At 36.4% G+C, this 72089-nt stretch overlaps 1 protein-coding gene and 2 non-coding genes across 6 annotated transcripts; 2 read left to right on the top strand and 1 right to left on the bottom strand.

Moving 5' to 3' along the window:
* Nucleotides 1–26147: 26147 nt before the first annotated feature.
* CD55 (CD55 molecule (Cromer blood group)) lies at nt 26148–71708 on the top strand. Of its 4 annotated transcripts, XM_037155401.2 has the most exons (10): nt 26148–26416; nt 27122–27307; nt 28572–28763; nt 29165–29264; nt 39012–39097; nt 42282–43361; nt 55805–55825; nt 67369–67441; nt 69693–69798; nt 70687–71708. In XM_037155401.2, the coding sequence occupies exons 1-9, from the start codon at nt 26296–26298 to the stop codon at nt 69775–69777; spliced, it is 1944 nt and encodes a 647-aa protein (XP_037011296.2). In that variant the 5' UTR covers nt 26148–26295; the 3' UTR covers nt 69778–69798; nt 70687–71708. The 4 variants fall into 4 exon arrangements, 3 of the variants coding, with proteins under 3 accessions (XP_037011296.2, XP_037011297.2, XP_037011295.2); XR_005083955.2 differs by lacking the exon at nt 67369–67441; XM_037155402.2 differs by lacking the exons at nt 67369–67441; nt 69693–69798 and having other exon boundaries at nt 70687–71707.
* On the top strand, nt 39971–40077 carry LOC119056861 (U6 spliceosomal RNA). Its single transcript, XR_005083963.1, has one exon. It is a non-coding gene; the product is annotated as a U6 spliceosomal RNA (small nuclear RNA).
* LOC119056862 (U6 spliceosomal RNA) lies at nt 67148–67251 on the bottom strand. Its single transcript, XR_005083964.1, has one exon. It is a non-coding gene; the product is annotated as a U6 spliceosomal RNA (small nuclear RNA).
* Nucleotides 71709–72089: the final 381 nt, after the last annotated feature.

Below are 72089 nucleotides of genomic sequence, written 5' to 3'. Positions count from 1 at the left end.
ATTTAAGTCACTGTAGGCATATATATATATATATATATATGTATAATAAGAATATATATGCATAAAGTGACTAGTGACTTCTGGTTAAAAATAATAAAAAATGAGTATTCGTGTCTAATTCTGCTTTTTCCCCAAATGCCAGTAAAGTGGCAGTAAAATGCATTAAAATAAAAGAGCAGGGCAGTGGGTGAGGAGATGCAGATGGGTTTGAATGGTGACTGATTTAGCAGAAAGTAGAATGCTGAAACCTACCTTCTTGCAGACGGTGAAGCCAGTGTTTTTATGCTGAGGAATCTCAGAAAATCCAAAAAACTGGAAGCATCAAAAACTTCTTAAGATGAGGGAATAAGGGTTTGGACTGAAAAGAGGAGCATAGGTTGAAAATTTATTCATTTATTCATTAATTTAGAAACTGTTTATCATGCCCCTACTTTGAGACTCCAAGGACTCTTCTCATATCCAGAGCATTCAAGTGACTTCCCTACCAGGAGGCAGGGGGTAATAAGTAGAAAAATCAAACCAGAGTAATTCTAGACTCTAAGATAAATACCAGAAAGTGAAAGAAGAAGAGTAGGAAAGACAAATATTGAATGGTGAGATTCTTGACCCTCTTTCCTCTCAAAGATCCCTTGATGTTGGTAGCCATGATTATACCTCTCTGTCGATCCCAGGAAAGACTTTGGAGGATATCCTCCTAGACAAATGAATGGATTGAAGAGAAATGTTTTCAGATGATAACATATGGGGCTACACTATCATGTTTCCAAACCAGTAGTCAAGCCAATGAGAAAACCAGCCTAGACCACATATACACAGTGGTTTATGACCAACTTTTTTGGAGATTTACTCTTAAATATTAAAGGAAAGTCATAGATTATAGTTGAAGAAAGACTCCAATATGAAAAAAAGAGTCCAAAACTAACCACCAAATACAGACAAAATAACCAACTCAACACATACAATGAAAACACAAGAAGAAAACTCCCCACCACCAAAAACAAAATAAAACCTGTGTAATTTATTGGATATAAAGAAAGATATTTGACCTATGAATTGACAAAAGGATGTTTGTAAAAACAAAAGACTATTTAAAGAATAAGAGCTGAAAGTAATAAAAAGGTCATATCAATAATAAAAGTGCAATAGAAGAAATAGATGGTCAACTTGTGGAAATATAATAAAAAGACAAAGAGATGAAAATAGCAAGGAAAACATAGTTCCTTTCTAAAAAGTTTTAGAGAACTAATAGAAATTCCAATAATAATAGTCTAACTAATAGGAGATCAAGGGAGAGATATAAAAATATTTTAACAGTAATATGAGAATATGTCCCAAAACTATGTATTATGTATTTACATTAATACATAAATTTCTCTATTATTCAGCACAGTAAATGAAAAAAGACTAATTAATGTAAGGCACATTGTAATAAAATTTCAGAGTTGCAAGGTTAAAGAGAAGAAGCTATAACTTTTTAAAGAATAAAACTGCAGTCAAACATAAAGAAATTTGAGTCAGAATGGCAATCAAATTCTGGAAATTACTAATCCTAAAACTAGATGAAAATAGAGAAAGGCCTTCATAATTCTAAGGATAGGGATTTCAACTTAGATTTTAAAACCTAGATAAACTTTCAGTCAAAGTTGTTAAGTAAAACAAAGATTTCTCAAAAATCAATGAAAGAAAATTACCTCCCATGCCCTTCCCCCTTTGTATTCCCCCAGGAAGCTATTAGAGAATATAGACCATCAAAACGAGAAGAAACACAGAAAAAAGGAAGACAAGTGTGAAGGAAGTGGGGAAATCCAATAACAAAATAGGCAAAGAGAAATTCTCAGAATCATGGTAAAAGAAGGCCCCCAAAAGACAGAAGTACAGATTGGTAGAAGATAAAGAAGAGCCACAAAAGGTCTGCCAACTCCAAGGAGAAGAAAAAAATGAAACTCATAGTTTACTTAATGTCTGTTGGTATTTTAAGGAATAGTATGTTTCTGTGTAAAGTTACTGAAAGGTGCAAAGGAAAACTGAGCAAAAGGTAGAACTGTCAATGAAAATAAATATAAAAAATTAATATAAAAGAAATTTTCATAATAATACACACATGATAACCTATTAACAATATTGATATAGTACAAATATATAGACACTGAATATTAATTTAAGTAAAAATTATAATATAACTATATTGAGAGCATGAGGGAGATGAGAAGTATTATTGGAGGTGGGAGGATAAGAGAAATTCTGATCTTCCATAATAGGCAGTTAACAAATAAAGTCTAAAATGGGTGAAGAAAGAAAAAGACATGAATAATAGGGATATGGAGGTAAATACCTGAAGATACAATTACAAATTTTAAAAATGGCTACCTTTCAGTGGAACACTGGGTCAAGAAATTGCTGCTTCATGTTCTAAAAGTACCGTTTGACTTTTAAAATAAATAAATAAATACATATTTATTTATTACATATTTGTGTATCTTAAAATTCAAATTTAAAAGCCACTTATAAAGCCATGTAGGACAAAAGATTTATTGTGAATGTTTAGTAAAATAATGTGTGTACAGCATACAAAATAGTGTTGATACACCAGAGTATTGATAAATTTTCAAGACATGCTAGCTTGTGATATAAAGGTAGTCTCATTAAGAAAACAGTCAGTAGTATAGATTGGGAAGATGGCGACAGAGCAGGATAGAGCGGCTTCCTCTTCCCCCTGCACAGGGGAGAAAAACCTGGCAGATCTACGGAGGAACAGAGCAGACAGCCAACAGTACCCCAGCATATATGAAAACAAAAGACCAGAAATTGTAATGGACACTGAAAAACCAGACGGTAAGGAGACTGCTGCAGGACAATAAGGTCCCAGTGATGAGGTCAGAGACAGGAGCAGCGGCAGCCTCGGCCCCTGCCTGGCACCTGGCACTGAGGCTACCACAGACTCCTTGGGAGTGGTCGGCCTGCCACCAGAGTTCTTGGGAGAGAGCCAGGTCAACTGCTCCCATCCTCCCTGGCCAAGCTGGGTTTGACCAGCACCAGGAGAGACCTGGTTGCTTGATGTTGCAGAGAAGGGAATAAGGACAAAGAGGCAAACACACGAGGGCCGTGATCACCCACGGAGGCTATGGTCACAAGCTTGGAAGAATTGAGAGTCACAGTGTCGGGCTCTAACCCCAATAGTCACCGGTCTGGCCGGAGAATTGGGCTGTACTGAGCAGCAGGCTTGAGTAGGAGAAATTTCTCAAAAAGTAAAACTGGGGGATTCTCCTGCAACAGCCACTCAGCCTATTTCCCACCCAGCCAGGCAAAAGGCCCTGCATTCCCCCATAGCTCTGGGAAGGGTTCATGCCAAAATCTGTGGGACCCAGGGAGCCTGGCAGGTGCGTGCCCCTGCACCCCAGCCCAGGGGGATCATCCGGCAGAAACAGTGCTCTGAAGGAGACCTGGATCCCCTGCATGGGACGCTGGAGAGAGGCACAAGACTAGCTCTTGGGAGAGTGCTCCCAAGACTGGCTGAGTATACATCGGGAAAGGAGAAAGGCCACACCAATCACCCCTCAGCCTGCTGCAGCCAAGGAGACCAGAAAAACTGGTTTGGCCACTTTGAAACCAACAAGAGGTGATGTTTTTTTTTTTAAGTAATCTTTTATTTTTTAAATTTTATTATTGTTTTATCTTTCAGTATCTTTTTTCTCCCTTTCCTTCTTTCTTGTTTTATTCCTTCTTCATTTCTTTCCAAAATTATCTCTTCTTTCTCCATTCTCCTGCCTTTTTTTTTTTTTTTACCCACAAGTGAGACAAAAAACTTAGAACAGTTAAAGGACAAGAATTGGACCCAAAGAAGGGGCATCCCAACAGTAGAGACAGAGAGACAAATTTCACTTTGCTATAGCAGAGAAACTACAAGTTACTACATATTTTGTATTAGTATTTTTTCATTATTCTTACATCTTCTATTTTAATAGTATCTTTGTATTCCTCTTCTTTCTGTCCAGTCTTCTTTGCCTTGGCTGGTTCTATTGTATCATTTGACAGGTTTCCCCTGTTCTCTTTTCTACAGTGTATTGCTAATTTACTATACTTCATGTCACTTGTGTTCCTTTAGCACACTACTCAAAGTTCAATACCCGCTATTCATGTTATCCAGATCACATAGATTCTGTAACATGATTGTTGCTCTAATATTATTGTAAATAATAGGTGTCCTATACAATTGTATATACTTCACAACACCCCTACTAGATCTTAGCCCACTTCACAGTTTCCTGAACTCTATTACTGTAGTGGTTAACTCTATTCTCTTACACACTACACCCATTTACTATCCTTTGCTCTCACTTTACCTCAGAATCTGACCTCCCACAACCTCACTACTTTCTAGATCCAACTCACAATCCTTCCCTCCCTAACAGGAGTCTTACCTTCTTTCCATCCTTTCTTAAAAGTGGCTAGTTGGGTTGAAGATTACATTTAGCACTATACATAGCCAAAGGATCTTCTATCTTTTTCTACTGGCTGCTATTGTAAATATCATAGGATACTCTCCTGCTCTCATAAACTATTTTGCCTTCCCCTCCAACTGATCACACACACAAAAAAAACAGTAGGTGGAAGCAGTGAACACAAGGATACCCACTGGAAGAGGAAACCCAACAACAAAGGAACCACCAACAGATAACAAAAGAAGAAGGTAAAGAAGGAAGTGGAAACCACCCAAACCTCAATCCAAGAACTATATGGAAATACAACTAAATAGTGGAGAAACTACCCAGTACAAACAACTGAAAAAGAGCAAAAGAGAATCCATAAAACCTTGTACACATGAAAGAACTAGCTTCAACACAACCTGCCCTCACCAGCAAAACAAATTACAACAGGTGGTGGACAGAGGGACCATCAGTTAACCAGCTGGTGGAAAAAACCCACAAAAGAAAGACACAAAAACCATCAAAACCCAAAGACAAACACAGAGCCAACTTAAAAAAACAGCCCAAGATCAGTAAGCTTGGGAAATCAAGGAGACTGTACCACTAAAACTCACAGGAATTATACCATAAAAGTTCACACCATAAACCCATGAAGCCAGAACAAATCAATTTAAAAACCTGAAGCTAACAAGAGGAGTCTCACAAACAATGGAAAGACAAAGAAACAATCCCTAAATGAAAGGAAAGGAGGAAGACTCAGAAAGAATACTATTTCTTTCTTTCTCAGAAAGAAATAGGGCAAGTCAGCTATCACATATTGAATTAAAAGCACTGGTTATCAGGAATTTCAAGGAGCTCACAATGAGCTACCAGAAACTATAATGAACTCACTGCAAACAATATCGACATGAAAAAGAAAATAGAAACTATCAGCAAGTGCCAAGGGTAAATGAAAAATAAAATTTCTGAATTGAAGAACAGAGTAGAAGGAATCAAAAGCAGGGTAGATGAAGCAGAAGATTGGATTAGCAAGGTGGAGGACAAAGTAGAAAAAACACCCAGAAAGAGCAAGAAGGAAAAGATGCATATAAAGAATGAAGAGGGATTTAAAAAATGCGAGACAATATGAAACGTAATAATATCCGAATAATAGGAATACCAGAAGGAGAAGAAGAGTAGCAAGGGACAGAAAACCTATTTGAAAAAGAAATGATGGAAAACTTCCCTAATTTGATGAGAAAAAAAGTCACACAAATCCAGGAAACACAGAGAATCTCAATCAAGAGGAATCCAAACAGGCCCACTTCAAGACACATCATAATTAAAATGACAAAATTCCAAGACAGAGAATCTTAAAGACAGCAAGGGAGATAAAGGAAGTAACATACAAGGAAGCCCCAATAAGGTTAGCTACTGACTTCTCAGTGGAAAAACTCCAAGCAAGAAGAGAATGGCAACAAAAATTCCAAGTAATGATAACCAGAGCCTACAACCAGGCTACTTTGCCCAGCAAAGCTCTCAATCAAGATAGAAGGCCAAATAAAGAGCTTCCAAGACTAAAGAAGTCTAAAAGAATACACCTCCACCAAACCAGCTCTGCAAGAAATGGTAAAGGGACTACTCTAAAGAAAGTAAGGAAAAGAGAGAGACAGAGAGGAACACAGGAACAAAAATGGCAATGAATAAGTACCTACCAATAATAACTTTAAATGGAAATAGATTAAATGCTCCAATCAAAAGACATATAATAGTTGAATGGATAAGGAAGTATGACCCACACATATGCTGCTTATAAGAGACCTACCTGAGGCCGAAAGACCTACACAGACTAAAAGTGAAGGGCTGGAAACAAAATTTTCAAGCAAATGAACAGGAAAAAAAAAAGTCAGGGTAGCAATACTTGTACCAGACAAAATAGACTTCAAAAAAAGGGCCATAAAGAAAGACCGAGAAGGCAACTTCGTCATACTCAAGGGAAGAATCTACCAAGAAGACATAAACATTGTAAATATATAGGTTCCCAATATAGGAGCACCCAAATATATAAAGAAAATCTGAGAAGATTTCAAGAAAGATATTAACAGCAACATAATTATAGTAGAAAATTTTAATACCCCACTGTCAAAATGGACAGGCCTTCAACAAAGATATTGTGGCATTGAACAACACCCTAGATGAAATGGACTTAACTGACATATATACAGAGCCCTGCATCCCAAAGAAGCTAAATACACATTCTTTTCAAATACACATGAATATTTTCAAAGATAGACCACATGATATGACACAAAACAAGCCTCAACAAATTCAAGAAAATTGAAATCATACCAAGCATTTTCTCCAACCACAAGAGACTGAAACTGGAAACCACGCTCAAAGGAAAAAACCCCAAAACACTCAAAATCATGGAGATTGAATAGCAAGCTATTAAACAACAAATGGCTTAAGAATGAAATTAGGGAAGAAATAAAAAAGTATCTGGAATCAAATGAAAATGAATTCATTACAACCCAAAACTTATGAAACACAGCGAAGGCAGTCCTGAGAGGGAAGTTCATAGCAATACAAGACTACCTAAGAAAGATAGAAACATTTTAAACACACAACCTAATCGTACACCTACAAGAACTTGAGAAACAACAACAAAGACAGCCCAGAGCAAATAAAAGGAAGGAAACAACCAAGATCAGAGCAGAATTAAATGACATAGAGAAGAAAAGCACAATTCTAGGAATCAGTGAATCCAGGAGCTGGTTTTTTGAAAAGATAAACAAAATTGACAAGCCTTTAAGCAGGCTTATCAAGAAAAAAAGAGAGAGGACCCAAATAAACACAAACAAAAATGAAAGAGGAGAGATTACAAATAATACCACAGAAATACAAAGGATTGTAAGAAATTACTATGAAGAACTATATGCCACGAAATTTGAAAACCTAGGTGAAATGGACAAATTTCTAGCAAAATATCATCTTCCAAAACTCAATGAAGAAGAAGCAGAAAGCCCCAACAGACCAATAACAGCAGAAGCAATTTAAGCAGTAATCAAAAAACTCTGACACACAAAAGCCCTCGATCAGATGGTTTCATGGGAGAATTCTACAAAGCATTTAAGGAAGAGCTAACTCTTACCTTTCACAGACTATTTAAAAAAATCCAAAATGATGGATGACCGCGAAACTCTTTTTCTGAAACCAGCATCATCCTAATCCCAAAAACAGATAAAGATACAACAAAGAAAGAAAACTTCAGGCCAATATTGTTGATGCACATAGATGCTAAAATCCTCAACAAAATATTGGCAAACCACATCCAACAATACATTAGAAAGATCATACACCATGACCAAGTGGGATTCATCCCAGGAATGCAAGCATGGTTCAATATCCGCAAATCAGTAAATGTAATATATCACCTAAACAAAAGCAAAAACAAAAATCACATGATCATATCAATAGATGTGGAAAGAAATTTGATAAGGTACTCTTGTAGACTGCTCTGCCTAGTTTTAGGAATTGTATCTGTACCCCTTGTGGCTAAGGGCAAGAGACAACCTTTGGAATGCCAGCTGCAGGAGACAAAGCTTGTCTCTGGTAGCAAACGCTGCCTCAGTTCCTCTCCCTGACCCCAAAGCTTGGTCAGAAGTCAATGATAGGTAAGACCCCTCACAGCGGGGGGCAACCTAAGCCAGACTCAATCACTTGGGAGGCCTTCATGGAAAGACTGGGGGGGGGGGGGCGCAACAAAGAGCAATGAACTCTCGCCCCTGGACTTTGACATAGCCCGAGTCCCCATGTTCTCTGAGAGAAGCACTTCCTGGCTCTAATCCTCTTAAGCCTGAATACCTGTTGGGGAGAGGTGCAGCTCCTTGCCTTGCTAGAGCGGGTCCTGGGGGAAAATCTGGCATCACAAAGACTTGCTGATAAACCTGTGAAATCTGCTCTGCTAAGAGTGCTTTCATTCATAAGATAAGTGTCCAAGAGGAAATGAGTATGTCTCCCAAAGTTTCTGCAACTCTCTTCCTGACAGACACTGACTCAGACTTTGAAGCCCTCAGATCTCTTTGAATTGTTATCTACTGTTTGATCCTTGCTGCCCTGTATTCCTGTGTATTACAACCCAATAAAAGGCTATGGAGAAAGGTGTTCCAGGCTTTTTTCTCCCTGGAGAAACTGGCCACACCCACTCCTCCTCCCCTAAACAGATCTCAGCATCTCTCAGCCATATTTATTCATTCTGTGGCACCGGGAGACTCGCAGAGAAGTCACCCTCACAAGGTACAGCACCCATCTATGATAAAAACACTCAGCAAAGTGGGAATAGAGGGAGCATTTCTCAATATAATAAAGGCCATATATGAGAGGCCTACAGCCGACATCATACTCAATGGGCAAAAACAAAAATCTTTTCCATGAAGCTCAAGAACAAGACAAGGATGTCCACTTTCACCATTTCTATTCAACATAGTACTGGAAGTTTTAGCCACAGCAATCAGCCAAGAAAAGGAAATCAAAGGCATCCAAATAGGAAAGGAGGAAACAAAACTGTCACTGTTTGCAGATGACATGATAGTGTACATGGAAAATCCTATAGACTCTACCCAAAAACTGCTCGAACTAATTAATGAATTTGTCAAAACAGTGGGTTATAACGTCAATATCCAGAAATCAAAGGCATTTTTGTATACAACAATGAAACAGCAGAAGCAGAAATCAAGAAAAAAATCCATTCGATATAGCAACAAGAAAAATAAAATACCTAGGAATAAACCTAACCAAGGAGATAAAAGACCTTTATGCAGAAAACTACACAACACTGAAAGAAATCAAGGAAGACACAAACAAATGGAAACATATACCTTATTCATGGATTGGAACAATTAACATCATCAAAATGTCCATACTACCCAAAGCAATTCACAGATTCAATGCAATATCTATTAAAGTACCAGTGGCATATTTCACAGACATAGAACAAACACTTCAAAAATGTATATGTAACCACAAATGACCCTGAATAGCAGCTACAATTTTGAGAAAGAAGAACAAAGTAGAAGGGATCACAATACCTGATACCAAACTGTACTACAAGACCACTGTAATCAAAACAGCATTGTACTGGCATAAAAACAGGCCCATAGACCAATGGAACAGAATAGAAAGCCCAGAAATAAACCCAAGTCTCTACAGTCAATTAATATTTGACAAAGGGGGCAGCAACATAAAATGGAGTAAAAATAGCCTCTTCATCAAATGGTGTTGGAAGAACTGGACAGTTATGTGTAAAAAAATGAAACTCGAGCACCAACTTTCACCATACACCAAAATAAATTCAAGGTGAAAAAAGACTTAAATATAAGTTGTGACACCATTAAAGTCCTAGAGGGGAACACTGGCAGGAAAATCTCAGATATTTCATGCAGCAACATTTTTTACTGATATGTCCCCTAGAGCAAGGAATATAAAGGAGAGAATAAACAAATGGGATCTCATCAAAATAAGAAGCTTCTGCATGGCTAAAGAAAACAGTATTAAAATAAAAAGAGAACCAACTGTATGGGAAAATATATTTGCCAATGATACCTCAGACAAAAGTTTAATCTCCAAAATATACAAAGAACTTATATGACTCCACTCTAAGAACACAAGCAACACAATTAAAAAGTGGGTGAATGACTTGAACAGACACTTCTCCAAGGAGGACATACAGAGGATCCAGAGACACATGAAAAGATGCTCAATATCACTAGCTATCAGTGAGATACAAACTAAAACCACAATGAGACACCACTTTACACTGGTCAGAATGGCCATCATAAACAAAGCAACAAACAGCAAGTGTTGGAGAGGTTGTGGAGAAAAGGGGACCTTAGTTCACTGTTGGGATTGCAGACTGGTACAACCACTATGAAAAACAGTATGGAATTTTCTCAGAAAAATAAAAATCGACCTGCCTTTTGACCCAGCAATTCCACTGCTAGGATTATATCCTAAGAACCCTGAAACACCAATCCAAAAGAACCTATGCACCTCAATGTTCCTAGCAGCACAAATTACAATAGCCAAGTGTTGGAATCAACCTAGGTGCCCATCAGTAAATGAATGGATCGAAAAACTATGGTACATTTACACAATGGAATTCTATGTAGCAGAATGAAAGAAGGAGCTCCTACCCTTTGCAACAGCATAAATGGAACTGAAAGCATTATGCTGAGTAAAATAAGTCAGGCAGTGAGACAAATACCATATGATCTCACCTTTATAGGAACCTAAACAACAAAACAAACAAGCAAGCAAAATATAACCAAAGACACTGAATTAAAGAACAGGCTGACAGTGACCAGAGGAGATAGGCAAGGAAATTTTATGGGGGAAAGGGGAAGGGTTTACAGGAACAAGTATAAAGGAAAGATGGACAAAAACTAAGGGGAGTGGAAATGGGAGGGAGGTGGGGAGCACTGGGAGGATGGGCTGGAATGGGAGTAAAAGACAGAAAACTGTACTTGAACAACAATTAAATAAATAAATTTAAAAACAGAAAACAGTCAGTAAATAGTACATAACTTTTTATTCATCATTCCCTAGTAAAACATTCTTTACTATGTGTTGTGGAAGATATAAAAATGTGAAAGATTATTTTTATATTGAAATAACTTTTAATAACATCCATGATAGCTAATATTTAATTGGCAGTAAGTACACACCAATCCTTGTTCCAAGTATTTTATCTATACTATCTCATTTAATTCTATGAGATAGCTAGATACTGTCATCTTGTTCAGATCATGGAGCTAATCAAAGATGGAGCCAGAATTCAAAACTAAGCAAAAAGCTTGAGAGTCAGTGCTCTTACGCACTGTGACAAACTGCTTCATAATCTAGTTGAGGGGAAGAACAAGCAGAAATAAATAACCTAATAAAGTTTAAAAGAATTTAACATAGTGCAGGAAGAGATTACATAACAAATGCAGACATATTTGCAGAAAAAATAAGTGTATTAATGTAGGAGCTCAGAAGAGAGTGGGACCCCTTGAGGTTGATGGTCAAAGAAGAATTTATGGCAGTTTTTCCTTTTCCAAGAGAGATACATTCCAAGATCCCTGTGGATGCCTGAAATTACAGATAATTCCAGGCCCTACATATATATATATATATTATGGTTTTTCCTATGCATACATATCTATGATAATGTTTATTTTATAAATTAAGCACAAAAGATTAATAACAACTAATAATAAAATAAAGCAATTATAACAATATACTGTAATGATTTATGTAAGTGTGGTCTTTCTCAAAATCTCTCACTGTACTCACTCTTCTTGTGATGATGTGAGATGACATATGTGTCATAATAACCTATGTGATGATATAGAGTGAGGTGAAGGATGTAGGCACTGCAATGTAGCAATAGGTTATTATAAGGGTTACTTGAACACAAGCACTGTGATACTGCAACAGGTGATCCACTGTCTAAGATGGCTGTTAAGTGGCTAACCAGTGAGTAGGGTATGCAGTGGATACACTGGACGAGGATGTTGCATTCCAGGTAGGATGAAGGGGGATGGCATGAGATTTCATTAAGCTTCTCAGAATGGTGGGTAATTTAAAACTTGTAAAGCGCTTATTTCTAGAATGTTTCACTTAATATTTTTAGATCACAGCTGACCACATAACTGAAACTGTGGAAAGAGTAAACTCAGATAAGGAGGAACTGCCAAACTTGGACCATGGTAGGTGCGGAGGGGATTCCTTTTGAGTGAGTCAAGATGTGGAGGTGATATACCATATGTCAGAGAATAGCAAGGAAGGTAAATTGACTTGGGCATAGCAAGTTTTGTTCATTCACAAATAAGACCTGTGAGAGCAAGGCAGAAGAGATCTAATGTCAAATTATAAAGGGCATTGCTAGCAGTATAGAAGACTGGTTTAGCCTGTGGGAACAGTGAATAATTGTTGAGCATGTGGGAGCTTAATCTGGACATTGTACAATAATCAACTGACAGGAGAAGTGGGAGGAACAGGTAAGGGCTTAGTGTGATCCCAGTGAGAATTATTAATATCCAGACTGGGGTTAGTGAGAGTGGAAAGGAAGGGCTGTGTTCTGGATGGGAAGAATCATTAAGACTTTTAAAAAATGTTAGATTCGTATTCTCTAACAAGGAGAAAGATTTTTCAAATGAGAAACAAATGGAACAGATGTGATCAAAATAGAATTAAATACAAGTAGAATACCTGTTTTTACTAAAAAGTAAATTTAAATTGCTAGATTTAAACAAATTATAACCAGAATAATAAAATATTAAGCAATTATTATCTTGAATCAACTGATAGGATTTCTTTTAAAAATGAAATAAAGATTCCTAGAATGAATAGTAACATATGTTCCACATGGTAAATTAATAAAATAGAAAGAATAAATCAGTAAGCTTACTCCACCCCTCCCCAAAGTTAGTTAGCATTTTTGTTTATTTTTTTCATATCTTTTAACTATAACTTTGTTTTTGTGTTAATATATAGTCAGATTATCATCTTATGTATAGAATTTATAATTTTCATGTTTGAATAATTAACATTTTGATAAAACACTATATATTGCACTACAAATTTATTGGTATACATAACAGTAATTGCATAGCATCCAGTAATATAAGTATATGTACTAAAAAGTATTTAACCAATATAGTTGAACATTAAAGCACATTCTAAATTTTCTTTTTATATTAATGTAATCTTTTTGCTTAAATACTTTTTGTATATTGTGGATCATCTCTTTGGGCTATTTTTTTTTCAGATAAAAATCTTTAAGAAAACAGCAGACTATGATATAAGTAGTCAGTTTAAACATAACTTCTTTTTAAGTGGGAATGAAATAGTTCAACTGCAAAAACATTAGTGAGGCAAAATAAAAAACACTTTTTTTTTAAACCACAAGTCTGCCCTGAAGTACAACAGATAATGACACATAGGAAATAGGCATTGCACAAAAAACATCTATAGAGGCCCAAGCAGGGTTTGATAATTAACATCAGAAGCATAGTATCGTTGTATCTATGCTTGTGTTGTTACATTTATGCGTTGTTACAATGCATTTAAGTTTATTTATATGTATTTCCATTTATGCTAACTGCGAAAATGAATACAGCACATTCTAAGGTATATGTGTAATTGTTCTCTTAATTCATTACATTATTGTTTTAAAGTTCTAAATTAATGGAAACAGTAGATGTTATTAAAAAGAGATATCTGAGCCAGTTAATATGCATGGACACTTAGAATGAAAATTCCTGTGCTTGGAGTGAGCAGACTAGACAGATAGCACCTTTCAAATACGGTATCTGCGGGGGTCAGCTACTGATTTTGCAGTCTATTGTGAAGTGAGAATGGTGTCATGAACTAAGCACAAAATCTATAGTCAGATGATTGGGGTTTAAGTTGCACCCCAATCATTGCCAGATGTGTTATTTGGGACTAGTTAGGTAATCTTTGAAATATATAACAACTACCTCACAGAGTGGATCTGAGTATGACCAAGATATCAGTGAAAAACTCCCCAGAGCAATGAAGTCCTATACACATCTAAATTGTTGCTGTCATCACTTCTATCCTTCATGTCATCCTGGCACAAGATGTATGGTGATTCACTGAGCAGGGGGGAAGTTACTGCAGGAGAGCCAGACACTCTCCTCACTAGGTCCAAGACCATGTATCACCAGCTCCTCAGATGAAGCAGTAAGAGCAGGCTGGGGTCAAAACTGCATGGGCAATGGAATCTCCTTGGTACTAATTTGGTGGGAAATTGCACTGGAAGTTTTCATGGATGTCCTGGTGATGGTGAGTATCCTTATTTGATGCCGTGCTTCTTCCAATAGGTAAACAACCAGGATTATACTATCCAAATTAAAAGGTTGATGTGACATACATTTATAATTACTTCTGTTATGTTGTCAATCTTCTCATATCTGTAACAACCAGTATTTGGGAAGTCAGCAAAGTCCACTGATGCTCCATATAGGCTAAGACTGTTTGACAAGCCAGGTTAACTCAAAACTGATTACTAAATTGAGGCAGGGGGTGAGACAAAAAGAAGAAAAGTATATTAGATTTTGATATCTGTGACATAATGATCTGCTTGATCTTCAGTTGCCAAAGCCCACTGACTCCAGAACTGAAACTTTGATCTCATTTTATGGTTTTTAATCAACTTTATGAAGGTGTAGTTTACATAAAGCAAATGGAAATATTTCAAGAATTCAGTTTGATGGGTTTTGACAAATGTATACACCAGGTAAATGCCACCCCAATCAATATCTAGAACACTTTTGTTCTCCCCCAAATTTCCCCCTTTCTGCTTTGCAGTCAGTCCTCCTACACATTTGTACGCCCCACTCTTGACAGTCACCGATTTGATTCCCATCACCTTAAACTGCTTGTCTACATTCTAGAATGTAATATAAGTGTAATGATAGAGAATGACCTCTTATGTGTCTAGCTTCCTTTGCACAGCATGTTTTTGAGATTTGTCCATGTTGTTGTATCTCTAATTTGTTCCTCTTTAGTGCAGAGTAGTTGCAGACCTACAATTTACTTAGCTATTCAGCTACTGATGAACATTTGAATTGTTTCTAGTTGAGATTATTATGAATAGAGCTGCCATGAACATTATGTATAAGTCTTTTGTAGACATATTTTTATTTTTCCTGGGTCAATACTTAGAATTAGAATTGTTGAACTGTAAGGTATCTACTTAACTTTATAAGTTAATTTTCCAAAGTGATTGTATCTTTACAGTCTCACAAAGCAATGTTTGAGACTTCTATATGCAGTCATTCTATATCTTCACCAATGCCTGGATTTTTTCAGTCTTTTTAAGTTTTAGTCATTCTAGTGGGCGGTAAGTAGTATCTCATTGTGTTTCTATTTGCATTTCCCTGATGCATAACAATGTTGAGCATTTTTTCTAGTGCTTATTTTTGCTATTCCAATATCTTCTTTCATTATATATGTCTTCAAGTAATGGAAGCAATAGATGGGAAGATACCTGGGTGTGGGTGAATGAGGGGACCATTCTTTGAGGTCAAGCAGGCTTGAAGTAGAGGGAAAGATGATGAATATGAAAATGAGCTCATTTCCCTATATTTCTCAGATGAACTAAAAATCATATTATGTATGTCTTTTATTCTGGAAAATTCTTTCTTCTTTTTCTTACCTACTGAAATTCTTATCTGGCATAAAGTGAAGATTTACTTAAACCATAAGTTAAGAGAGAGAAATGTCTAAATGTTAAAATGGTATTTTAAATCACTTATTTAATATATCTACAGTATTCATTGAATAATTTAATAAATTCTATGCTCACAAGGAAGATAGACTGGAAAATCCAATTTAACACATTTGTTCAGTGTCTGCTATGTGCATGGTACTGTACTATGGAGTAAAAGGGCAAAGATAAATTAGATATTATGCTTGCCCTCAATAAATTCAGTCCCTGAGATTTAGACTGTGTTTCAGTAGCTCATACAGGGTAGAATGGACTAAGAGAGTACCAGCAAAGGGATAATAAGTGCTTTGGAAACACAAGGACTGGTGTATAGCAGGGGTTAAAAAGGATACTACAGAAGTCTTAGAAGAGGGGGTTCAAGGATGGGACCTTCAGGAAAGAGTAGCATTTTCAAAATTAATTGCAATTACTGTTTGTTTAAGGTAAGTTTTCTTCTTTATAGCAGACTATTTAGCTTCATAAGAGAAAGTACAATTTGTCCTAGGGATATGCTTAACATTTTAGGTGAATAATTTATTTAAAAACTAAAAGAAGGACTTCCACCGAGATGGAGGCATAGGTGGAAGCCCTGAGCCTTCTTGCACGACCAAGTTTAAAAACAACAAAGTTTTAGCAACAAAAACACAGCCAAACCACAGAAAATTGAACTACAAGGAATTCTGACAACAACAAACCCTTCAGCCAAACCGGTAAGAGGGGCAGAGCCAGCAGCAGAGTAGGGTCAGGCAGGAAAGATCCACCAGACCGACCCAGGCACATGGCCCAGGTGCGCCAGCAGCTGTGGGTGGATCCCCGGTGTGGAGAAGCGGGAAGATCCACTGAGGGCTGACCGCGATCACACATTCGTGCGCAGATAAACTGGTGAAGGAGAGAGCAGTGAGATAGACCATGCAGGCCCAAGTGGCAGGAAGAGGCAGAGGGGACTGCTATTGTCCCTCTTTGACTCTGCCCCCACATACAGCATCACAAATCTGCGACCTGGGTGGCCCCGCCCTGGTGAACACCTAAGGCTCTTCTCCTCATACCTAACAGGCAAAAACAGATCAAAACATGGCACAAGAACAACTCAGAGCCCCAGAGCCAATAAATCTAAGCAATGAAGAAATAGCCAAACTTTCAGATACACAGTTCAAAACACTGGTGATCAGGATGCTCACAGAACTGGTTGATTTTAGTCACAAATTAGAGGAGCATATGAAGGCTAAACTAATTGAAATGAAGGGAAATGCACAGGAAACCAATAGTAATGGAAAGGAAACTGGGACTCAAATCAAAAGAGTGGACCAGAAGGAGGAAAAAAATGACCAAACAGAAATGGATGAAGAAACAAGAATTCAAAAAAATGAGGAGAGGCTTAGGAACCTCCAGGACATCTTTAAACGCTCCAACATTCAAATTATAGGGGTACCACAAGGGGAAGAGGAACAGCCATGAGTGGAAAACTTATTTGAACAAATACTATAGGCGAACTTCCCAAATCTGGCAAAGGCAATAGACTTTCAGGGAATCCAGGAAGCTCAGAGAGTCCCAAAGAAGTTGGACCCAAGAAGGAACACACAAACGCACATCATCATTACATTACCCAAGATTAAAATGAAGAAGAGAATCCTAGAAGCTGCAAGAGATAAGGGGGCAGTCACCTACAAAGGAGTTCCTTTCAGAATGTCAGTGGATTTCTCAAACAAGACCTTACAGGCAAGAAGGGGCTGGAAAGAAGTATTCCAAGTCATGAAATCCAAGGACCTACATCCAACATTGCTCTACCCAACAAAGCTTTCATTTAGAATGGAAGGACAGATAAAGTGCTTCTCAGATAAGATCAAATTCAAGGAGTTCATCATCACCAAGCCCTTATTATATGAAATGTTAAAGGGACTTACCTAAGAAAAAGAAGATGAAAAAGATGAACAGTGAAAGGACAGCAAACTCACAGTTAATAAGAACCACACCTAAAACAAAAGCAAACTAAGGACAGCTAGATCAGGAGCAGAACCATAGAAATGAAGATCACATGGAGGGTTAGCAACAGGGGAGTGGGAGAAGGAGAAGGTGGGAGAAGGTACAGAGAATAAGTAGCATAGATAGTAGGTACAAAATAGGGGGAGGACAAGAATAGTAGGGGAATTATAGAATCTAAAGAACTTGAGACACATGGTCATAAACTAAAGGGGGGAATGGTGGGGGAGGGGGTGTGCAGGGTGGAGGGGAATGAAGGGGGGAATAGAACAACTGTAATGGCATAATTAATCAAATATATTTTTTAAAAAACTAAAAGAAAAGTGGTAGAAAAATACCCAGTAATGAATACTTCTGGGAAATATTAAGTTAACATGTATAGTGGAAGAAGTATAATTTTAGACCTACTCAGACTTGGGATCTGTGTGCTTTAGTCCAGTTATTTTCTCTCTGGACCTGTTTCATCATGTGAAAATGAGTGTAATAAAAATTTGTTCATGGCACTACTGTGATGGTTAACCAGTGAGATTAGTTCTCTAATAGTAGCACATGGTATGTGAATCTTATATGTAAGTTTCTTTCTCTCTCCTCACCCTTGTGCAGTTCTAATGAGCTTCATAATTGGCAATATCATAAATCAAGGCAAACAAAGTACAAATAGGACTATAGTGGAAGTAGGAAAAAAGGTCAATGTTTAAACAAATCTGGATCTTTGTGAATGACCTGATCTTTGCTGGCAAGCAAATTCTGTTGGGTGGGGAAAGAATGACTGAATGATCTCAGAATCTCCTTTGGAAATTTTATTTTATTGTTTTATGTTCCCTGTGTCCTTTCTGAGTCAATTTTTCACCCATTCTTGGTCCTAGGCAGCCACTAATCTGCTTTCTGCCACAATAGATCAAAATTTGTCTTTTTAATAATTTCATATAAGTGAAATCATATAGTATGTATCCTCTATGTCTCACTTCTTTCACTCAGCATAAGAATGTAATGATTCATCCATGTTACTACATGTATCATAGGTTGTTTTTATTATTGCCAAGTAGTTTTCAATTGTATGGATATACTACTGTTTATTCCCTTGTTAATAGACATCTGAATTTTTTCTACTTTTTGACTAGTATGAATAAAATTACTGTGAACATTTGCATACTAGTCTTTTTGTAGACATAGTTTTAATTTCTCTCATGTAACACCTAGGAGTGAAATTGTTGAGTCTGTGTATGCTTAACTTTATAAGAAATTGATGTTTTAAAATAATTAAATTAAAAAATTAAAAAAAAGAAATTGATGTTTTGTCAAATGCCTTTTCTGCATCTATTGAGAAAAATCATATACATTTTCTCCTTTAATCTGTTAAAATGGTAAAATATAACTGAATTTCAAATGTTAAATATTCAGATACCTGGTCCATGATGTATTAACCTTTTTATACATTGTCTGACTTCATTTGCTAAAGTGTTGTTACATATTTTTGCATTTATACACGCACACATATACATACATACATATATCAATAATATGTATGCATGTGTCTACATATATATGTATGTACAGATACATACATACATATATACATATTATAGATTTTCAAGTAAAGGGTAAGATCCTAAACCCCAGCTTACCCCTCACAGGCCACAGGGTGGAGGCTGATTACTTAATTTTCCTCAGTACCAGTTGCCTCACTTACCAGGAAGGTGATACAATTTAGCTCACAGTTTTATATACCTGGGCTTACAGGACATTGTATTATCCTCTTCCTACTACTTTCCCCTCCCCCTTCATTCTTTGTACTCTAATGTGGGGCTCCCCAAGGCTCACCCCACAGGCCTCTTGGAGTTTCTAACTCTCTGCCTTGGTGACCTCACCTTCTGCCATGTCTCAAACATGCCTCAGCTCAGCCTCCTGCACATTTCCACTTCATGTCGTGCATTTCCACACAGACACCCAGCCAAGGCATTTTAAATCAACACTGTTTTGTTATTGTTGATAACAAAACACATTTATTATTTCTTCCCTACACTTTAAAATAGGGCCCCTAGTCTCACATACATCAAACCTCTGAGTCATCTTTACCGCCCTTTTTTCCTTGTCCCTTATCTAATCAGTCAACAAATTCTGTAGGTTCTTCCACTGAAACCTCTGTTGTAAGAACAGACACGGAAACACAAATGGCTACAACAATTATGTCAGGGGGTAGGTATTTAGAGTAACAAGACTATTTCCTTAATACAGATTTTTTCAAATTTTAAAGCTAAAATTTAAGACATTTCTGGGTCTTTGCTTGCAGGGCCACTCCCATTGCAGCATTTTGCACATGACTCACCAAATAACCTTGTATTTCCTGCTAAATTCTTCAATAGTCCTACGTGCTTCTAAATAGTGTAACTGCATTGAGTTGAAGGCTCTCTCAAATATCTTGCCAACCTATCTCTCAGCCTCAACCATTGCTCATATTAAATCCCCCATACTCGGTCTAACATAATTCCTTACCATTCTTAGAATCAACTGACACTTTCCTGCCCCCAACTTTTGTCATACTATTTTTTCTTTTCCTGTTTTTCCTTATTGCATTGACATATTTGTCATTATTTAGCTGAATCACTAGGCCCATAGACTCTCTCACCCTAATCACCAGGATGCTTTCTCTCTTTTATGAACCCCCACACAACATTGGTTGAGGTATTGCCATAGCATTTATCACATAAAATCTCACTGCTAGATTACTAAATTGGGTTTCCTGACCCAATTCCAACATGGAGGAGGGGTTTCCCCCAAACCAACAAACATATCTCAGGACTTTGACACTATTTACCCAGAGATAGAATCAAAGTCCACAGGCTAAGGGTTCAGTCCTACAAGACTTTCCCCTTCCCCTACTTTACATACCATCAATTTTTGCACACCAGCAAAGTGTCTGAAAAGTCAACTTATTTCTGACACTATCTAGAGATAGAGATAGCATCAAAATCCACAGGTTAAGGGCTCAGTCCTATAAGGCTGCCCTTCCCCTACACACACTTCAAATGCCCAGGCTTTCTGTGCTTCTGACCAACTGGCAACAGATTGGAGGTTTCAACAACCCTCTCAGTTTCAGAATTGAGGAACTGATAGTGTTACAGAACACAGGGCCAAGAGGGGTATGATATCCTATTATCAAAAGGACCCCCCACTAGGTTCGCTTGTCTGCCACCAGAGGAAAGATATCTCTTAATGCCAGAGATTTGTGAAAAGGAAAGGAAATGTTTATTTAAAGCTATACAGACGTAAATTAGTGACCTAGTATCTTCATTAAAATATCAAAGTCCTTCATGATACCCACAGATGCACCCAGTGCTTTCTTCTTCCTCTGCCCTAAACTGGGGTACTGCATCTCAGGAAAAGAGGTAGGCATCTGTGGTTCAGGCTGCTGGCACCAACAGCTGTGTCACCATTCAGGATCTCCAGCTAATCCAAGGCCATGTGGCACCTTCTCATGACCCATCAACAAGAGTCTTTGTACCCCTTTTCCAGACAAAGTCTCTCCTGCTTCCCAGGCCACATGGACAAAGGGAGCACCCCAAAGCCTCGTGGTCCTCTTCTACCAAAGCTGTGTGGGTCCCGACTCTGGCAAAGCCATATGGTTCCCTACCCAGTGCCTGCCATGTCTGGGTTTAAGTCCCCACGCCAATCTTCCTCTGTACCCCCATTTCCAACTCATCCTACAATCGATTACACCTCTGGGCATTCCTGTATTGTTCCAAGTTTGCTGGGCTGCCATCGTGAATCTGTGCAGGTGTGGTCCCATGTAATGGAGCCAATCTTGTCCAACCTCTCACGTAGGTGGTGTAACCCAGGGGACCTGTCCCCCAGTTACATCTCGGGTAGAAGTCACTTCCATCCCCCTGGCTCAGAGCATGGTCACAGTTATTTAACATATCTATGCAGCCAGTAAAAGGTTATAGATATGTTAAGTGACCCTGCCAGAGGTTAGCTGCAAAGCTGTTGCTGTACAAAACAGCTCTGCATGTTCCTGCTCCATGTGTCCCTTCCCACAACTCACACCTGTGGGAGAGAAGAGGTGAGGACATCCTTTATATCTTTCTAATATTTCCTGGGCACCCTGAGTTCTGGACCCCATTCTAAAACCCTATTTGACCCCCCACACCACCCACTTGGCTGCACCCTGTATCAATAGGCCATTTGCAAGTCCAGGTTGTTACGTGTGCTTCTGACCAACTGGCTATAAATCAAAAGATCCTAAAACCCCCTCTGTGGGTTCAATTAATTTGCTGGTCATAGAACTCAGAGAAATATGTTACTTTTTCGATCACCGGTTGATTATAAAAAGATATAACTCAGGAACAGCCAAATGGAAGAGATACATAGGGTAAGGTGTGGGGCAAGGGGCATACAGCTTTCACGCCCTCTCCAAGTGTACCACTTTCTCTATACCTTCACACATTTTAGACCCTAAAACTTCTTGAACCCTAGCTTCTTGAGCTTTTATATAGGCTCCATTATGGTCACAACTGATTAAATCATTGGCTATTGGTTATTAATTTAACCCCTAGCCTCTGTTTCTTCCCAGGAGGTGGGGTAGAACTTAAAGTTCACACCCTTGAATCACATTGTTGGTTCCAGTGGCAACCAGCCCCCCCATTCCTGGTGAAATCCTATAGGAAACTGTTCTGTGTGGTATGGGCCCAGCTCCCACTTGGAGATGCACAGGACCCACACCCATGGATAGGTTCTCCTGGGGGAATCAAGCCTGCATTGTACCTAGGCTGCTTTGAGACTCATTTTTGCTAAAACTCTCTCACCCTGAATTGAGGCAGAAGTGCTTAATCTAACTTCTTAAAGTCTGCACTAAACCTTCCTGGTATAGAGTGCAACCAGTTCAACCACTTTTCCCTTTGCATTAGCAAATATCCTTCTTCTGTGATGTGATTAGCAACACCATCTCCTTTGTTTTCTGTAAAAGGTAACCACCTAAAAAATGAGGACCATCATGTAATGTGCCTAGAAAAGCAATAAAGGGTTGTAAAGGCAAGGGTGGAGGTCTTTTTATCCTCTTGAGAGACCAGCCATGCCGTCCCTTTTCCTCCACAGGACTTGGTAGTCCCTGTGAATTTCTCATGCCTCATCCACAATGTGGCAGACTCCACGAGCTGGGTCCCATATCAGGGTCCAAAGGTCACCTCATTTAACTTAACAAAAGACAACTTTTTCAATCTCTGCATTAGAAAATTCCAAGAGTTCCTGAGATTTGTGAGTCTGGAATTCTGGACAAAGATCAAATATTTGTGAGAAATATATTTATGTTGTCTGAATGACCCAGTATACATTTCTTTTTTTTTTTAATATTTTATTTATTTGTTTTTCGAGAGAGGGGAAGGGAAGGAGAAAGATTGGGAGAGAAATATCAATGTATGGTTGCCTCTTATGAGTTCCCTGCTGGGAACTGGCCTGCAACCCAGGCATGTGCCCTGACTGGGAATCGAACCGCAATACTCTGGTTCACAGGCCCGCACTCAATCCACTGAGCTATGCCAGCCAGGGCTACATTTCTTATAAATCACAATTTCTTATATATCACAATTAGAGATTCTTGAACACAAGTATTGACCCATTTTTAATGTGCTTCTGGGTAATAGATGATTCCTAATTTATTAAAAGTCTTTGGTGTAGTCATTGTGTGGTTCCTGGGGCAGGGGTAAAATCTGTGTTCGGTAATTTCTGCCAAAATCATAGACCTATTTTCTATTATTTAAATTAATTTTTTTACCTAAACTTAACATTTTGGAATTGAAAAGCTTTATACAGATGATTTTAGTCCTAAGATCTTTCTTAACTAATATGAAAGTAAGGCCCTGAAGGACACAGTGACAACTGAGAACACATAGCTAGTTTTTGGCAGATCAAGTACGAACACCCAAGTCTACTATTGACACCAGAAGGAGCTTGGTTTCCAAATCGACCAAATTACCTAATTATGTGTCCTCTGCATAGGAAATATCTCTGCTGACTGACTGCAATAAAAAGAATGTAGTGTGGTATTGTAAAAGAGGTAAATATAGATTTGGAATCAAATAGATCAAGTTTAGATTCTGGTGTGCTCACTTAATTAGCTACACAGGCTTTGAATAACTACTTAACTTCTCAGCCTCTTTCTTCAGCTATAAAATGTAGACAATTATATCCAGTTCACCAAGTTGTGTTGATGAAATGATATAAATGTATATGAAGTGATTGAAACACAACTATTGAGGTAATTCTTTAAAACAACCTTTAGTAAGTTATACATTTGCATGTTTAATGTTTCTTAATGCATACACTTTTTGCTAATGCATAAAACTTATTTTTTAATCAGTTGATTTACAACATTATATTAGTTTCATGTGCACACTCTTGTGATTAGACATTATACAACTTACTAAGTGATCATCTGGATAAATCTTATACACATCTGACACCACTGAGTAAATGAACAGTAGATTTCTCTTTTTTCCTTTGTCCTCAGAATGCTGAAAATTTGGGAGTGGCCCTAAGTGTTACAAAAGAGTCTACCCAGTTATTTTTCATAATAGTTACTTTAAAAAATACTATCAGGAACTCTGTACTTTGGAAGGTGAATGCTCAGAGCACTCAGTGTAGCTAAGCTGGATGACAGAGATCATTTTTTTTTTGACACTTTGCAGAGCTCATTGTTTTTTCTGGATTAAAAAAAACTATTATGTTCACTTAATAAACACCTCTAACAGGCATCAAAGTTGTCTTCTGACAGCTCCACAACTGATTTTGACCTTCCGCTCTTTTTGATGATACTACCTTTCCTTTCACACCAGTTCTTTGAGCTCAAGCAGAAACAAAGACTACCTGCCCATAAGGTCTTGGCAGAAGGGTGTGGTAGGCAGAAGGACAGGAGAGGCTCTTAAGGGGAATAAACCAAGACCTGGTAACACTTCTAAAACACCACTGGGCCCTGAAAAACTTTGTGTTCTTATAACAAATATGAGAGTAAAATTAAGATGGTTTAATATAACATATGACGGCCACACTAGATGATTTTAAAAGCCCAACTTCTATACTCTGCAATATTTTAATCCTGATAGGTTATTAAAAAGGATCCTCAGAGTTCCTTTCCTGGAATCTCTATAGGATCAGTTCCAGCATGAGGTGCCACATAGTTCTGTTTGGTATAGTAAACCTGAGTCAGAGAAAACACTTATTGAAAGCTGCTGTTTTCCTCTTCATAAAGCTTATATCAACCTATAAAAAGTGATCAAAACGCATTTCAGAAAGAATATCACAACAGGATGCAACAGTTACCCCACAGTCCATAGACTAAGGCATAATTTCAGGACAGGAATTTCACTTAACCAGGTAAGCTGTCAAGGGATAGCTAGGAAAGCCAAGCTAGGACTCTGCTAACTGGACTCAGGTAAATTACTAAAGAGAAACAATTTCTTGGGGTTACTCTCCAAGAGGAGGAGTGTCTGGCCTCCCCACTCATGTCCTTTAGTGCTATTGCCAGGCTCAGTACTGAGCTGTGTGGACCTTTACTCTGGCCAGTACCATGTAAATCTGTTGCTCTCCACCTGGCTGCACAGTGGAAGTACTTACCTGGAGCACTTAAAATAAACCTGACGAGCCTGTCCCATTTCCAGAAAGTCTAGTTTAGCATGTCTGAGGTATCTGGAGCATTTGGATTTTTACAAATCTCGTGTGATTCTAATGTGTAGCTAGCCACCGAAACCACTGGCATAAACTTATAAAGTCCTAGCAAACCTTCCTCTTTAAATTGAACACTTTATCATTTAGCTTTCTGGCACCTGGTTTTTGTTTTGTCATGTTTCTTTCCACTCAACACACTGTGGATTTCACTCTGTAGTCAGACTAGAATAATCCCAAAGTGGAATTCATGAGGGGCCCTTGGTAAATAAGAACTCTGGCAAAGAGAGTGATTCCACCCAAACCCGGTATGAACTAACAGTCACTCCCTGCTGTGTTGCCCCACCTTTCTTCAAGGGTCGTTTGGCACCGAGTCTTAACACATCCTCTTGTTGTCATTTGGCAGGCTTCCTAGTTGAAAGCACCACGTCCCTGGGTGGGCACCGTTTCTCAGCCCCAAGCAGCGGAATCCATTGCACCATCCGCTTAGCTTTGCAGAACCAAGGGCGCTTAAGGTCCTCCTAACGTAATTCAGATTCCTGGGGAATCCAAGCCTGGCTACTTGAAACACTCCTCTCTCCTCTCTCTGTTCGCCCCAATTTTTTGTTTTACTTAGAAAGCAGATATTTAGATTTCCAGGTGGCAGCCCGTCTCAGATCCAACTCTAACAAAGAAAAAGCCCCAGCATCTGGTGGTGCCAAAGACCTTGTCTCCCTCCCTACGCCGGACCCTTCCCCCCTAGTCTAGGGTCCGTGAGGCCAGTGACGCTAGAGCCCCAGCTTTTGCCCCGCCCAGCATCTGGTGCTAGCATACTCCCTTCGCTCCACCCTTTGGTGATTCAGAACCCTGGAACCAGCCAAGTCGCTAATTTAAATTGATTTGCTGAACAGTTTATGCTCTGCTGCTACTTACAGCTTTTTTTCTGTAGACCGGCTGATCTTACTGCCGGGACCTCGGAGAGCCAGCGCCGGGCCCCTGTCTTGCGCCATGAGTCCCTCCTGGCGGGGCATCCCCGAAGTGCTGGGTCGCCTCTTTGGGCCGATTCCGCTGCTGCTGCTGCCGCCGTCGCTGCTGCTGCTGCTGCTGCTGTGTCCCCACGCATCTCGGGGTGAGTGGACCGGGGACCTGGCCCCTCTGGGTGAACCCCTAGGTTGTGTGGGACGGGCCGGGTCCGTCTGCGTGACAACCAAGAAGTCTGGGGACCTGGTGAGGTGAGCGATGTGGGCATCGGTATTTGTTCCCATAAATTTCTGCCTTTGAGGCTCAGAGATCTTACTGGCCCTATCCCTTGGGACAGGAAGAGAATATCAGCTGCTAATCAGCAATTACAGGACTTTCTGTGCTGGACCCCGGCTGGCCTGGCTTTAGTAGTGAGGCATTGAGAATGGAGGAAGCACTGGTGAGTTGGTGGGGCCCTTAAACATGGGAAACAGAAAGGCAGGGCTTGAACTGAGTGACTTGTCAATTCCCCCAGCATTTCTTTCAGGGTGGGAAGCCAAATTAGCTGAAGGCTCTAGCCCCTAAACAGAATCCAGTCGAGTAAGACACCTGAAGCTACAAATTTGAAATCTCCAGGTGTAACGTTCCAAGGGGGCATCTGTCTTTATTGCATGCCTAGCAACATTATCTGCGTGGAGATAAAGACTAAACCACTTTATCAACAAGACAGGAAGCCTAGCAAATTCTTGGTCTGTCAGTTTGGCACTGGATGGAAATGTAAATGTTCATCAAAGGCCATTGCTGCTTCCCTTATTGCCTTGGGACAGGAATGTTGCTGTGTTTCCTTCAGTTCCATTTTTTTTTTCCTCTCTAGGTGACTGCAAGCTTCCCCCACAATTACCTAATTCTCAGGCAGATTTGAAAGGTCTTACAAGTTTTCGTAAAGGAGACATGGTAACATACATATGCGATAAGGGGTTTTTTAAAATTCCTGGCAAGACAGACACAGTGTTCTGTCTCGAGAACAATGAATGGTCACAAATCACAGCATTTTGTAATCGTAAGTTCATTTTTTTTCTTTTAAAAGTTATGGGAATGGAATGTATCTTGTTAAGTTAAATTTTATCCCTTGTTGGAGTAACTGGTAATTGATTGTTTTCTAGCATTATAAACCCCAGGGTATACCTGTTGGCACACTTCATACTTCAGCTAATTGATGGCATTACTTCTGGGAATAGGTCCTGCTTCTCCATTAACACTTCCCCTACACCCCACACACTGTACCTTCTGAACTAACGGAGAAAATAAACGCTAGGTACTGTTGTTTTTTTTTTAGTGAATAAATTACATATGAACATGTTTGGCAATTATGTAGAGACACATATCCTCAAACTCTATGTATAGCCCTATATTAGCTTTGACGTATACTAGTAGGTATAAACAACAAGTATTTCTTGAAACTAGTATGAAGTGGGCTTGAGTGTTTTTTTAACCTATCTGTGATACAAGGTAGTAGGTTGATGTCCCTAAGCCTTTGCACATGTATCAGGTTACAGAGTTTATAACTCTGCTACTTATATTACTTCATCTAATCCTCTGGACAACCCTATGAGTTAAGTAGGGACTCATCTTCATTTTCCAGTTGAGGAAGCAGGCCTTTGGGAGTTAACTAACTTCCTTGAGATCAACAAAAGCCATGGTTCAATCTTGAGTTTTTTTACTATAAATTCAATGCCCCTCCCACAATTCCATACCTCTATAAATTCATACTGCCTAGATGTTTAAAATTTTAAAATACTTTCGTGTACACATTGGCCCATCTAATCCTTGTCCCAATGGCTTGTTGTGAAATTAAATGAATGGATATGTTTAAAACATTTATAAGTGTTCCATAAATATTAGCTATTATTGTTACTATTGTTGTCTAGGACATTAGCCCAGGGGTCTGGGATTATTGCTTCTCATCTACCCCTGTGCTACATGGGACAGGTTAAGGGAACTGGCATATATTGAGTCAGTACCAGAACTATGCCAAGCAGCTTAAATGGGTTATATTTTTTTCAAATTGTATTCACAGTGACATCTATGTAACAAATCTACTTCACAGGACTCTAGTAATTAGGAAATGAAAACGTATATTTGAATATATTCTTGAGACACTATAAATATCATGTTGATAGTAATATAGTTAAATACCAAAAATGTACAAAGAAGCACAGAAATGGAGGGATGTAAGGACCAGATAATTCTAAATAATTAAATGTAAATTATAAAATAAAATGTTATCACCTTTTCTTGTTGTTGCTTTTGTTAATACTTTTTAGGTAGCTGTAATGTTCCAACCAGGCTGTCTTTTGCATCTCTCAAAACCCCTTATAAGACAATAAATTACTTCCCACTGGGTATTGTTGTGGAATATGAATGTCGCAAGGGCTTCATAAGAAACCATTCCCTCTCAGGAAATATAACTTGCCTTCAGAATTATACATGGTCCGAAGCAGATGAATTTTGTAAAAGTAAGTATAATTTTAAAGAGATTCTTAATTCTATGGTATTTTGGAAAGTAGTATTTAATCCTTTATGCTGCAAGTCTATGTGCGCATATTATTATATGTACATATTATTATTTAAAATGATTCTTTAAAGAAACATTGAATAATTTTATTTTAAATTAGGCAAACTAAATACTTGCAAGATAGGAATATTAATTTACTCAAAGATTTTACATTTTATTGGATTAAAGGCACCTTGAAATGAAATCAGTATGTATTGTAAATATGTTGCATTTTTGAAACTTACAAAATGACTGTAGGATTTCAGCAGTCTACAAATAAGAGGTTATCAGTGCTTTAAATGATGAATTTGCATAAATGTGCCTGACAATTCAATGTAAAAAACAACTTGTATTGTCTTCTAGAAAAATCATGTCCTAATCCTGGAGAAATAATAAATGGTCATATCACTATAAAAACTAGCATATTATTTGGTGGACTCATCACCTTCTCATGTAATACAGGGTAAGTTTTTACATGCTTAACACTTTATATTTAACAAATGAAAAAACAAATTAGTATTTAAGAAGAAAATTTTTAGATACGTGGCCAGTGTTTACAAGCCATTAGCAATAAAACAATCTGCCTGTTCAAAGAGGTTTGTCAGGAGCTCATCACAGTTAAATTTAGTAAAATGAGCCAAGAAAATATGATATTACAGCATCAAATTTTCTAAATTCTTAGATTTCAGTATATATGTGATTCATTATAAAATTTTAAATGTGATTAGTAAAGGAAAAACTTTCTAATATGGTGATACTACTTGCAGAAATTAAATTCAAGTGTTGAATGAAATGTATCTTTAATTTACCAAAATAATAAATTTGCACATGTTTTTTTCTATATATAAACAACCTATTATATAATATCACAGGCTAAAAACATTTATTCCTAGTGTGAAAATATCATTTGACCTAAGGCCTTTTTTAAGCTCTTATGTAGAGAAAAAGAACTCACTCATTGAGTATTATCAGTGTCTCAGATACTGCTGAAAACTTTATATGAATTTTCTCATTTTAAATCTGCAAATTAAGTTATAATATTTTACTCCGTACGTGCGTCCATTATTTACAAAATAAAAATAACAGTATCACATATCTCCTATACTAAACATGGATGTTTGGATCATTAATATCATATCTGGGAGGAGTTTGAACCATTTAAACGTAAGTACATTCTATTATTCTATGAAAGCTGTATTGATCTTTTAGAACACAAAAATATAAAATATTCAAGCATCTATATAACTTTATTATTTTTTCTTTTTTTGTTTGTTTATTTTTATTTTATTTTTTAATATATTTTATTGATTATGCCATTACAGTTGTTCTATTCCCCCCTTCATTCCCCTCCACCCTGCACAACCCCCCCCCACCATTCCCCCCTTTAGTTTATGAACACATGTCTCAAGTCCTTTAGATTCTATATTTCCCATACTATTCTTGCCCTCCCCCCTATCTATTTTCTACCTACATCTATGCTACTTATTTTCTGTACCTTCTCCCCCCTTCTCCTTCTCCCACTCCCCTGTTGTTAACCCTCCATGTGATCTTCATTTCTATGGTTCTGCTCCTGATCTAGCTGTCCTCTTAGTTTGCTTTTGTTTTAGGTGTGGTTCTTAATAACTGTGAGTTTGCTGTCCTTTCACTGTTCATCTTTTTCATCTTCTTTTTCTTAGGTAAGTCCCTTTAACATTTCATATAATAAGGGCTTGGTGATGATGAACTCCTTGAACTTGACCTCATCTGAGAAGCACTTTATCTGCCCTTCCATTCTAAATGAAAGCTTTGCTGAATAGAGCAATGTTGGATGTAGGTCTTTGGATTTCATGACTTGGAATACTTCTTTCCAGCCCCTTCTTGCCTGTAAGGTCTCTTTTGAGAAATCCACTGACAGTCTGATGGGAACTCCTTTGTAGGTGACTGCCCCCTTATCTCTTGCTGCTGCTAGAATTCTCTCTTCATTTTAGTCTTGGCTAATGTAATTAGGATGTGCCTTGGTGTGTTCCTTCTTGGGTCCAACTTTTTTGGGACTCTCTGAGCTTCCTGGATTTCCTGGAAGTCTATTTCCTTTGCCAGATTGGGGGAATTCTTCTTTATTATTTGTTCAAATAAGTTTTCCACTCGTGGCTGTTCCTCTTCCCCTTGTGGCACCCCTATAATTCTGATGTTGGATCATTTAAAGATGTCCTGAAGGTTCCTAAGCCTCTCCTCACTTTTTGAATTCTTGTTTCTTCATCCATTTCTGTTTGGTCATTTTTTTCCTTTTTCTGGTCCACTCCTTTGATTTGAGTCCCAGTTTCCTTTCCATTACTATTGGTTTCCTGTGCATTTTCCTTCATTTCAATTAGTTTAGCCTTCATATGCTCCTCTAATTTGTGACTAAAATCAACCAGTTCTGTGAGCATCCTGATCACCAGTGTTTTGAACTGTGCATCTGAAAGTTTGGCTATTTCTTCATTGCTTCGATTTATCGGCTCTGGGGCTCTAAGTTCTTCTTGAGCCATGTTTTGATCTGTTTGTGCCTGTTAGGTATGAGTAGGGGAGCCTTAGGTGTTCACCAGGGAGGGCTACCCAGGTCGCTGGTTTGTGACGCTGTAGGTGGGGGCAGGGTCAGAGAGGGACAATGGTGGTTCCCTCTGCCACTTCCTGCCACTGGGGCCTGCATGGTCTGTCTCACCGCTTGCTCCTTCACCAGTTTATCTGCGCGCAAATGTGTGACCGTGGTCAGCCCTCAGTGAGTCCGCCGCCTTGCAACCTCAGTGGGTCCGCCTGCTTCTCCACACCTGAGATCCGCCTATGGCTGCCAGTGCTCCAGGGTCATGCACCTGTGTAGGTCCGGTGGATCTTTCCTACCAGACCCCTCTCTGTTGCTGGCTCTGCCCCTCTTACTGGTTTGGCTGAAGGGTTTGTTGTTGTCAGACTTCCGTGAAGTTCAATTTTCTGTGGTTTTGGCTGCATTTTTGTTGCTAAAATTTTGTTGTTTTTAAACTTGGTTGTGGGAGGAGGCACAGTGCTTCCACCTATGCCTCCATCTTGGCAGAAGTCCCCACTTTATTTTTATTTTAAGTATATTTTATTGACTATACTGTTACAGTTGTCCCATTTTTGCTCCCTTTAATCCCCCTCTGCCCTGTACACGCATCCTGCCAGCTTCCCTCCCTGACTTAGTTCATGTCCATAGGTCATACATAGAAGTTCTTTAGCTTCTCCATTTCCTACACTATACTTCTCCCTGTCTATTTTGTGCTTACCATTTATGCTTCTTATTCCCTCACTGCTGATAACCCTCTATGTGATCTCCATTTCTGTGATTCTATTCCTGTTCTAGTGGTTTGCTTAGTTTGTTTTTGTTTTTTAGATTCAGTTGTTGATAGTTCTGAATTTGTTGTCCTTTTACTGTTTATAGTTTTGATCTTCTTTTTCTTAGATAAATCCCTTTAACATTTTATATAATAAGGGCTTGGTGATGATGAACTAGTTTAACTTACCTTATCTGGAAAGCACTTTTTCTGCCCTTCTACTCTAAATGATAGCTTTGCTAGATAGAGTAGTCTAGGTTGTAGGTCTTTGCCTTTCATGACTTTGAATACTTCTTCCTAGCCCCTTCTTGGCTGTAAGAGGGTTTTTTATTTATTTTTTATTTTTTTGAGAAATCAGTTGATAGTTTTATGGGCACTCCTTTGTAGGTAATTCTCCTTTTCTCTTGCTGCTTTTCAGATACTCTTCTTATCTTTAATCTTGGGTAATATAATTATCATGTGTCTTGATCTGTTTCTCCTTGGATCTAACTTCTTTGGGATTCTGAGCTTCCTGGACTTGCATGTCTAGTTTCTTTGCTAGATTTGGGAAGTTCTCCTTCATTATTTGTTCAAATAAGTTTTCAATTTCTTGCTCTTCCTTTTCTCCTTCTATCACCCCTATGATTTGGACATTGGAATGTTCAAAGTTGTCCCAGAGGCACCTAAGCTTCTTCTAATTTTTTTGAATTCTTGTTTCTTCATTCTGTTCTGGTTGAATGTTTATTTCTTCCTTTTGAGGAAGAAATAAATCACTGATTTGAGTCCCCATTTCCTTTCCTTCACTGTTGGTCCCCTGTATATTTTCCTTTATTTCACTTTGCATAGCCTTTACTTCTTCCTCTAGTTTGCATCTGTACTCAATCATTTCTGTGATAATCCTATTACCAGTGCTTTGAACTCTGTATTTGATAGTTTGGCTATCTTTTTGTTGCTTAGTTCTTTTTCTGGAGTTTTGATCTGATCTTTCATTTGGACCATATTACTTTGTCTCAGTGTACCTGTTATGTTGTAAGGGGCAGAGCCTTTTGTATTCACTAGGGTGAGGCAACCCACTTCACTGTGTTGTGGTGCTGTATGCGGGGGAGGGGTCCAGGAGGGAACAATGCTGCTTGCTGGACTCTCGCCCAACTTTCAGTCACTTGCCCTGCTACCCACAGCTAATTGCACCCTTTCAAGGTGCTGACTCCTGGGTGGATGAGCTTTAGTATGTTCTAGCACCTTATGGGCCCATTCAACAGACTCTCCTGTGAGACTGGGAGTTTCTCCTTTTGCCGTAACCACCACAGTTTTTTACAGCCAGAGATTTTGAGGCTTTAGTTTCCTGTGACGTAACCCCGAGTTGCCTGGTCTGTCTAACTCCCCAGTTGTTCCTCCGAACACATCTGCACTCAAATATAGGACTGCTTGGTACACCACATATCACCTTGTCATACTTCCTTGCTGCCCTAGCTTTCTGTCTCCACTGTTCCTACCAGTTTGGATGAGTGTTTCTTCTTTAACTCCTTGGTTGTCCATACAGTTTGATTTGTTCTTTTTTTTTATTTGTTGGTATCCTTCTTTTGGTTGTGTGAAGAAGTGAAACTAATCTGCCTGCCCCTCCATCTTGTTCAGAAGCCGCAAGCATCTATATCATTTTGATATAGAAATGATATGTCATTTTGATATATTTCATATATCAAATGAAAAAACTGCCCATCAAAAGGAAAGGAGGAATTCTCAGAAAAGGTGCTAAATGAAATAGAGTCAAGTAAACTACCAGATATTCAATTCAAAAGAATGTTTATAAGGAAGCTCAATGAGCTCAGTGAGAATTACCAAAAACTACAAGGAAACTATAAGGAACTTACTACAAACTATATCAGCATGGAAAAGGACATAAAAACAATCAATAAGAGCCAAGAAGAAATGAAGAATAGAATTTCTGAAATGAAGAACACAGTAGGAGGAATCAAATTCCAGGTAGATGAGGCAGAAGATCGAATCAGTGAGATAGAGGACAGCCTAGGGAAAAAAAAAACAAACCAGAATGAGCAAGAAAAGAAAAAGAAAAAGGCTTAAAAAGAATGAAGGGGGGTTAAGGGAATTGCAGGACAACATGAAATGTAATAATACCTGTATAATAGAGATACCAGAAAAAGAAGAAGAGGATCAAGGGTTAGAAAATCTGTTTGAAAAAGTAATGACAGCAAACTTCCCTACTTTGATGAGAGAAAAAGTCACACAAGCCCAGGAAGTACAGAGGGCCCCAAGCAAGAGGAATCCAAAGAAGCCCACTCCCAGATACATCATAATTAAAATGGAAAATTCAACAACAAAAAGAGAATCTTAAAGGCAGCAAGGGAGATACAGAAAGTAACATATAAGAGAGCCCTAATAAGACTAGCAGCTGATTTCTCAACAGAATACTACGAGCCAGAAGGGAATGACAAGAAATATTCCAAGTAATGAAAAGCAAAGGCCTGCAGCCAGGAAGATTCTACCCAACAAGGCTCTTAATTAAAAGGGAAGATGAAATAAGGAGTTTCCTAGAAAAAAGAAGGCTAAGTAATACACCTCCACCAAACCAGTATTGCAAGATATGCTATAGGGACTGCTTTAAATAGATGAAGAAAAAGAGTGAGAGAGAGAAGAACACAGGTACAAAGGGTGAAAATAGCCTTAAATAATATAATAACCTTATAATTATTATTGTTATAAGTAACAATAATAACCTTAAATGTAAAAGGATTAAATGCTCCCATCAAAAGACATAGGGTAGCTAAATGGATAAGAAAACATGACCCATGCATATATGTCGAGATCCACCTCAGAACAAAAAACCTCCATAGACTAAAAGTGAAGGGTTGGGAAAAAATCTTCCAAGAAAATGGACAGGAAAAAGAAAGCCAGGGTAGCAATACTTATATCGGAAAAAAATAGACTTTACAAAACAAAGGTCATAAAAAAAGAGACACGCAAGAACACTTCATAATACTCAAGGAAAGAATCCATATATGCACCCAACATAGCAGCACCCAATTTATAGGAAAAGTCTTGGAGGACTTCAAGAAAGATATAGACAGCAACACAATTATAGTAGGGAAATTTAACACAACACTGTCAATAATGGATAGATCTTCCAAACAAAATATCATCAAGGATATTGTGGAATTGAATGATACATTAGATTAATTGAGTTAACTAATTTAGCTAGAATTTTTCATTCCAAAAAAACAAAATACGAATTCTTCTCAAATGCACATGGAACATTTTCAAAGATAGACCACATGATACAACACAAAGCAAGCCTCAACAAATTCAACAAAATTGAAATCATATCAAGCATTTTCTCTGACCACAAGGGACTGAAACTACAAACCACCCTCAAGGAAAAAACTCAGAAACATTCAAACTCATAAAGACTGAATACAATACTATTGAACAATGAATGGGGTAAGAATGAGATCAAGGAAGAAATCGAAGAGTTTCTGGAAACAAATGAAATGAACACACAACAGTCCAAAACCTATGGGACACAATGAAGACAGTCCTGAGAGGGAAGTTCATAGTGATACAGGTCTACTTATAAAATATAGAAACATTTCAAATAAACGACCTAACCCTACATCTATAAGAACTGGAAGAACAACAACAAACAAAGCCCAGAGTGAATAGAAGGAAGGAAATAATCAAGATCAGAGCAGAATCAAATAACATAGAGACTAAATGAACAGTTCAAAAGATCAATAAATCCAGGTGCTGGTTCTTTGAAAAGATAAACAAAAATGGGCAGGCCTTTAACCAGACTCATCAAGAAGAAAGAGAGAGGACCCAAATAAATAAAATCAGAAATGAAAAAGGATAAATTACAACCGAAACTACAAAAATACAAAGTATTGTAAGAAATTACTATGAACAACTATATGCTAAAAAATTGATGTGAAATTGACAAATTTCTAGAAAAATATAACTTCTAAAACTGAATGAAGAAGAAGCAGAAAGCCTGAACAGACTGATAACAGCTTGTGAAATTGAAGCAGTAATAAAAAAAACTCCTGGTACACAAAAGCCCTGGACCAGACAGTTTCATAGCAGAATTTTACAAAACATTTAAGGATGAACTAATCCCTATCCTCAGATTATTCCAAAAAAATCCAAGAAGAAGGAGGACTCCCACACTCTTTTTATGAGGCCAGCATCATCCCAATCCCAAAACCAGATAAAGAAACAACAAAGAAGGAAAACTACAGGCCAACATCACTGATGGACATAGATGCTAAAATCCTCAACAAAATATTGACAATCTGCATCCAACAATACGTTAAAAAGATCATACACCATGATCAAATGGGATTCATCCAAGGAATGCAAGGATGGTACAATAGTCACAAATCAATAAACATAATACAACACATAAACAAAATGAAAGACAAAGATCACATAATCCAATCAATAGATGCAGAAAAAACATTTGATAAGGTAGAACATTCATTTATGATAAAAATGCTCAGTAAAGTGGGAGTAGAATGAGCTTACCTCAACATACTAAAGGCCATATATGAAAAAACTTAGTCAACATCATTCTCAATGGCCAAAAATTAAAAGCTTTTCCACTAAGATCAAGAACAAGATAATACCTCTTTCACCACTTCTACTCAACATATCCTAGCCACAGCAATCAGAAGAGAAAAAGAAATAAAAGGCATCCAAATTGGAAAAGAGGAAAAAAAACTGTCATTGTTTGCAGATGACATGATAGCATACATAGAAAATCCTAGAGACTCCACCACAAACTTCCTCGACCTAATAAGTGAATTTGGCAAAACAGTGGTATACAAAGATATTGAGAAATCGAATGCATTTTTGTACACCAGCAATGAACTGTCAGAAACAGCCAGGAAAAAATTCCATTTGATATAGCAACAAGAGAAATAAAGTACCTGGGAATAAACCTAACCAAGAAGGTCAAAGACCTGTACTCAGAAAACTACACAACACTGAAGAAAGAAATTAAGGAAGGCAGAAATAAATGGAAGCATATACCATGTCCATGGATAGGAAGAATTGACATCATCAAAATCTCCATACTACCCAAAGCAATTTAAAGGTTCAGTGCAATTCCCATTAGAATAGCAATGACATATTTCACAGATACAGAACAAACACTTCAAAAACTTATAAGGAACCATAAACTGCCCTGATAGCCACAACCATTTTGAGAAAGAACAGCAAAGTAGGTAAAATCACAATACCTGACATCAAACTATGTTACAAACCTACTATAATCAAAACAGTCTGGTACTGGAATAAGAACAGACACACAGATCAATGGAACCGAACAAAGAGCCCAGAAATAAACCCATGTCTCTATGCTCAATTAATTTTGAACAAAGTGGGCAGAAGCTTAAAATGAAGTCAAAATAGCCGCTTCAATGAATGGTGTTTGGAGATCTGAACAGCTACATGTGAAAAATGAAACTCAATTGCTAACTTACACCTTACACAAGAATAAACTTAAGATGGATAAAAGTCTTAAATATAAGTTACAACAGACTAAAAGTCCTAGAGGAGAACATAGGCAGGAAAATCTCAGATATTCCACACAGCAATATTTTCACCAATACATCCCCTAGAGGAAGGAACATAAAGGAAAGAAGAAATAAATGGGACTTCATTAAAATAAAAAGCTTCAGCACAGCTAAAGAAAACATCAGCAAAATGAAAAAGGAACAAACTGTATAAGAAAATACATTTGCCAATGATACCTCGGACAAGGGTTTGATCTCCAAAATATGTACAGAATTTACACAACTCCATGAAGACATACAACCCAGTTAAGAAATGGGCAAAGGACTTGAACAGATACTTCTCCAAGGAAGACATACAAAGGGCCCAGAGACATATGAAAGGATGCTCAGCACCACTAGCCATCAAAGAGATGAAAATAAAACCACAGTGAGATACCACTTCACACCAATCAGAATGGCTATCATAAACAAATCAACAAACAAGTGCTGGTGAGGTTGTGGAGAAAAGGGAACCCTAGTGCACTGTTGGTGGGAATAGAGACTGGTGCAGCCGCTGTGAAAAACACTGTGGAATTTCCTCAGAAAACTAAAAATGGAACTGCATTTTGACCTGGCAATTCCACTGTTGGGATTATACCCTAAGAATTCTGAAACATCAAAAGAACCTATGCACCCCAGCATTCATAGCACCACAATTTATAATAGCCAAGTGCTGGAAACAACCTAAGTGTCCATCAGTAAATGAGTGGATCAAAAAACAATGTACTTTTACACAATGGAATACTATGTATTGGAAAGAAAGAAGGAGCCCCTACCCTTCATGACAGCAAGGATGAAACTGGAGAGCATTATACCAAGTGAAATGAGCCAGGTAGTGAAAGACAAACACTATATGATCTCACCTAAGAGTGAAACCTAATCAACATAACAAGCAATCAAAATATAATCAGAGACATTGAAATAAAGAACAAACTGACAGTAACCAGAGGGGAGAGGAATAGTGGGGAAAGAAGGGGAAGGGTCGTCAAGGAACATGTATAAAGGACCCATGGACAAAGCCAAAGGGACATAGGATTGAGGATGGGGGGTGGGAGTGGGTGGGGCATGAGAAAGTGGTGGTGGGAAAATGGAGACAACTATACTTGAACAACAATTAAAAAAATAAATGATTTAAAACACTTTATGTTTTTTTTTAATACTCCACTCAAATAAGAAACATTTTGAATGTGCTATACTTTTTTTATCCTTTGGATCACCTTTTAATTTTTTTTCTTTTCCTTTAAAGTGCCATACAAACTTTTATCAACACTTGTTTTGTCTCCACCTACTGGTATAGTAAATATTTTAAGATGATATTCTGGAGAATTTAAAAGAACTCAACTTTTTTCTCCCTTCATTGTTTAGGTATGAATTAGTTGGTGTAACTTTTACTTACTGTCTTCTTAAGGGAGACGATGTTGACTGGGGTGATCCATTTCCAGAGTGCAAAGGTAAGACTGAGAGTCAAAACACTCATGTTTTGGGGTTGACTAATCAATGACAAATTACTTTCTGTGCATTAAGAATTATTCACAGTGATCATATGATGTTTGTCTTTTATCACCTGGCTTATTTCATTCAGCATAACACTCTCCAGTTTCATCCATGTTGTCACAAAGGGTAGGGGCTCCTTCTTTCTTTCTGATGCATAGTATTCCATTTCATATGATCTCACCTGTAAGTGGTACCTAATCCACAAAATACAATGAGAGACATAGATATAAAGAACAAACGGACAGTAACCAGAGGGAAGGGAGGAGGATGGGGGCTAGAAGAGGAAGGGTAGTCAAGGAATATGTAGAAAGGATTCATGGGCAAAACCAAAGGGGAATGGATTGAGGGTGGGAGGTGGGTGTAGGTTGGGCAGGGGACAGTGGTGGTGGGAAAGTCAAGACAATTGTATTTGAATAACAACAACAAAAATTTAAAAAATTAAAATTAATTATTCACACTGAATATTTGTACTACCCTCATCTTCTAATATGTCTTAGCTTATTTAAAAACTTTTGTTTGTAATGCTCCTTAATTTATTAGCTATGGAGTAAAGAATTAAAAACAATCTAAAATTTGTATTGCATTTGGTCATTTACTATCTTGTCATTTCTTCTAACAGTCAAGTAGAATAGATATGAAAGTCTTTGGTCTAAGATCCAGCCTTTATCAAATAGTTGCCCCCTTTTTGCCATGAGGGGCTTCTGATGCATGTAAATGGACAACTCAGTCTACACACTAAAATGCCCTATGACCCTTATCCTCATTCTGCTGAACTATGGGCAGAGGTATGCACATCAGCAGTACAGACCATCCTCAAGTATATGGACCATGTGCTCCTTTCAGCAGCACATATACTAAAACTGGGACAATACAGAGAAGATTAGCATGTCCCCTGAATAAAGTTGATATGCAAATTTGTGAAGCATTGCATAGTTAAAAAAAGGAAGGGTGACCCCAGCTGGTGGGGTTGAGCACCAGCCTGTAAACTGAAAGGTTACCAGTTCACTGGTTTGATTCCTGATCAAGGCACTTGCCTGGGTTGTAGGCCAAGTCCCTAGTTGGGAGTGTACAAGGGGAAACAAATTGATGTTTTGCTCCCTCTCTTTCTCCCTCTTTTTTCTTATCTCTAAAATATAAATTTAAAAAACAAAGAAATAAAATAAAAGAAAGAGAAAGAAAGAAATGAAAGGAAAGAAAAAATAACGTGGACCAGGAGGAAGAACCCTCTCAGGCCTTGAGAGAGGTATTGGCACAGGAAATTCTGAATGCTAGTCCCTGAAGCAAGATTTAGAATGGGGTGGGGGAGGTGCTCTAAATGAGCACATTGCTTCAGCTCTGCAAATACCCAACTGGTAGAGACACAGCCAGAATAGGGCCATAGCACTACCTTTTAAAGTGTGGGAGCTAGGGCAGGAATTCTAGTCATGTACAACATTATACGTTTATTTCTCAGAGAATCCATAGAATCTCTGAAGCCCATATATAAACCTAGGGATAAAAATATAAGTATGTAAATTGATTAGCTTGGCTCTTAGGCCACTCCATTCTCTTTGGTCATATTTTACTTTACAGTACAATAAATATGGTGAAACCTTTAGTACCTTACGTACTATATATAGGCTGTCTATACACATAAGAGTTTTGTTGCCCTTGAATTTGTTCATTGTCAATTTCTGGTGGCTCTGGACAAACATTTTTTTGAAAAAAAATTAGCACATTTTAAATTAATAAAACTGGCAAGATATTTTTACAGATAAGTAAAACCAAAATAAGTTAAATATTTTATATTACAATTTCAAGTTTACCACATGTCTAAATTAAGCATTATCAATGAGGGAAACCTATAAATATTATTAAATAATGGGTAGTGTATTTGGAACTTTGGATACAATAGTTGTAAAACAAGAGCGCTAACTTTAAGACCAGTTTATAGATACACAGTCATGTGTAGCTTAACAATGAGGATGTGACCCGAGAAACATGTAGTTAGGCAATTTCATCATTGTCAAGCATCACAGAGTGCACTCACAAAATATAGATGATATAACTCACTGCACACTTAGGCTCCATTATAATGCTATGCAACCACGATCGTATGTGTAGTTCATCACTGACTGAAATGTCATTATGCAGCTAATGGTGCTGGGGGTGGTAGTGCTGGGTGATGTAATGTGTTGCATCAAACACCTGAATATGACATTTAGGAAATCAAGTCTTGTTGTGCATGTCCCAAGGAACTAAAATGATTGAAATAACTGTGTAAAATAACTTTCCTACATTAGCTCCCTTATTCCTCACAGTAAAATTATAAAATATGCTCTGCTTTTACACTCACTTTATAGGCGAGAAAACCAAAGTTCAGAGGGATTAGAAACCTTGGACTCTAGGATGTGGTGGCACAGGCCCAAATACCACTCAGAACTGCCATGAGAGGGAGGTTGTCCAAGCAACCCAAAGTCAAACACAAGTCACCATACCAGGCCCTCACTTGTGATTATCAGAATAAGATCTTAACTGAAGTTGCACTTTAGGCATTTGTGAAATCCAAAAGGAACTAAAATCCAAAAGGAACTAAACTGATGTTTGTAAAGTTGATAAACAGCACAAAAAAAAGAAAAGAAAAAGGGAGTAATTTCATTCTGACTAACTTTATTGCTTTAAGAAAGAAGTGAAATGTTTCCAAGGTCACTGACATGTCCTGAAAGCTGTGGGAACAGAAACTCTGGGTGGTCTCTGTTGTGATTATCTCTGTTGTCCAATGTTTGCATCCTGCTGTCCTTTGGTCTTGGCATGAGCAAAGGGAGACTCTTTCTGAGGGAAAATATCTTTATTTGGGGTGTGTCACAGAATGAAATCACTGCTTATTCTGACTTTGGCTTTCCTTCTTCACAAAAAAAGCAGTGTAATCTTCACAGTAATGCACTACTTGGTGCATTTAGTTGCCTGTAGTTATAATTTATATTGAAGTAAAATCAGTGTAGCAGTTTAGTTCCTTGGAAAATGCACAACAAGACTTGGTTTCCTAAATGTCATATTTAGGTGTTTGGGTCTGGGGAGAGAAGAGTCATCAAGTACGCAATTGGATTCTAAATTTTAACAGCATCGTTTAACTGATATTTGAATGACATTTTTCTTCCACAGAAAGTCCTCAGATTTCTAAGGTCACACCAGCTCCCCAGATGCCCACCACAACGGATGTTCCAGGTACAAAAGCTCCATCAACTGCTCAGAGACACACCACAGTAATCGTTCCAGCTACAGAAGTCACATCAACTCCTCAGGAACTCATCACAGTAAACTTTTCAGCTACAGAAGCCCCACTGACTCCTCAGAAATCCACCACATTAAATATTCCAGCTATAGAATTCCCCTCATCTCTTCAGAAACCCGTCACTGCAAATGTTCCAGCTGCAGAAGCCACATCAACTCCTCAGAAACCCACTAAAATAAATTCTTCAGCTACAAAGACCCTACTAACTGCTCAGAAATCCACCTTACATGTTCCAACTAATCCTCAGAAACCCACCTCAAATATTTCAGTTATGGAAACCCCATCAACTCCTCAGAAACCCACTAAAATAAATTCTTCAGCTACAAAGACCCTACTAACTGCTCAGAAATCCACCTTACATGTTCCAACTAATCCTCAGAAACCCACCTCAAGTATTTCAGTTATGGAAACCCCATCAACTCCTCAGAAGCCCACTAAAATAAATTCTTCAGCTACAAAGACCCTACTAATTGCTCAGAAATCCACCTTACATGTTCCAACTAATCCTCAGAAACCCACCTCAAATATTTCAGTTATGGAAACCCCATCAACTCCTCAGAAACCCATCACAGCAAATGATTCCTTCACGATAGCCAAAATAACCCCTGTATCAAATGCTCTGTCTACAGAGACCCCTTCGGCAGCCCAGACTCCCATCATGGCAAATTCTTCTGTTACACAAACTATACCAAAAACCCAAAGACTCACAACAGCAAAAGCTTCATTTACACAGAGCCTTCCAGGAACACAAAAGTTCACTGCTATACATGCTCCAGTGACTAAGAGTCTCCACACAACACAAAGACGGCCCTCTGCTCCTATTTCAGCAACACGGAGTAAAGCTGTTCCCAGGACATCCACACCTATTCATGCAAGAAGCACACCTATTCATGCAACCACACCTATTCATGCAAGAAGGACACCTACAGGAAAAGGAACCCCTTCTGCAGGTGAGCTGGTGCTCTACACATTTCTGAGTATGAATCTCATGTGTTATGGTGGAAATTTGAGCTTAACCAGGTTTACATAATTAAATAGTCGGTAATTTACTGTAGCCAGAGTTTTTTTTTTTCATATTAATGTTCCATGCTTTCTTCAGAGGCAGACTTGGATTGTGGTAAGGCAAATCTTTAGAAAAAGAAAAAGGTTTGGCCCCATAAGAACAATGGTAAATTAAGATTGGTGAAAAAATTCTGTTTTCTATATTAGCTGTAGAGAGTGACTCTTCAGAGAACCAAATATATGCCATCCTTCTTCTGGCTATGGTTCACTGACAGAGACCCATCCCTCAAATAGCTAAAGAATCCCTCCAGACTCCCTCGAGTTGCCAATTTGGTAAAGCATCTCAACAGTGTCTTCTAAGTAATTGAATACACAGAGTTGGTTTTTTTAATAGTTCATATTAGTACAGAGTGCTTTAAATAAAGATACTTTTTATAAAAAGGGAATAAAATATGCTGTAGACTTTGGAAATACCTGATGAGTGAATAAACAAAGCCCTCTTATTAATTAATGCTTCTATCAGGATATTATCCTCTTGTCTCACAATTTGCTCAATGTATGGCCATTTTTATAGATATTCTTGTTCTCCAATAGAGATACCTATTTTGTTTTATTTTACTTTATTTCATAGAAAATCTCAGTAGAACTGAGCTATGATATATTTTTTAAAAGAACATTTTAACATTTTTATTGAAGTCAGTGCATAAAACATACATACGTGGCTCAATAACTTTTCTAAAGGAAATATTTGTGTAACCACCTCAAATGTCAAGAAATAGAACATCAGCAGCCCCTCAGATTGGCCCCCATCACTTTCTAGATACTTGGCCTGTCCTCTCACTTAAGCCAGTGAGACTGTGAGTTTCTGCTCCTAACACCACGTGGCCTAGGGATTTCCCGCAGCTGCATATGTGCAAATCTCAGTGCATACAGTTCTCTCTCTTGGCTTTGATCCACTTCTGTCTGTGCTCCAGGGCCTTGAAATTGTTGTTACTGTTGTTTTTCAATATTTTGTCCAGATTTTATAATTGCTACCTTGAAGACAATTTTTAATTTATTTTTATTTTTTATTTAATTATTTTTCAAGTACAGTTTTTTGTCTATTTCTCCCATCCCAGCCCACCCTCCCTGTGCTCCCCACCTCCCTCCCATTTCCACCCCCTTAGTTATTGTCCCTGTGTCCCTTTATACTTGTTCCTCTAAGTCCCTCCCATTCTTCCCCTGAAATTTCCTCCCTGCCCCCTCTGGTTGCCATCCCCTTGTTCTCTATTTCGGTGTCTTTGTTTTTATTTTGCTTCCTTGTTTGTTTTGTTGTTTAGCTTCCTGTTAAAGGTGAGATCATATGGTATTTGTCTTTCAACACCTGGCTTATTTAACTCAGCATAATGCTTTCCAGTTCCATGTTGTTGCAAAGGGTAGTAGCTCCTTCTTTCTCTCTGCTGCATAGAATTCCATTGTGTATATGTACCACAATTTTTGATCCATTCATTTACTGACGGGTACCTAGATTGCTTCCAACTCTTGGCTATTGTAAATTGTGCTGCTATGAACATTGTGGTGTATAAGTTCTTTGAAAGTGGTGTTTTAGTGTTCTTAGGATATAATCCTAGCAGTGGAATTGCTGGGTCAAAAGGCAGGTTGATTTTTATTTTTCTGAGAAAATTCCATACTGTTTTCCATAATGGTTGTACCAGTCTGCAATCCCATCAACAGTGAACTAAGGTCCCCTTTTCCCCACAACCTCTCCAACATTTGTTGTTAGTTGCTTTTTTATGATAGCCATCCTGACCGGTGTAAAGTGATATCTCATTGTGGTTTTAATTTGCATCTTTCTGATAGCTAGAGATATTGAGCATCTCTTCATGTGTCTCTGGATGTTCTGTATGTCCTCCTTGGAGAAGTGTCTGTTCAAGTCCTTTTCCCACTTTTTCATTTCGTTGTTTGTCTTCTCAGAGTGGAGTTGTGTGAGTTCTTTGTATATTTTGGAGATTAAACCTTTGTCTGAGGTATTATTGGCAAATATGTTTTCCCATACAGTTGGTTCTCTTTTTAATTTAATACTGTTTTCTTTAGCCACACAGAACCTTTTTATTTTGAAGAGATCCCATTTGTTTATTCTTTCCTTTATAATTCTTGCTCTAGGGGACATATCAATAAAAAAAGTTGCTGCGTGAAATATCTGAGATTTTGCTGCCAATGTTCTCCTCTAGGACTTTAATGGTTTCAAGGCTTATATTTAAGTCTTTTATCCACCTTGAATTTATTTTGGTGTATGGTGTAAGTTGGTGCTCAGGTTTCATTTTTTTGCATGTAGCTGTCCAGTTCTCCCAACACCATTTGTTGAAGAGGCTATCTTTACTCCATTTTATGTTACTGCCCCTTTTGTCAAATATTAATTGAGTGTAGAGAGTTGGGTTTATTTGTGGGCTCTCTTCTGTTCCATTGGTCTATGTGCCTGTTTTTATGCCAGTACCAGGCTGTTTTAATTACAGTGGCCTTGTAATACAATTTGATATCAGGTATTGTGATTCCTCCTACTTTGTTCTTCTTTCTCAAAATTGCAGCTGCTATTCAGGGTTGTTTGTGGTTCCATATAAATTTTTGAAGTGTTTGTTCTATGTCTGTGAAATATGCCATTGGTATTTTAATAGGTATTGCATTGAATCTGTAAATTGCTTTGGGTAGTATAAACAATTTGATGATGTTAATTCTTCCAATCCATGAACAAGGTATATGTTTCCATTTGTTTGTGTCTTCCTTGATTTCTTTCTTCAGTGCTGTGTAGTTTTCTGCATACAGGTCTTTTACCTCCTTAGTTAGGTTTATTCCCAGATATTTTATTTTTGTTTTTGGTATATTGAATGGGATTTTTTTATTTCTGCTTCTGCTGATTCATTGTTGGTATACAAAAATGCCTTTGATTTCTGGATATTGACTTTATAACCCACTGTTTTGACAAATTCATTAATTAGTTCGAGCAGTTTTTGGGTAGAGTCTATAGGATTTTCCATGTACACTATCATGTCATCTGCAAACAGTGACAGTTTTGTTTCCTCCTTTCCTATTTGGATGCCTTTTATTTCCTTTTCTTGCCTGATCACTGTGGCTAAAACTTCCAATACTATATTGAATAGAAATGGTGAAAGTGGACATCCTTGTCTTGTTCCTGATCTTCGTGGAAAAGATTTTTGTTTTTTGCCCATTGAGTATGATGTCGGCTGTAGGTCTCTCATAAATGGCCTTTATTATATTGAGAAATGCTCCCTCTATTCCCACTTTGCTGAGTGTTTTTATCATAAATGGGTGCTGTACCTTATCAAAAGCTTTTTCTGCGTCTATTGATATGATCATGTGGTTTTGTTTTTGCTTTTGTTTATGTGATATATTACATTTACTGATTTGCGAATATTGAAACATCCTTACATCCCTGGGATGAATCCCACTTGGTCATGGTGTATGATCTTTTTGATATATTGTTGGATGCAATTTGCCAATATTTTGTTGAGGATTTTAGCATCTATGTTTATCAGTGATATTGGTCTGAAGTTTTCTTTCTTTGTTGTGTCTCTATCTGGTTTTGGAATTAAGATGATGCTGGCTTCATAAAAAGAATTTGGGAGTTTTCCATCCTTCTGGATTTTTTGGAATGAAGACTATTTTTCTATCACCCAGATACTTTTTGAAATGTGAGACATTAAACATTATTGTTGAAATTAGTTTTGTATATTTCTTTATGCCATTAAAGCCAAATGCACATAAATACTCAATATATTATTCCATACCTGACTGGCTCAGTGAGTTCATCCTGAGTGTCATCCTGCAAACAAAAAAAGTCACCAGTCAATTCTCAGTCAGGGCATATGTCTGGATTGTGGGTTCAGTCTCCAGGTGGGGACATGGAAGAGGCATCTAATCGATGTTCTCTTGCACATTGATTTCTCTCTCTCTTCTCCTTTCTCTAAAAATAAATAAAAATCTTTTAAAAATCTCATTCCACTTAGTTTCTTTAACACTGGATCTTCAATTTCTGCCTAATTTAGGTCACTCTTCAATGGCATTAAACAATTGTGTTTTTAAAAACAGTTTCACACATAATGACCACATTTTGATAATGATTTAAAAAAATTTTGTAATTGTTATCTTGAAGCCTATTTGCCAATATCTAGATATTTTAAAAAGTTTAACCATTACAGATATTACCATTACAGTTCCCTTGAACATTTCTCCATTCCCTTTCTCTCATCCTGAGTCAATTAAGGGTGAGATTTGTGTGCAAACTTTCTGTTTTTATTCTTATGTTACATATTTGTATCTGTAAATAGTATATAATATTTTTTGTAGTTTACATAAATAGAATGTCATATTTTTCTTATCTAAAGTGGCTTTTTTGCACTCAATATTGATTTTGTGGCTTACATTAATACAACAGTTCATTTAGATTTAGTTAATTAATTTTTAAAATGTATTTTATTGATTATGCCATTACAATTGTCCCATTTCTCCCCCCTTCATTCCCCTCCACCCTGCACACCCCCTCCCCCACCATTCCCCCCCCTTTTGGTTTATGTCCATGTGTCACAAGTTCTTTAGATTCTATATTTCCCATACTATTCTTGCCCTCCCCCCTGTCTATTTTCTACCTACCGTCAATGCTACTTAGTCTCTGTACCTTCTCCTCACTTCTTCTCCCACTCCCCTGTTGCCAACCCTCCATTTAATCTCCATTTCTATACTTCAGCTCCTGATCTAGCTGTCCTCTTAAATTGCTTTTGTTTTAGGTGTGGTTGTTAGTAACTGTGAGTTTGCTGTCCTTTCACTGTTCATCTTTTTTATCTTCTTTTTCTTAGATAAATCCCTTTAACATTTCATATAATAAGAACTTGGTGATGATGAACTCCTTGAATTTGACCTTATCTGGGCAGCACTTTATCTGCCCTTCCATTCTAAATGAAAGCTTTGCTGGATAGAGCAATGTTGGATGCAGGTCCTTAGATTTCATGACTTGGAATACTTCTTTCCAGCCCCTTCTTGCCTGTAAGGTGTCTTTTGAGAAGTCAGCTGACAGCCTGATGGGGACTCTTTTGTAGGCGACCGTCCCCTTATCTCTTGCTGCTTCTAGGATTCTCTCCTTCATTTTAATCTTGGCTAATGTAATTATGATGTGCCTTGGTGTGTTCCTTCTTGAGTCTACCTTCTTTGGGACTCTCTGAGCTTCCTGGATTTCCTGGAAGTCTATTTCCTTTGCCAGATTGGGGAAGTTCTCTTTTATTATTTGTTCAAATAAGTTTTCCACTTGTTGCTCTTCCTCTTCCCCTTCTGGTACCCCTATAATTTGGATGTTAGAATGTAAAGATGTCCTGGAGGTTTCTAAGCCTCTCCTCATTTTTTGAATTCTTGTTTCTTCATCCTTTTCTGTTTGGTCATTTTTTTCTTCCTTCTGGTCCACTCCATTGATTTGAGTCTCAGTTTCCTTTCCATTACTATTGGTTTCCTGTGCATTTCCTTTCATTTCAATTATTTCAGCCTTCATTTGTTCCTCTAATTTGTGACTAAAATCAACCAATTCTGTGAGCATCCCGATCACCAGTGTTTTGAACTGTGCATCTGGTAGGTTGGCTGTCTCTTGGTTGCTTAGAATTATTGGCTCTGGGGCTTTGAGCTGGTCTTCTTGAACCATAATGTTTGGATCTGTTAGCACCTGTTACATATGACGGGTGGAGCCTTAGATGTTCACCAGGGTGGGGCAACCCAGTTGGTGGGTTGTGACACTGTATGTAGGGGCTGGGTCAGAGAGGGCAATGGAATTTGTTCTGCTCTCTCTTGGATTTCAGTCCTCTCTGCTGCTTCCCACAAGCAAATTGGGCCCTTCTGGTGCTGGTTCCAGGTATATGGGCTTGTGCACCCTCCAGGACCCTGTGGGTCCCTCCAACTCACTCTCTGTGAGGCTGGGAGCCTCTCCCAGCACCTCGACCCCAAAAGTTTTTTCAATCAGTGCTTTTAGGTTTTATTTCCCAGCACTGGGGCCCTGGTTCATGCAGTTTGTCTCACTGCTCGCTCCTTTGCTTAATTTATTTGCTCACGAATGTGTGATTGCAGTCAGCCAGCCGCCTTGCGCCCTCACTGGGTCTGCCCGTTGCCACCCCACACATGGAATCCTCCAACTGCCGCCTGTGCACTTGGGTTAGTCTGGCCACCTTTTCCTTCGAGAATCCGCTTCGCCAGTGGCTGCCTCCACCCCTCTTACCAGTCTGGCTGAATGGTTCGTTGTTGTTGGACTTCCATATAGTGCAATTTTCTGTGTTTTGGTTGTGTTTTTGTTACTAAAACTTTGTTGTTTTTAAACTTGGTTGCGCAAGGAGGCACAATATTTCCACCTATGCCTCCATCTTGGCCGGAAGTCCTAGTTAATTAATTTTAACACATGTACGTGGTTACTGACTTCTGCAATTTTTATGACATCTCTGGGCCTAAAAGTTATAAGTTGAATACACTCAATTTTTATATAAATTTTTTCAATAGGCCCAAACTCTAAAATTTTTTGTAGAGCTAACTTTGTTAAAATATTTTTTTGCAAAAAATACATAATAATTTAACAATTTTAAATTAAGCTTAAGTCAATTGTTAAGATAAAAATACAACCAATTTTGAAATCGAATTCAATTTTTGGGGGTTAAATGTTATTTTCAAATTATAATTGACATTTAATATAATTCTATATTAGTTTCTGCTGTATTGCACAGTGGATAGGCAATCATGTAATTTACAAAGTGATTCCCCTGATATTTCAGGCACCCTCATGTCACCAGACTTATTATTACAATATTATTGACTACGTTTTCTATTCTGTGCTTTAGATTCCCATGACTATCAAATTTTTACCTCTTAATTTCTTCACCTTTTTCACCCAGTTGCTCAAGCTCCAACCTCTCTGGCAATCATCAGTTTGTTCTCTTTATGTGTCTGTTTCTGTTCTGTTTGTTTATTTATTTATTTTTTAGAGTCCTCCTATCAGTGAAATCATAGGATATTTGTCTTTCTTTGACTGACTTATTTCACTTAGCATAATAGCCTCTTGGTCCTTCCATGCTGTTGCATATGGTAGAATTTCATTTATTTTTATGGCTGAGTAATATTCATTGTGTATAGGTACCACTGCTTTTTTATTTACTTGTCTACTGAGGCACACTTGGGTTGCTTGCATATGTTGGCTATTATAAATAATGCTGCAATGAACATAAGGGTACACATATTTTTTTCAATTTAGTTTTTGGTCTTCTTCAGATCTATATCCAGAATTGTAAACACTGAATCATAATGCAATCCCATTTTTAATTTTTTGAGAAATCTTGGTGCAGTTTTCTATAGTGGCTACACCAATTTGCATTTTCATCAATAGTGCACCAGGGTTCTCCACATTCTCACCAACACTTGTTAATTGTTAGTTTATTGATGATAGCCTTTCTGACAGGTGTGAAGTGATATCTCACTGTGTTTTTTTAAATTTATAGTCTCTGATTATTGTTGATTAGGAGCATCTTTTTTTCTGTCTGTTGGTCCTCTGTATGCCCTTTTTGGAGACGTGTCTTTTCAGGTCTGTGCCCATTTTTAAATTAGATTGTTTGGTGTTTTTTGATGTTGACTTATATAAGTTCTGTATTAATTTTGGATATTAACTCCTTATAATATGCATCCTTGCCAATATCTTCTTTCATTTCTTTTTTTGATGGTTTCATTTGTTGTGCAAACCTTTTTAGTTTGATGTAGTCCCATTAGTTTATTTTTTGTTTGTTTATTTCCCTTGCCGTGGATATGTATCAGAAAAGAATATTGCTGAGAAAAATGTCAGAGTTTGTTTCCTAGGTTTACTCCTAGGAATTTTATGGTTTCAATTGTTACACTAAGTCTTTAATCCATTTTTAGTTTGTTCTGTATATGATATAAAAAACTGGTTTAGTTTCATTTTTTTTGTGTGTATCTGTCCAGTTTTATCAACACAATTTATTGAATAGACTGCCTTTACCCCATTGTATGTTCTGGTTTCCTCTCTCATATATTAATTGACCACATAGGGTTTATTTCTGTGTCCTCTGTTCTCTAACATTAATCTATGTGTCTGTTTTATTCTGGTACCATGCTGTTTTGATTACTATAGGCTAGTAGTATAGTTTGATATCAGATAGCATGATACAACAAACATTGTTCTTCTGTCTCAAGATTGTGATTCCATATACATTTTTGCATTATTTATTTTACTTCTATTTCTTTGAAAACAGAGAGGTGATATACTGATAGAGATTGAACTGCATTTATTGATTGCTTTGGGTAGTATAAACAATTCATGATATTAATTCTTCTTGTCCATAAATCCATGAACAGGGCCTGTACTTCCATTTACTTGTATCTTCTTCAGTTTCTTTCTTCAATCTTTTATCATTTTCTGAGTATAGGTCTTTTACCTCTTTGTTTAAATTTATTCCTAGGTATTCTATTTATTTATTTTGATGCAATTGTAAATAGGATTGCTTTTCTAGTTTCTCTTTTTCATAGTTCACTATTGGTGTATAAAAATGCAATTTAGCCCTGGCTGGTGTGGTTTAGTGGATTAAGTGCTAGCCTGTAAGGCAAAGGATAGCTTGTTGGACTCCCTGTCCAGGCACATATCTAGGTTTTCTATTATCATTTTTTCTAGGTTGTAGGCCTGGTCCCCAGTAGGGGGTGCAAGAGAGGCAACTACACACTGATGTTTCTCTCCCTCTCTTTCTCCCTCCCTTCCCCTCTAGAAATAACTAAATAAAATCTTTTAAAAATATAAAAAATTAAAAATGCAATTTATATTTGAATATTAATTTTTATTCCACTACTTTATTCACTTATCAGTGCTAGCAATGTTTTGGTGGAGTCTTTAAAAATCTGTGTATATAGTATCATGCCATTCTGCAAATAATGACAGTTTTACTTCTTCCTTTTCTATTTGGATGTGATTTGATTCTTTCTTCATTATTTTTATTCTAGTACCTTCAGTGCTAGAAGACTTTCAGTACTATGTTGACTAAGAGTAGTGAAAATGGACATCCCTGTCTTTTTTTCTGATTTTAAGGAAAATACTTTTAGTTTTCCCCATTGTGTATGTGAGCTCTGGGTTTGTCATATATGGCCTTTATTACATTGAGGTATGTTTCCTCTATTCCCACTTTGCTGAGAGTTTTTATCATGAATGGGTGCTAAATTTTTTTTAAATGTTTTTTGTGCATCTATTAATATGATCATATGGCATTTATATTTGATTTTATTAACTTGGTATATTACATTAATTGATTTGCAGATATTGTTCCAACCTTGCATCCCAGAAATAAATCCCACTTGATCATGGCGTATAATCATTTTTAAAATTTTTATTTATTGATTTTTAGAGAGAAAGAGAAAGGGAGGGAAAGGGGGAAGGAGGAGGAGAGAGAGACATTGATTGTTTCACCCATCTATGCATTAATTGACTGATTCTTGTATGTTCCCTGATGACTGGGGATCAAATCCACAATTTTGTAGTGTAGGGACAATGCTGTAAACAACACTACCTGGCTGGGACTGTGATCTTTTTTTTTTAATGTTTTTTATTGATTAGCTTAAAACATTTTATTTATTAATTTTTAGAAAGATGGAAGGGGGAGAAAGAGAAGGAGAGAAATATTAATTAAGTGTGGTTGCCACTTGAGTGCCCCCTACTGGCAACCTGGCCTGCAAAACAGGCATGTGACCTGACTGGGGAGCAAACCAGAGACCCTTTGGTTCACAGGCTGGCACTCAATCCACTTAGCTACACCAGCCAGGGTGGACTGTGACCTTTTTATTGTATTGATGATTTCAGTTTGCTAATATTTTGTTGAGGATTTTTGTACCTATGTGCGTTAGGCATATTGGCTTATAATTTTCTTTCCTTGTAATATCTTTTATCTGGTTTTGAAATGAGATAATGTTGGTTTCCTGAAATGATCTTGGGAGTTTTCTTTTCTTGGATGTTTTGGAATGGTTTGAGAACTATAGGTGTAAATTCTCCTTTGAATGCTTGGTAAAATTTATCTGTGAAACCATCCAGTTCAGGACTTTTGTTTGTGGGGAGTTTCTTAATTACTGCTTTTATTTCATTTTTCATAATTAGTCTGTTCAGATTTTGTTTTTTTGGTTTTTTAAATTTTTTATTTGGTTTTAGAAGAGTGCATGTAGGAATTTATTCATTTTGTCCAGATTGTCCAATGTTGGCATATAATTATTTCTAGTATTTTCTTATAAGTTTTTTGTATTTTTGTGGTGTCAGTTGTCATTTCTCCTCTTTCATTTCTCATTTTATTTATATATGGGTCATTCCTCTTTTTTCTTGGTGACTACAGTTAAAGGTTGATCACTCTTATTTTTTCAAAGAACCAGGTCTTAGTTTCATCAATTTTTTGTGTTGTTTATTTATATTATATTTTGTTTACTCTGATCTTTATTGTTTCCTTTTTTAATGCTTGTTTGGGGTTTGTTGTTTCCTTTAAGTATAAAGTTAGATTTTTTGTTTGAGATTTTTCTTGTTTCTTGAGGTGCAAAATGCTATGAATTTCCCTCTTTAGTCTGCTTCCACTGTGTCCCATAGATTCTGGGTTATTGTGTTCTCATTTTCATTTGTCTTAGGTTATCCTTCAATTTCTTCCTTGATCTCACTGTTAACCCATTCATTGTTTAGTAACATCATTTAGCCTCCATGTGTTTGTGTGTTTTTCATTGTTGTTCTTGTAATTGAGTTCTCATTTCATAATATAGTGATCAGAGAAGGTGCTTGAAATGATTTCAGTCTTTTTCAATTCACTGAGACTTGTTTTGTGGCCTAACATGGTCTGTCCTGAAAAATGTTCCATGTGCATTTGAGAAGAATGCATATTTTGTTATTTGGACAGGTGGGTTTAATTAATATTTGTAAAGCATTTTACATAAGAGCATGTAAAATGCTTTACAAATATTAATTAAACCCACCTGTCTAATGTTTCCTTGTTGACTTTGTGTCTCAAGGACCCATCCATTGATGTTAATTGGGTGTTAAAATACCCTACTTCGACTGTATTATTGTTGGTCTCTCCATTTATATCCATCAATAATTGCCTTATATATTGAGGTGCTCCTATGTTGGGTGTATAAATGTTTACAAGGGCTATATCCTCTTGTTGAAATGATCCCTTTATCATTATGTACTGTCCTTATTTGTCTTTTATCATACCTTTTGTTTTAAAGTCTATTTGTCTGATATAAGTATTACTAGCCCCAATTTTTTTCTTTTAGTTTCTCTTTGCATGCAGTATCTTTTTCCATCCATTTACTCTCAGCCCCTGTGTATCTCTTGAGCTGAAGCAAGTCTCTTGCAGACAGCATATATGTAGGTCTTGTTTTCTTACACATTTAGCTACCCTATGCCTTCTGATTGGTACATTTAATCCATATATGTTCAAAGTGATTATTGATAGGAAGTTGCTATTGCCATTTTATAATTTATATTTATTTTGAGGTCAAATTTCTTGTATGTAATTTAGTTTTAAAATATCATGCCATTTTTTGATGTTATTAAAAAATGGTAACTACCACTTATTGAGCATGTATTATAGTGGCATGTACCATACACTTTCCACTTGTTGACAGTTGCCCTTGCAACAACCTTGCAAAATAAGTATTTTTAGTTTGATTTTATAGCTGAAGATTTATTTTAGAGGCTTAGAGAGTAACCTTAATCATATGTAATGCATAGTCAACAGAGAAAAATTAGGTGTAAACACATATTTTCTGACTTTAAATTGAACATTTTTCTGCTATATATATTGCCTGTTCTCAATGGTACTTCAAGCAAATTTGTTCATCCCTAAAGAGAGCAGCGTATTTATTATTACAAATATCTATTATCTGACAGTAAAGTTATTTTTGCGATGCCTCACTCATAGTCATTGAAAGGTATAAATAATAAGGTGATAGGTAATTTAAGTTTTGATAGAGTGCCGAAAGAGACTTCAATTTCTGATAGTTTCTTTATCAGAGGACTGGATCAGCAGTTACCATTTAAGCTTTAAGATTTCTTTCTTGCCATTAAGTCATATAAACAGATTTACATAGTGTTTGTTTTAGTATTCAATAACTCTATTATATTTTATGTTTATAATGTTAACTCATCGAATAGACATAGGCACTAGTGTGTATGTTCTTTGATTATTCATAATATGTAATTATTTTCTTAAATTTATAATTTTTTAATTATAAAAATTTGAGTTACCTTTGAACTTTCTAGTGCAGTTTATACATATGTTAAATTGACTGCACATCCATTACTTAAAAGCTTTTAATTTTTGTAATTTTATTTTTCTTTTTTTTTCTTCTTTAGGGGTTAGCAACATTATATTGGGTAAGTGTAACTATTGGCCAGTTAAAAGAAATTACTATCGCTATTGTATGTACAATCTGTGTTCCTGGAGGAGAATATTGTCTTTTAACTGTCTTAGGAATGCTATTAAAATGCAGTATTTAAGTTTGCCAAAAAGAAGACAGGTAAATATATTTTATCGTTGTGTTTTGTGGATACCATTAGGTTCTAGGTATGTTCCTAGGTATTACCGATGATTATCTTTTTTTAAAATCATTTTTTGTTGTTGTTCTATTACATTTGTCCCAATTTTTCCCCTTTGCCTTCTTTTGCCCATCCCACCTGCTGTTCCCACATTCAATTCCCACACTGTTGTCCATTCATACATGTTCTCTGTCTATCAGGTGTCCAACCTATGGTCTGCAGGCCACATGCAGCCCAGCATGGCTATGAATGTGGCCCAACATAAATTGTAAATTTACTTAAAACATTATGAGTTTTTCTGTGATTATGTGTGTCAATGTATTTAATGTGTGCCCCAATACAACTCTTCTTCCAGTGTGGTGACTAAATGCCAGAAGTTTGGACACCCCTGGGTCCTTTCCCCTTCTTTACACCATTATCCCCCTCCCCACTCCCCACATCCCTAGTGACTTTCAGTGTGTTCCATGCCTGTGGTTCTATTTTGTTTGTCAGTTTATTTTGTTTATTAGATTTCTCTTATAGGTAAGATCATATGGTATTTATTTGTCTTTTACCTACTGGCCTATTTCATTGAGTATAATATTCTCCAGATCCACCCATGCTGTTGCAAAAGATAGGAGTTCCTTCTTTCTTTCTGCTGCGTAGTATTCCGCTGTGTATATGTACCACATTTTTTGATCCACTCATTTACAGATGGTCACTTAGGTTTTTTCAAGCACTTGACTATTAAAAATAGCACCACTGTAAACATAGGGGTGCCTAAGTTCTTTTTGGTTAGTGATTCAGACTTCTTAGGGTATATTCCCAGCAGTGGAATCATTTGGTCAAAAGGCAGTTCCATTTTTAGTTTTTTAAGAAATATTCTATACTGTTTTCCACAATACCTGTACCAGTCCTAATTTCCACCAACAGTGCACTAGGGTTCCCTTTTCTCTGATCTTCACCAGAACTTATTGTTTATTAGTTTATTAATGATGGCCTTACACCAGAATGAACTCAAAGTGGTTAAAAGATTTAAATATAAGTCTTGACATCATAAAAGTCCTAAAGGAACACATAAGCAGTAAAATTTTGGATAACCCACATAGCAATATTTTTGCTGATATATCTTCTAGGGCAAAGAGAATAAAGGAAAAAAATAAACAAATGAGACTACATCAAACTAAAGAGCTTCTGCATGACTAAAGAAATCACCATCGAAATAAAAAAAGAACTGATTATATGAGAGAATATATTTGCCAATGATACATCAGACAAGGGTTTAATCTCCAAAATACAGAAAGAACTCATACTACTCAACACCAGGAATACAAACAACCCAATGAAAAAATGGGCAAAGGATCTGAATAGACAGTTCTCCAAGGAGGACATACAGATGGCCCATAGACATATGAAAAGATGTTCATCACTAACTGTCAGAGAGATGTAAATTAAAACCACAATGAGATATCACTTCACACCTGTCAGAATAGTCCAACCATGTTCTTGATCCAAGGCAGTTTTAGGACAATTTCAAATCATTGGGCCAATCAATCAAGTACTATTGCATGCCTATTATGTCAATTAATCACTCTAGGGACTGAAGAAACACAAGAAAGAGACCATTACTAATACAGTTTCTGTCCTCAAATATTTTATAATTAAACAGAAACTGCTTCTTGACCATCTCTAGACTTCCGTCTTATGCCCAAATGAAATAAAGAGTGCTACCTTTAATTCATTTTCTTTCTTTTCCTTTCCTTGTCAATGATCGAAAGCAAAGTTATTTTTTTAAAAAATAACATCTACACAATGGAATACTATGCAGCAGAAAGAGAAAAGGAACTCATACCTTTTGTGACAGCATGGATGGACCTACAGAGCATTATACTAAGTGAAATAAGGCAGGTGGTGAAAGACATACCATATGATCTCACGTGTAAATGGAACATAATCAACCAAACAAACAAATGAGCAAAATAGAACCAGAGACTTGGAAATAAAGAACAAACTAACAGTAACCACAGGGGAAGAGGAAGGGAGTAATGGGGAAAGAAGGGGAAGGAGCAAGAAAAAGAACATGAATAGAGGATTCATGGGCACAAACAATAGAGGGGGATTGACCCTGGGAGTAGTGGTGAACAGGATAGGGGTGAGCAATGGGGAAAAGAAGGGACAACTGTAACTGAACAACAATAAAAAAAGAATATTAGATAAAGATTTGTTATTAAAAATTTTAAAGATGATTAAAATGTAAAAAGAAATATTCTGTTGATTTAGGCATGAGACTAAAACCATATATCTGTGTGGCAATTTCTTCTCGCATTTGTTCCAGTTCATTTTTTGTCTATAAATATATTATTTGATGTTATACATTAACTTCTATAAAAAATGGTAAGAGAAATGTTTAATAAGAAGCAATACAGTTAAATTTGCATATTGGTAAGTAGCATCCAATTGAACATACACATAAAAAAGTGTATATTTTAAATTTATGTTCTTATAATCTAGAGTCTCCTGTGTTTTACATGTATAAATTAGCCAGAGGACTATAAAGCTGAAAACAGGTATTTTTTTATTATTTAAACAAATACCATACGATCTCACCTTTAACAGGAACCTAAACAACAAAACAAATAAGCAAGCAAAATATAACCAAAGACACTGAAGTAGAGAACAGGCTGACAGTGACCAGAGGGGAGAGGGGAGGGAATTTCAGGGGAAAAGGGGAATGGTTTATAGGAACAAGTATAAAGGTCACATGGACAAAAACTAAGGAGGGTGGAAATAGGAAGGAGGTGGGGAGCACTGAAAGGGTGGGCTGGGATGGGAGTAAAAGACAGAAAACTGTACTTGAATAACAATGAAAATAAATTTAAAAAATTTTATAATTTTTTTATATTTTGAATAAACCTTCCCTAAGCTAAAAGATTTGTTTTGAAAGATTCAGAGTTGGAATTCAATTTTATTCTATATTTTAAATAGAAATAAATGTATTATAGATGAAAATCTCATGATTTAATGTTGAAAACAGCTATAAGTTTGTAGATGAACTTTTTCTTATATGCTCAGTGGTGATCAATAAAGATTTGAAGTGCTTATTACTTTCTCTGAAATTCTTTTTTAATGTATATTTTATTGATTATGCTATTACAGTTTTCCCAATTTCTGTCTACCCTTTATCATCCCTCTGCTCTGCATCCCCAACCTTCCAACATTCCCCCTTCTTAGTTTATGTCCATGGGTTGTACATATAAGTTCTTTGACTTCTCTATTTCCTACACTATTCTTAACCCCTCCCTTTGTTATGCCTACCATTTCTGTTTCTTATTCCCTGTACCTTTCATCCCTATTCTTCCCCTCCACCTCCCCACTGAAAATGTTCCATGTGATCGTCACTTCTCTGGTTCTGTTTCTGTTCTAGTTGTTTCTTAGTTTTTGTTTTTGTTTTTTAGGTTCAGTCATTGGTAATTGTAAGTTTGTTGTCATTTTACTGTTTATATTTTTGATAATTTTCTTTTTCTTGGGTAAGTCGCTTTAATATTTCAAATAATAAGGGCTTGATGATGATGATCTTTAACTTGACCTTATCTGAGAAGTACTTTATCTGCCCTTCCATTCTCAATGATAGCTTTGCTGGATAGAGTAATCTTGGATGTAGATTTTTGCCTTTCATGACTTTGCATACTTCTTTCCAGCCCCTTCTTGACTGTAAGGTTTCCTTTGAGAAATCAGCTGATTGTCTTATGGGCACTCCTTTGTAGGTAACTCTCTCCTTGCCTTTTGCTGCTTTTAAGATGCTTTCTTTACATTTAATGTTGGGTAGCTTAATGATGATGTGCCTTGGTATGTTCCTCCTTGGTCCAAGTTCTTTGGAACTCTCAGAGTTTCCTGGACTTCCTGGGAATCTATTTCCTTTGCCAGATTGGTAACATTTTCCTTCATTATTTGTTTAAATAAGTTTTCAATGTCTTACTGTTGTTTTTCTCCTTCTGGCATGCCTATGTTTCTGATGTTAGAGTGCTTAAAGTTGTTCCAGAGGTTCCTAAGCCTCTTCTCATTTTTTGGAATTCTTTTTTCTTCATTCTGTTTCAGTTGGGTGTTTATTTATTTCTTTTTTTCCAAATCATTGATGTGAGTCCTGATTTCCTTCTCTTCAATGTTGGTTCCCTGTATATTTTGCTTTATTTCACTTTGAGTAGCCTTCATTTCTTTCTTCATTTTGTGACTGAGCTAAATCAGTTCTGTGTGCTCACACAGATTAGCAGTGTTTTGAACTCAGAGTCAGATAGGTTGTCTATCTCCTCATTGCTTAGCTCTTTTTCTGGAGTTCTGATCTGTTCTCTAATTTAGGCCATATTTCTTTGTCTCAGCTCACTTGTTGCAAGAGGGCAGGGCCTTAGGTATTCACTGGGGTAGGGCAACTCTCTTTGCTGTATTTTGGTGCTGTTTTTGGGGGAGGAATCAGAAGGGAAATAATGCTGCTTGCTCTGCTCTAGCCCCACTTTCCAAGGAACTCTTGTGTGAGACTGGGAGTTTCTTCCACTATGGCAGCCCTCACAGTAGTTTACAGGTAGCTTTGAGAATTTAGTTTCCTGTCCAGCCAGCCCTGCCTTGCCCATATGGTCCACCACCTTGCTACTTGTCCCCTTTACTTCCTGCTGTCTCCATCTCCACCCCTCCTATTTGTCTGGGTGGATGTTTCTTTAACTCTTTGGTTGCCAAGAGTTACATGCAGTTTGATTTTCTGGCACTTCTAGTTGTTTATTGTTTTTAGATTGGTCATTATCATTCTTTTGGTTGTGCAAGGAAGCTAGGGGTTTCTACTATGCCTCCATCTGGGCTGGAACTCCTATTTTCTCTGAAGTTCTTGAAGTATATACTATGTGATTTCCCAGTTAGCTTTCCTCAGTGTTAGCTGTTATTTTAGCTTATGCCCAAAATAAAGAACTCCTTCCCTCTTAAATCAGACATATGACAATATTTTTCTTTGTGATCCTATACTTGTAAAACATAAACCTGAAAATTATCTTCATTTCATTTTTAGAATGGTAATTTGTTATTTTAATAAATATTTTTTATTTTTCAATTACAATTGACATACAATGTTATATTAATTTCACTGTCCAACCAAGTGATTAGACATTATGTAACTAAGTAAATGATCACCTAGATAAATCTTGTACCCACCTGACATCATACATAATTATTATAATTTATTGACTATATTTTCTATGTTGTACTTTATGTCCCCATGGCTATTCTGTAAATGCCAATTTGTATTTATTAATCTCGTCACCTTTTTGATCCATTCTGCCAATTCTCCTTCCATCTGGCAACCTTCAAAATGTTCTCTGTATCTATGAGTCTGTTTCTGTTCTGCTTGCTAATCCATTTTTTAAATTCTACATATAATTAAAATCATATGGAATTTATATTCCTTTGTCCGAATTATTTCACTCAGCACAATACCCTATAGGTCGATCCATGTTGTTGTAGATGGCAAGATTTCATTCTTTTTATGTGTGAGTCATGTTTCATTGTATATATGTACAACTTTTTCTTTAGTCATTCATCAAGTTAAAAACACTTAGGTTGCATTCATAACTTCCCTATTTTAAAAACGCTGTAATATAAATGTGGATGTATATGTCTTTTCGATTTAGTGTTTTGGGTTTCTTTGGATAAATATCCAGAAGTGGAATTACTGGGTCCTTCTCTGTCTCTTGTTATATAGCCTTTGTTTTAAAGCCTGTTTTCTCTGGTATAACTATTGCTACTTGAGCTTTTTATTTGTTTATTTCTACTTTGATGAAATATCTTTTTCCATTCCTTTACATTTAGTCTGTGTGTGTCTTTCAATCTGGGCATGTCTTTTGTAGACAGCATATATAATGTGCTTATTTTGTTTTCCATTCAGCCATCATATGTTTTTGATTGGAGCATTTAATCCACTTTAATTTAGAGTGATTGTTGATAGACATACATTTATTGCCATTGCATTATAATATCTTAATCTTTTCTTCTTCTTAAAGAAGACCCTTTAACATTTCTTGTAATACTGGTTTAGTGGTGATGAACTAGTTTTTCTTTTATAGTCTGAGGAGCTCTTTATCTGTTCTTCAGTTCTAAATTATTTTTTTTCTAGGTAATCTTGGTTGTAGGTCCTTACTTTTCATCATTTTGAATATTGCTTGGTAATCCCCTCTGGCCTGCAAAGTTTCTGTTGATAAATCACCTCACAGTCTTATAGGATCTCCCTTATAGATAACTGCTTTTCTCTTGCTGTTTTTAAGATTCTCTCTTGTCTTTAACCCTTGGCATTTTATTTTATTTTATTTATTTATTTATTTATTTATTTATTTATTTATTTATTTTTACATTTTTTATTGTTGTTCACATACAGTTGTTTCCATTTTCACCCCACCTTGGCCTCCTGCCTCACCCATCCTGACCTCCCACCCTTGAACCTACCCCCTTTGACTTTGTTCATGTGTCCTTTATACATGTTCCTTGATGGACATTCCCCTATTTTTACTCATTATCCTTCTCCCCTTTAGTTACTGTCAGTTTGTTCTTTATTTCAATGTCTCTCGTTATATTTTGCTTGCTTGTTTTGTTGACTAGGCTCCACTTATAGGTGAGATCATATGGTATTTGTCTTTCACTGATTGGCTTATCTCACTAAGCATAATAGTCTCCAGTTCTGTCTATACTCTCACAGAGAGTAGGAGTTCCTTCTTTTTTTCTTTCTTTCTGCTGCTTAGTATTCCAGGGTGAAGAGCCACACCCAGATGCATCATAATTAAAATACCAATTGTTACTCACCTTCTCTTGCTGCTTTTAAGCTTTACTCTTTATCTTTAACCCCTGGCATTTTAATTATAATGCCTCTTGGTGTGGCCTTTTTTGGGTTTATCTTGTTTGAGACTCTTTGTATTTCCTGGATTTATGTGTCTATTTCATTCATCAGGTTAGGGAAGTTTTCTGTTGTTATTTTTTCCAATAAGTTTTCAATTATTGCTCTCTTTTCTCCTTCCAGATATGAATGTTGGTATGCTTGAAGTTATCTCAGAGGCTCCTTGTGCTATCCTTATGTTTTGAATTATTTTTTCTTCTTGTTATTCTTATTGGGTATTTTCTGCTTCCTTATGTTCTAAATCTTATTTGATGCTCTGCTTCATCTACTCCACAGTTTATTCCCTGTAATGTATTCTTCATTTCTGGGTTTTTTTTTTTACTGTTTTCTTTCTTTATTTTTATGTTTTCTATATCTTTGTTAAAGTTCTTACTAAGTGTATCTACTCTTCTAAGTTCATTGGGGATCTTTATAACCAGTGTTTTGACTCTATATATGGTAAATAGCTTGTCTTTGTTTGTTTGCTTTTGTATTTGTTTTTTACAGCCAGAAGTGTAATCAGGACTTCTTTTCCTAGCACTGGAAACCTGGGCTGGAGGACCTAACGAGGGGCTAGGACCCCTGGCTCCTCAGCGAGGGCCCTCAGCAGCCCAGATACCCCTCACAATTTTTAACCATCACATATAGGTGTGGGATTAGCCCCTTCTGAGTCTTTTCCCCCTCTGCCAGTATTAATGTTGCTTCTTCTTTCAATCCCTAGTTGCACAACTTCTATTCAGCTAGGTTTCAGGGAGTTCTGAGTGATTATTATCTTGTAGTTTGTAATTCTGATGTTATTATGAGAGAATTTTAGGACCATATTTACCCATGCTGCCATCGTGACTGGACCTCTTTATTTCTTCAATTTATTTTGTAAATTAGGTCACTTTTTTCAATTTAAAGATAAGCAAACTCTACCTCAAGGAAATGTATTTTGTTGACTATACTGCAATGTAACTGAATTACAGTTAATATTATGACTGAGAAAGTATACAAATTTTTTGTCTGTTTAATTCTGCTAAGAAAGAGAGACTGACTAATCTCAAGAAATGAAATCTCTATGGTGGGTTTTAAAGATATCCTTCTGCTGGTTCTATATTAGAGTTTCTCACTTTTTTCATTATTGCTCTCATGGAAATTTTAAAATATTTTAGACACTTTATTAATTTTATAATATAGCTGTGTCCCATTTTTTAGCTGAGAGAACTCTGCTTTTGTAAGATTTATACTTTGCTCAAGGTCACATACCGACTAAGTACTTAAGTGGAGGCCAATGACTAGTTTTTCTAGCACTAAATACTTGAAAGGATAGAAAGATTCTGGTCCTAGTGGCAGGACAAGAGCTGCACAATTCAGATTTGACAATTAAGTTATTCCTTATTCTTTACAAGTATTACCCCTGTCATTGTTTAAAATCTGTATTGTGACATTTTTAAGTCTCTTTTTGGAATTAATACGTCAATTGAAAGAGTATTTAAAAATTGGTGTGGCTCAGTGGACTGAGTGCCAACCTGAGAACTGAAAGGTCACCAATTCAATTACCAGTCAGGCACATGCCTGGGTTGCAAGCAAAGTCCCCAGTAGGGGGTGTGTGACAGGCAACCACACACTGATGTTTCTCTCCCTTTTTCTCCCTTTTCCCCTCTCTCTAAAAATAAATAAATACAAATAAAAATATTAGAATATTCAGTAAAATATCAAAATACTTTTTGATATCCTTTAAATATTATATGCATATTTACTGCTTTATATGTCTACCTAAATATGGCATGTATTAGCCCACGCCGAAGTGTATTTTCAAGCATCTTGAATTATTGGTGGTGATTTAAATGTATAATTTGTTGATATGGGGTCTTCACTGTGTCTTAATACCTGTCTATGAATGACATGCTTAAATCCCATTATAAAGTGACTTAACTATCTACTTGTTATTTAGAGTTAAAAAATCAGATAATCGTGTAATTTTCCAGTGACCTTTTTATTCTGGAAAAGGAAGTGTATAGATTTTTTTTCATTAAAAAAAAATTGAAGCCCTGACTGGTATGGCTCAGTTGGATGGGCATTGTTCTGCAAATTGAAGGGTCACTGGTCTGGTTCCTGGTCAGGGCACATGCCTGGTTTTTGAGTTCAATCCCCCTTGGGGGCACATGCAGAAGGAACTGATTGATATTTCTCTCTCACATCAATGTTTCTCTCTTCCTCTTTCTAAAAATAAATAAATAGAATATTTTTAAAACTTTTGAAGAAATACCAAAGCCTAGAAAATCCATTGATAATAGCAAGATACTTAAAGGGTACTGCAGTTGTTGCTAAGAAAATGGTATTGAATCCTGACTTACAGATCAGAAAATTTAAGGTTTACCCAAGTACATCCTTTTTTCTTCTGCAAAAGTCCCTTTCCAGTGTGATTTTACTTATCCACACACCTCATTCTCTTTATCTGTTACACTAATAAGCTTATAAGGAAAAACAAAGCCTATCCACAGCTTTCTTATATTTTAGAGCATATGAATACATTTCTACTTTATTCGATATATGTGAGACCTTTGGAAGTAACTTGGTGAACCCATTTTTCCTCAGAAAAGGAGATAAGCATCATTTAATTAACAACAGATCTCGTAGGTAGAATTCTGACTTGGGTGTATCTAAAATAAAGATTTTTTATATATTTTCTCATCTGCAAAAAAAAAAGTCATATGATATGATTTAATAAATATTTACTAAATACCTTCTACTATTTTCCAAGCACTATGCTAGTTACTGGAGATGATCAGATGAGGTAGTAGGTGGCAAACTGCTCTGCGGCATTTTAAGCAGTATGCAAAAATAGTTCTACATCAGGGAACATTACTAAAATACTCCGTTTTCTTGGAGAAAATCATTTTTTAAAGTATATAATTTTTCTTCCTCAGAGCTCTTCAGTTAATGACTAGGAATATTGGGATCACAATAATAATTTTATTCATAATCCATAGTTTCACCTATCCCAAGTTTAATAAATATTAAATTGATATTGATTCACCTTTGGGATGCTTTTCCATAGATACCAAGTGGATTTTGACATCATGAACTATTATTGCCTTTATACCTTAAAGTTTTTTTCTTCTTTCTAATTTGTGAGATAGTACTCTTAATAATTTATAAAAGAACAAGTGGGCAGCAACCAGAGGGGAGAGGGAAAGGAACTTAAGGGGAAAAAGGGGGAGGGATTTTGAGGAACAAGTATGAAAGACACAGAGATGAGGACTGGGGCGGGGGGGGGGGGAATGGGAGGGAGGGGGGAGACCGGGTGGGGGGGTGGGGTGGGATGGGAGAAATAGATAAAAAAAAAATGTACTTGAAAAGTAACTAAATAAAATTTAATATTAAAAAAAAGAAAATTAATTCATCTAAGAGATGCATTTCTAATAAAAATCCTTAAATAATAAAAATAATAATTTATAAAAGCAGTCATTATATAGATTTGTCCATCAAATTTTTGTATTTTGCTTTGGTTTCCAGTTAAACCATTAACCTGCACACACTTTCTTCTAGAATTACTTATATGTACTGATTAGTATTCTAGAACTAGACTTTTATTTCTCTGGCTAAAATAGATCTAGCTATTTTAGATCACTTTTAAATTTCTGTCTTTGTTTGGCATTTAAATTGAAAATGGGATGAATGGGACATAATGAATAAACAAAACTAAAAAATTTTGTAGAACCACGATTTATTTTATGAATATTGTTGTCTCAAGCTAATGTTATAATCCTAGAGCATAAGTTAAAAAAATTGATTGGATGAAGTACTGTAAAAACTTAATTGTGATGTAAACAGCTGTTTTTTAAATCATGTGCCCATATAGTAATGCAATTGGGTGATAACTATATATTGCTGATTTGGAACCAAATGCACTTATTAGGCACATTAGGTTCTGTTTGCTTTTCTGGTATCATCTCTAATTTCCTATGTACTACAGATCAAAAGAGTAGACTTCAAGGACATTGGAGGGTAGAGTGAGGATGAAATACATATATGAAGGATGGAAGCATTTAGAATTAAGCATAGTGGGGTTAAAACACTTTATAACCTTCTTAACCTGTCAATTAAATTTTATTTGATCATTATGATACTTTATTTTTAGTACTGTATTTCATTTTTCAAAGAAAACAGGATAGAGGATAAATAATGTAGAATTTTTACTCTCAAACTTTTAACACAAGGAAGCCATATGCAAAATATAACTTCTGTCTTCTCTCTATATTTTTTAAAATGTGGAATGCTTTGCAAATTTGCAAAATTACACTGTATATTACCCCAGGGCAAAATTACAAAATCCTTGCACAGGGCCCATGCTAATCTTCTTTGTATCATTCTAGTTTTAGTATATGTGCTGCTGAAGCAAGCTCTTCTATGTTTTCTTAACTTGCTTCATAAACAGTATGTTTGTCATTGCAAAATTACAGTCTATATAATTGCTTATGTTTGTATTAACTATGTTACCAAATTTTTCTCCCTCAAGGAATTGTTGCTGTTACCTCAATAACTGGTATCATAATTTTAGGCAAAATTTTCTGGGACCGTGGAAAATCAGGGTGAGCAGAAATTGTGATGACCTAAAACATTTGTTCTTAACTTCTCTCCAATAAAACTTGATACCTTATCACAAATAGATCATTTTCTTAGCTTAATTGTATTTTTGACCTGATATTGTCAAAAAATGATATGACAAGAAATAAATACCTTTATTTCTTTTGTCTATAATTACTATGCTTGATGAACAGACTCTTTTTAAAATTTCTCAATATACTCAAGGACATTAACAATATTTCAAAGGAAAATTATTTGAAAACCAAAGTCTCACTTTGCAATCTATTTACCTTTGCCTCACTTTACCTTTTCCTTAGAATAATTTATGGTAGCATAGGTGTGCTATACAGAAACAAAGAAATCTAGGAAAAGCCAACCTCTAACCTACTGTTAAATTGTGAGTAATTTGGCCTTTTTCTGGGTTGTGTTTCTTGATACCTGCCAGTCTAGCCAGAAACAGCCCAGTAGTTAGCAGGACAGGCTTTATAATATGACTGCTTGGTTCCAACTGTCAGCTGCTTATGTGCCATGTCACTGCGACCAACTTAACCTCTGTAGGACTCAGTTTTCTCATTTATAACATGGGGGACGTAGAAAACCTGCCTTCTGGGATGGTGGTAAGGATCAAATGAGTTGCTACCTGTAAAGAGGTTAGAACAGTGTTTGTCATGTGATAAGCCTTCAGATGGTAAAAGAGAAACACACAGGAAAAATATCAGTATTGTTTGAAACATCTAATCTGCATTAAAATTTATATATTAAGTATATTGTCGTGGTTGGCTCTTACATTCTGTAGACAAACAGAGGATTATTTAAACTGACCCTCTTCTGTTTTCTTGTACATTTTATTGTCAAGAAAACGAATTGTGGAGTTTATATAAACTCGAGTTATTTCTACACTTCCCTAATGCCTACATTTTCACCCCAATAAATATAATAAACAAAGAGAAGAAAACAAAATAAAGCTCTTCTTACTGGTAAAAAATAAATAAAAATTATGTATAATGTATGTATTTATAAGTTTTGAGTGCCTATAAGTTTTAAATTGCCTTTTTCTCATAATAGTAAAGTGCAGAAAATGTTTGTTTGTATTTAAATATTTCTTTAAATTATAATTTTAAAATGATTATGAAATTAATAAGTGCATAATAGAGCAAAAAAGAAAAGAAAAACTGTATTTTAATGCTGTTACTAAATTGCCTATTTTAAATCTTTGGGTGCTGTGAGCTATGTACTTTCTGCTCTATATAACTCTTTCTCCTTAACAATATCATTTAAGCCTATTATAAGCTAAAGTATGTGAATGTTCTTTAAATCACTAAATGGTTCAGTATTTTAGTAAAAATATTTGACTTTTTTGGTCCTGGAGTTTTTAAAGTAGTTTTTACTGTTTGTTAATCAAGTAATCTAGATGTTATAATAGCAAATATAATAAAATATAACTTTCTATTCAGATTTTTCAAAAACTTAAAAAGAAATACAATTTAGAGCCTGGCAAAAATGAACAGAGGTCTAAGTCATGTAAGATGAGTTGTGCAGATGTCCCAGCAAAACTACTCCAGAAAAAAGTAAACTACCCACCTCATGTTCTTCCTTGCATTTGTCCCAGCTCTCCGTCTGGATTAGAGCATTATCAGTTTACCTTCTGTGCTTTGGGGCTCTGAAGGTGAGAGGGGTGGAAAGCAATGAGTTTACAGGATGCTAGCTCTTGGCTATCATCAGTTTCTTTATATACTTTGGCGAAATAATTGACTGTGATATTTTTAATAGTATGAAAAGTGCTGAAACATAGGATGGAATATTAATTTTATGGGGGTCTTATATTAGACCTAATTCCTTTATTTCTGAATAAGAGGAAATTCAGGCAAAACCCTCTAACAAGCAATTTGCCTTTTTGTGTGTGTGTTCTTTAAAAACACTCCACTTGCCTTATTTGAGGAATAAAAACTGTTGAGAATAAGAGCTAACTTTTTATACATTCCTGGTTATCTTCCTGATTTCATATCAATTTAATTAAGTTTTAATCTTAATGAGGATAAGGGAAAGAGTTAATGAAGTTGGAAGTGATTATGTACCTTCACTTGGTGATTCTTTGTGTTTGCCTATGGAAGGATTTATCTATTATAGAAGTGTTGGGTTTGTATGGTACATTCTAGTTTATAAAAAGGATGTGATTATAAGCACCTGCCGGTATTGCTTTTAGATTCAAATTAAAATTATATAATTCAATTAGTGTTTTCTTTTTCTACTCTTCAGCTCCTACTACCCTCAGGAAAACAACAAAACACAAAATGTTACATTTCATAATTTAAATGAGACTGGTAATGCCTCAGAAGTATGACCTTGTGGTAAATTATGAAAGGTATATAGTTCTATAAAAATCCCATTTCTGTATATTTCCAAATGTCCATCAATACTGTTGGCTCAGGATTTATCTGGGGCTATTCAAGGATAACAGGGGCTTAAACCACTATATTGTCATAACTATTTTTGTTTTTCTAATGAATGACTAACATATTGAATCTCTCATTAACATGACATGTCATCAGTTCTTGACTCTTCAGCAATAAGCTCATCATTTCATCCCCAGTTTTACATTTAGTTTATTGTAACAATTAGATGCTAACAATGCCATAAATATTTGAGGAAACCTAGAATATTGATACATTAAAGCTTATAAGTAAGAATACCTTCGTTATGACTATTTGCATCATTAGATGATTGGCTTATATTGTATTTGTTTATTCTTTTTGCTCGATGGCTTTTAGAGTCTCCAGTTTTTAAGAAATGTTAAAATTTGGTGGAAGGTAACTTTTATAAGTCCTACTTATGAACCTTATATCTCTTTTATGTTGTCACACAAAGTTATTACACAAAAATAACTATGTAAATGTATCTATAAAACTTTCTAGGTGTTTTCTTTGACAAAATATTTCTTTTTTTTCACTTACAGTAGTCAAGGGGTTTTCATTAACTTTTAATCTGGAAGTATCTTAATTGATTTTACCTTGACCAGTTACTCTCAAAAACCAAGAACTTAAGTGTCACATTTTAGTTGGCCATACTAAACTATAACTCTACCCTGGCTGAGGTTGTCCATACTCTGTAACTTACTAATTTTGTGTTTGTTTGACATCCTAAATTAACCAATTAATTCTTCTTCATGGTTTATCACATACTAGCTAAAAATTTTATGTTTATCACCAGTAAATAAAATTATTTTGATTCTAACATTTTCTTTAACTTTCAGGACACACATTTGTAACACTGACAGTTTTGCTTATGACTCTAGCAGTCACTGGCTATTTGATTTAGCCAAAGAAGAAATAAGAAGAAAGTGCACACAAGTACACAGATTACTTGTAGTTTCCTATAAGTTTCTGGAGCCATGGACACAATATATGCAGTAGTGCTCTTCATTTTGCACGTTATCATTGTCTTTAAGGTGCATAGAAATGTCACTGAAGCAAGAAGAAATGAATCTGTCTTGGAATCACATTCTCAACACTTGTAAACCTCTTAATAACAAAACAACTCACAAGACTGAGAGTGACCAATTTCCTAAAAGTGTAGGAAAGTGTCCAGCTTTGTTTATGCTTGGAAGGTGAGCATAAAGAAAAGGAAATAAGTGATATATTCCATTGGATATGTAATGTTATTTTTACTTACAAAAAATAAAACAACTAAAAACATTAATTGGATATTGAAAATAAACAAAAGAAGATATTGCCCAGTCTCTTCTGGAAAAAATTGTCAAAGACAGATTAACCAAATTAAAAAATAATCCTTCTTGACTCTAAGGTATTTTATCTTTCTATATTCTATTAAAATACATACATATAGATGGGTTGGAAAAATATTTTAAATTAACATGTTAATGACCCAGAGTGTTGTTTCTTGGGTTAGTTGTTGGCAAAGGAAAGTATAGAATGAAGGAATAATTCTTTATTTGTAACATAAGTATGGGTAATTAACAAGAATTTGGTCCCGTACTTGTAAGAAGGATCAGTGACAATTTTTATTTTCTTCTTAGGACAATCTGTCTTTCTGTAGAAGAATCCTATGTAAGGGTGAAAGGATGGAAGGTGTCTTTTTATTAACTTCTTTAAAAGTATCCATAGTTATTACAAGATTAACATAAGATTCTATATTTCTGAAGTGATCGTAAATTATAAATGTTATTTTTTGTAATACTAAGATTATTTATATTAATTTATATCAGGGACACATTGGCTTTATATGTATAACAAGAAATGTTCAAGAAGATATGTAAAGAAAGATTTATTTTCTTTAAATGTAATAAATAATTGATCACAGTTTTGGCTCATGCAGTATTTGAAATTTACTTTCTTAAATATGAACAATTTATTTCCAAATAAGAGAACTCCTTTCTATCTCCCATAAATAGTTTAGAATGATATTTCTTGTTTATCCCAGTATAAAACATTTTGGGTTACTTTTAAATTATACTATGTTATACTTTTTTAAGTATGTCATATCCTCTCATATTAGAGTATTATATTACTTCTTACTGATTTACCTAAAGGTAATCACATTAATTTCTAGATTCTTAATATATTTTTGTCATCTTGCCAGTTACATTTTAAGTGTTGGAATAGACTAGGATATACACATAACCAGTTTAACAATAGT

Source organism: Artibeus jamaicensis, unplaced genomic scaffold, assembly GCF_021234435.1.
Source record: "Artibeus jamaicensis isolate MK-2021 breed Jamaican fruit bat unplaced genomic scaffold, CSHL_Jam_final contig_475, whole genome shotgun sequence".
Classification (NCBI taxonomy): Eukaryota; Metazoa; Chordata; class Mammalia; order Chiroptera; family Phyllostomidae; genus Artibeus; species Artibeus jamaicensis.
Note: the sequence above shows the minus strand (reverse complement) of the source record. Positions and strands in the feature narration are given on the sequence as shown.

Excerpts from the sequence above, each read along its gene's own strand:
- CD55 (XM_037155400.2), top strand. The coding sequence starts at position 26,296 with ATGAGTCCCTCCTGGCGGGGCATCCCCGAAGTGCTGGGTCGCCTCTTT. Across the intron at positions 39,098-42,281 it reads TCCATTTCCAGAGTGCAAAG|AAAGTCCTCAGATTTCTAAG; the intron begins GTAAGACTGAGA and ends TTTCTTCCACAG. Across the intron at positions 43,362-55,804 it reads AAAAGGAACCCCTTCTGCAG|GGGTTAGCAACATTATATTG; the intron begins GTGAGCTGGTGC and ends TTTCTTCTTTAG.